Consider the following 60948-nt stretch of genomic DNA (forward strand, 5'->3'; position numbering starts at 1 on the left):
ACAAGCTAAAGCGAATATTTCCAGTTGCACGTGGCCACTGTGAACTGAACTGTGTCATATACAACCAGCTGGATTCAGAACACTTTGTGACATTTCTTCTGGCCTGCTGGCCTCACCCTTGCGCAAATGGTGTATACTCTGACAGGCTGACATTAAACAAATTCATGTTTGCCGATCTAACAAATGACGTCATCCAGACGGAACTTATCACAGTTAGTAAACATTTGTATGTCGTCTTTCGCGACAGAATGTGCAAGTAAACAGACTGTCTCAAAATGTGGGCCATTAGAGAAGAATAGGCTACAGTTTTCGTGATTATCACTTCCTAATGGAAAGTGAGTTTGAAGTCAGGTCATCACTGTAGATTCCCTTGAACAATGTTAAGATATACGATTTTAGGTTGATACTGTACTAGAACTATTATGGGTTTTATGTTCTGATTAACGAGCACATGGTCTTAGATATAAACTTTTTTCTTTTTGTTTTGTTTTGTTTTATTTTCTGTCTTTAGTAAAGATGTTAGTTTTGTCTATAAGATTATAATACATGAATGCAAAAGCTGCCAATAAGCGAAGGCGTGTCCACTCATCAAATGACGTCATGAAATCAGACGTAGCCTTGTTGAATATGGAGAAAGTAATTATATTTATTACATACCCATTAAATCTTACTATATAAATACAGCCCTGAATACAAAAATTAAATGGCAGGAAATACACTCGTGGAATACAGAAGTCAGAAAACCACATATATGTAGTTTTGTCTATTTAGCTCTAGTGAAAAGGAGCAAGTAATTATATTTAGCTATAGTGAAAAGGTGTGAATGAATACTAAAAAATCTAACATATGCAGAGCACGCCGAACTATCTGGTGCTGCCAGTGTTGTGGTACAGGGTCTGTAAATAGTCGAGCTTCCCAGAGTCTATGCAAGAGAAACCAGGTGGGTTGCTAGGTTGGCGGTAGTAGTATGATACGATAGGTCTAAACTCAATGATTTGAATACCTCAGTCGGTGGCGAATCAAGGCCAGTTAGCAAGGGGTGGTCTCAATAAGCAGATCTATTAAAGAATTTGGATTATATATCTAGAATGTTGACCGTGAGAGTGCCAGTGCTTATGGAAAACCGTCTGTAATCGACCGTGATGTATCAATTGGCGTGTGTGTGTGTGTGTGTGTGTGTGTATGTGTGTGTGCTATTATCTACACAACATATTTGGATCCCTGGATGTTAATTTTAAAGCATATCAGAACAATATACTTCAGGTCCGTAGCTAGGATTTTGCGTGTATGTGTGTGTGGATTGGGGGGGGGGGGGGGGTGGGTGGAGCAGATTAATGCTTGGAATGATCGAGCATGGAAGTCACAAGTCACTAGGGTTTCCGGGGACATCCCCTCCCCAGGAAATTTTGAAATCTAGAGGCTCGTATATACCATTTTGCAGCCATTTTAGGGGGAAAAAAAAGAAGTTTGTTTTGTTTAACGACACCAATAGAGCACACTGATTTATTCATCATCGGCTATTGGATGTCAAACATATGGTCATTTTGACACAGTCATAGAGAAGAAACCCGCTACATTTTTTCATTAGTAGCAAGGGATCATTTATATGCACTATCCAACAGACAGGATAGCACATATCACGGCCTTTGATATACCAGTCGTAGTGCACTGGCTGTGACGAGAAATAGCCCAATGAGCCCACCGACGGGGATCGACCCCAGACCGGCCGCACACCAAGCGAGCGCTTTACCACAGGGCTACCCCCCACCCCACCCCCACCCCACCCCCATTTTAGGAAGGTTACATATTTAAAACGTCAACATCAATAACCAGTAAATTGCTTTGGAATTTTCTGTTTTGCCCCCCTCCCCCCCCCCCCCCCCCCACCCCAGCTACGGCCATGTACTTGGAAATTAAAAACAAAATCCCAAACCGTAAATAAATACGTTTGCACCAAACTATGCAAGATGAAATTAAACAAGGGAAACAATCCTTATGGGTGGGTGTTTTTACATGGAGGAGTATTCTCCCTTTCTTAAACATTTTTGCAGCATCAAAGATAAGGAAAGAAGGATATGTTTTATTTAACGACGCACTCAACACATTTTATTTACGGTTATATGGGCATCAAAGATAAAACACGCCCCTTGGATTGAAAGTTTCAGGATTTTTCTTAATTTATTCATCTCTTATATCTGATGTGTTCTGGTTTAAGTGCCTTGATGTGCGCTAACATGTTGATGTTACTGTGGGAGGGGGTTGTCCATCGTTATGGTTGTTTGGGGTCTTTTGCGTATGTTTTGGGTTGTTGTTTTTTTTGTGGGGTTTTTTTTTTCGGGGGGGTCTTCTTTTTTGGTTGTGTGATTGGTGGTCGTTTTGGGGGGAGGTTGTTTGTTGTTGTGTTGTCGTTGTTGTTGTTATTGGGGGTTTTTTGGGGGGAAGGATTTTTTTTGGGGGGAGGGGGGGGGGTAAGTATCTGTTTAGGAATGATGTTATTGAATTGTTGGAACATATGACGGGCCCGTTTCAGCTTTATTTAATTAAGAGAACTAATCTTTGTGAAAGATAGATACTGATGTGATGTATTAAATATTAATTTTATTAACTGACTGATTGGCAGGCTGACTGGTTGGCTGGTTGGTTGATATCCCATCTGCGTAACGCAGTGCTCTGTAGGAAGGAATGAAAAACAATGTTTGATTTAGCGACTCGCTCAACATATTGTATTTGCGGTTATTGGCATCGGACATATGGTTAAGGACCACTCAGATATCGAGAGAGGAAACCCGCTGTCGCCACTTCATGAGCTACTCTTTTCGATTAGCAGCAAGGGATCACAGACACGATAGTACATACCACGGCCTTTTTTACACCAGTTGTGGATCACAGGCTGGAACGAGAAATAGCCCAATGGGCCTACTGACGGAGATCTACAGGAGTCAAGTAGTGTTTAACACAACGTCGTGGTTTAAATTCTTTAAACGTGAACGTTGCGTCTCCTAACTGTAGTGGGGTAGGAGACGAAACGTTCACGTTTAAAGAATTTAAAACACGATGTTACACCTGTTTAAACGACCATCTCTGTTGAGAAGCCGCCTGTCTTAAGAAACCACTATTAATACTCCCTGCGGTGGCTATTTAACACAGGTTACTCTATCCATGTATCCATCGTACTGTCACTCTGTTAATATATCTATCTATCTATTTATATCTCTATCTATCAATCTATATATCTATCTATCTATCTATTTATATATATTTATATCTCTACCCGTCTTTCTATGTCTGTATATATATCTGTCTGTCAGTTTATCTGTCTATCAGTCTATTTGTCTGTCTATCTACCTATCTACATACCTGCATACGGCATCTATGTATGTATGTGTGTATGTATGTATGTATGTATGTATGTTTTGTGTATGTGTATATGTCTTGGTTGTAGTTGGCACAAAATGTATTAGCATTTTATGAGTGAGTGTGTGTGTACGTGTGTGTGTAGCATGAATAGCGTGTATGGCTATATGCGTGAACGTGCGTGTAGTATATATATATATATATATATATATATATATATATATATATATATATATATATATATATATATATATATATATATATATATATATGCGTGTATGTATGTGTATCTCTCTCTCTCTCTCTCTCTCTCTCTCTCTCTCTCTCTCTCTCTCTCTCTCTCTCTCTCTCTCTCTCTCTCTCTCTCTCTCTCTCTGCGCGGCTAAAGGCCACATAAATCGGATCCCAAATCGCTAAAATACCCGTATTAAGCAGACACAGTAAATGTTTACCATTATATAAAAGGGATATATTAATAACAGCGATAAGGTGCAGCAAACAACCGATCTGCACACCTTCAGTAATGCTAGTCCCGGCATCTCTACTGTGTATGAATTAAGAAAATATGACATTTGTACATACACTTACTATGACAATACACCGCATGAAGTAGGAATTAAAAATTAAACGGAAAAACAGAAAACAAACTTGTTGAGAATGGTTAATTTACGTAATACATTCCATTTGCATTATTTCTCAAGGAGACGACATGTCAAAAGTTGATTTATAGTCAACTGTGAAGTACACATCCGTTAATTAGCAGTACAGACGGTAAAACAAGAAACAATAACAAATGTTTTAACGACTATATATTTCTCGTTCCAGCCAGTGCTCCACAACTGGTGTAACAAAGGCCGTGGTATGTACTATCCTGTCTGTGGGATGGTGCATATAAAAGATCCCTTGCTGCTAATCGAAGAGTAGCCCATGAAGTGGCGACAGCGTGTTTCCTCTCTCAATATCTGTGTGGTGACCGGTTTTTTTTCTAAAGACTCTATATGTGACTACCTGTAATCAGCGTCCACCTGTCTTAAGCGGTCACTTTTATCTTTTCCCTTGTGTGATCGCTACAGAAAAGTTTGACTATATATATATATATATATATATATATATATATATATATATATATATATATATATACTAGTACGTACGTCATTAATAGATATCGCAGGAGCATCCCTCTTTAACCTGACGTGCACTCCCACGTGTTGCTATGCGACAGCGGTGTATGTTGCAGCAGACACGGTATTCCCGACCTCGACATCGTGTTACCGCCTCACTGCGCGGTCAGGTTTCTTCCTTTGAAGATCTCTGTACACGGCGCTGTCCACTTTGAAGTGACGTCGTATCCATCTACCACAACGTAGTGATGCGATAACCCGGCGACACCTGTTTACACCTGGCAGCATCGAAGACAGAAAAATGTTCAGCTTTTATTATTTAGCAATACAACGTGCGTTAAGACGAGTGCGTGCTTAGTTTATGTGTGTCTTTAGCTCGTGGTTGCAGTGCAGTCGGGTTATTGCAGTAATAATCATTTATTCTTCTATGATCTTATCTTCAAATATATTGTTTAAGACATTTTTTAAGTTGCATTATTGAATTTATTATTATTATAGCTTTTCCCCCACCCTTTTTTTCTACGTCTTTTTTGTTTTGTTATCTCGTTTACCAAACATACGCGCCACTAGAACACGCTATGCCTTATGTATTATGTACTATTATGTGATGAATATATAACTATATGGCCAACAGTGGCGAAGGGTGTGTGTGTGTGTAGGGATGGGGGTGGGGGTGGGGGTAACATGGGGCCACCATGCCTACCCCATCATTTTTTTAAACTATTACATTTTTATAAAATCATACATACATACATACACACACACACACACACACACACACACACACACACAGACATACATGCATACATACAGACATATATAAATAGTGTGGGTTCCCCCATATGTTCCCCCCAATATAAAATTGTAGTTACGCCAGTGATGGTGGATTATGGTTAACGTATAATTTATGTGTACATAGTATGTATAATTATGTGATAAACTATGGATAATGTATTATGTGTATGTATAATTATTTGATAAACTATGGATAATGTATTACGTGTATGTATAATTATGTGATAAACTATGGATAATGTATTACGTGTATGTATAATTGTGTGATAAATTATGGATAATGTATTCTGTGTATGTATAATTATGTGATAAACTATGGATAATGTATTATGTGTATGTATAATTTTGTTATATATATTTATGTTATGAATAATGTACAAGTGCGTTCCTATGAACTGTATGCTTACAGCGAATAAATTATTATTATGCAAGCAATGTCATTTGGTAGGGATGGGTAGCACACGCATGCGCGTACATAAACAAACGTTAATTTGGTGTGTATTGGTATTGTTTCGTGGGTGTTTCTTTTGTTTGTTGTTCTTGTTGTTGTTTGTTTGTTTGTTTATTTTTGTGTGGCTTTTTTATTTTGGGGTGTTTTTTATGGAATGCGCAGGGCGATGATTAAAACAAAACAAACAAAAACACAATTAGAACAAAAACATGTCCAGTATTTCTGTTAATGTGAGTCTAGCGTGTTGCGTATACAAGAGCAATGAGAATATTCCTACATTAGATTTTATAACAGATGTATGATAAAACACGGCACGTCACGAGGGGTAAAACCGGTAATAGCGCATGCTCGTAACTAAACTCGTTTATCATTACAAATTACGTTACCGGTCAGACTTACCTAGACCTAGCCCCGAGGTGTGGGCCACGCGTGCACTGAATGGAACCTCATGAAAATATATATTCTAAGAACATCTTACGGCCACCACCTGTAGCTGTTTTAAATATCCACTAGTAACAGACGCGGATCAAACGGGGGGGGGGGGGGGGGGGGGGGGGGGGGGCTCTTCGTTTCCCCAAATCCTGTCGGTTCCTTTCTTTGAGAAAAAGTACCCCTCCACAAACTGTTCCCAATGTTGACTTGCTTCCGAACAGAACACTACGTTACATTAATTCAATTTCAATTCAATTTACTTTATTTCTGCTTATAAGAATAAAACAATATACCATATTAAACGTTAAACATAGTCCCAAAATATTTTCAAATTATTAAAGCAATTTGCAACACATTAAATAACAATACATGTGTAAATGTAAATTATGTTCATGGGGGATACAGCTATTCTAATGATTGACATTTTGCTGCTGCAATAGAGAGAAATGTGTTAGTATTACTAATTCTCATATTTGGGTTACATAATACCTGAATTAGTTTCAAAATCGATGGTTTACAATAGCAATAGTTTTAAATGGGTTTATTACATATAAAACACGTATACAATGAAACTCATCTTCAGTATTCTCTTTATCACAAAATTTACAAATACTCGTACGTTGATTTTTATTTTAATCAGAGTATCTTCCTGTTTGCTAATAATAGGTTTTGTAAATATGGTTGAAGATGAAAAATATCAACAGTATACATTTTGGAGAATTGTTAAGTACAGCAAGAGACTTTTGTATGAAATTGTCTTGAATACACTGTTTAAACTGATAGAGAAAAGTGTTTTTGTTTTCATCCGAAACATATTGGCATTCCCGTGCATAAGCAAAACCATTTTTATATAATAATGCCCTGCCGTAATAAAACTAATTTAATTTACAACGAGGCTTATCAGATTTTAACAAGAGCAAGCAATATCTTATGATATCTAAAGAACGTGTTACCATCTCGGGAATAGTCCAAGTTCACAATAAGAAAGAAAGAAACAAATGTTTTATTTAACGACGCACTCAACACTTTTTATTTACGGTTATATGGCGTCAGACATATAATTAAGGACCACACAGATATTGAGTGAAGAAACCCGCTGTCGCCACTTCATGGACTACTCTTTTCGATTAGTAGCAAGGAATCTTTTATATGCACCATCCCACGGACATGGTAGTATATACCACGGCCTTTGGTGCACGAGAAATAGCCCAATGAGGTCACCGACAGGGATCGACCCCATACCGACCGCGCATCGAGCGAGCGCTTTACCACTGGGCTACGTCCCGCCCCAAATTCAAAATAAATCATAGCACTAGTTGTATATTTTTAACAGATCAGTCTTTTCATAAATTGAACATGAACTTGTCTATATCCGGTAGTTCAATAAAACCTTACTAGCATAGTTCATAATAGACTGTATATAAGAATTGAACAATGATAACTTTGTCTCAATATTTATTATTAATTCGTTATTTTTTAAAATTAAAACAAATGCTGGTTTCCTTGACTGACTCGCAAGTAGCTTTTGAATATGTTTACATTTACCACTATATGACAGTTGAAGACTAATGTAGCAGCCAATAGCAACAATGTCTGTAGGTAATCCATTAAACAACCACTGTTCGTTCAAATGTAACTTTTTGCTATTCCTGTAAACCATAATTTGGGTTTTGTGAATATTCTAGGTGATTACAATTCATCAGTTCATTTACCTGAGTTTGACACCCAATAACCCATGTATCTTTCGTGCTGAGGTGTCGTTAAACATTCATTCATTCATCCATTCATTCATTCATTCATGCGGGCGGGATGTAGCCCAGTGGCAGAGCGCTCGTTGAGGCGCGGTCGGTTTGGAATCAATCCCCATCAGTGGGCCCATTGGGCTATTTCTCGTTCCAGCCAGTGCAACACGACTGGTATATTAAAGGCCGTGGTATGTGCTATCCTATTTGTGGGATGATGCATATTAAAGATCCCTTACTAATAATGGAAAACATGTAGTAGGTTTCCTCTCTAAAACTATACGTCAAAATTAGCAAATGTTTAACATCCAATAGCCGATGATTAATAAATCAATGTGCTCTAGTGGTATCGTTAAACAAAACAAAAAATATTTTTCATTCATTCATTCCTAGTATTATTATACATTTTATTTTTAAAAGATAACTACCTTGCTGTTGTTTGTTTGTGGTGGCTGATGGGTCTGTATGTTAGGGAGAGACACCGTCTTTATAGCCCCACATTTCTCAACATCGCCAACCGCTGTTGACGAGCGGCAGGGTGGTTCCAGGTTACCAGTTGCAGGGAGCGGTGTCGAGGCACGCCACAGTCACAGCATTCCTGGATGTGCGTTACGGCAAACGGTGCTAGTTGTTATATTAATGACAAGACAAAACTGTTGACAAGCTGGAGAGAAAGAAAAAACAAACATCCAAGACTATATATATATATATATATATATATATATTTGTCTTTATATTATTGTTAAATGCACCGACAATCACCTACATGTTAGGAAGAAAGGAAATGTTTTATTTAACGACGCACTCAACACATTTTATTTACGGTTATATGGCTTCGAACATATGGTTAAGGACCACACAGATATTGAGAGAGGAAACTCGCTACTCTTTTTCTATTAGCAGCAAGGGATCTTTTATATGCACCATCCCACAGGCAGGATAGCACATACCACGGCCTTTGTCATACCAGTCGTAGTGCACTGGCTGGAACGAGAAATCGCCCAGTGGGCCCACCAACGGGGGTCGATCCTACACCGACCGCGCATCAAGCGAACGTTTTACCACTGGGCTACGTCCCGCCCCTACATGCTAGGTTTACACCAAATAAAAGTTAAAATTTATTTTGTTTAACGACACCATTAGAGCACATTAATTTATTTATCACCGGCTATTGGATGTCAAACATTTAGTAATGTTTTACTCGTCTTCATATAAAAAACCCGGTACATTGAAGTTTCTGTAGATATCTAAAGAACAATTGTAAGTTTGAACTAGAAGCTAGTCACATCATGACGGCGAGTCGAGTTTCTGTAGACATCTAAAGAACAATTGTAAGTTTGAACTAGAAGCTAGTCACATCATGACGGCGAGTCGAGTTTCATTAGACATCTAAAGAACAATTGTAAGTTTGAACTACAAGCTAGTCACATCATGACGGCGAGTCGAGTTTCTATTGGCATCTAAAGAACAATTGTAAGTTTGAACTAGAAGCTAGTCAGATCATGACGGCGAGTCGAGTTTCTATAGACATCTAAAGAACAATTGTAAGTTTGAACTAGAAGCTAGTCAGATCATGACGGCGAGTCGAGTTTCTGTAGATATCTAAAGAACAATTGCAAATTTCAACTAGAAGCTAGTCACATCATGACGGCGAGTCGAGTTTCTATAGATATCTAAAGAACAATTGTAAGTTTGAACTAGAAGCTAGTCACATCATGATGCTGAGAGAATTCCTAGAGACATCTAAAGAACAATTTAAGTTTCAACTAGAAGCTAGTCACACCATGACGCTGAGTCGAGTTTCTGTAGACATCTAAAGAACAAATATAAGTTTGAACTAGAAGCTAGTCACATCATGACGTTGAGTCGAGTTTCTATTGGCATCTACAGAACAATTGTAAGTTTCAACTAGAAGCTAGTCACACCATGTTGTTAAGTCGAGTTTCTATAGATATTCAAACAACAACTGTACGTTTGAACCAGAAGCTAGACCCACCATAACTGTTTAAAACAACTCGTAAGATAAATGGTAGAGAAGGCTCACATGCACACCATTGCTGTTACGGATGGTGATACGTCAAAGGGGCGACCGATTGCGTTCGTTCGGTAGATTGTGTCTGCGCCTAACCTAAGATGAATATGCTATGATAGAAGATGATGGCATCAGTCAATTCAAACTGTTCACAAGATACCAACATTGTCGATAGATATGCTAACAACATAACAGTAGCTAAGTATGACTGTAATCAGTTTTAGCTTGTCTACATTTCATAACCACGTGAAAACAGACCCGTCAGCGATATTTTCCTTGTATTGTCCACACGACTGATTGTATAATACTCAGTAATAGTACAGCAGCAATTCCGTGGCGCGACGTAATTATGAACTAGTGGTATAGAAGTCAGTCTTGTAGTTGACGTAATGTTGAGATGTGGGTGACGACGTAATTAAGAACTGGTGGTATGGAAGTCATTCTCATTGTTCAAGTAATATTGAGACGTCGGTGAAGAAAAGAACTGTTTGTCGTACAACACTTGAGTACATTACTTAATGAGCGGATATTTAAGAACATGCTGATTGTGATACATACTTCAACAACTCGAAACTTGTTAATAACACAGTGGCGGATCCAAGATTTTGTAAAGTGGGGGAGTCAGAAAATTCTAAAAGGCCTAAGATCTGCGAGATCTGTAGCGGGTTCGGGGGTATTCTTTCCAGAACATTTTGAAATGAAGATACTTGGAGACGTGTTTTCAGGGCAGTTTAATTGTGTATATTATGGATGGTGCATTTAAAAGAATAATAATAAAAATAAAGTTTGTTTTGTTTAACTGCACCACTAGAGGACATTGATTTGTTAATCCTCGGCTATTGGATGTCAAACATTTGGAGAATAATAATAATAAATAAATAATTAAAACGACACTTCAATTAGGCGCGACGGTGGGTGTTACGGGATCCCTATGACAATCCAGTGGATCCTCCAGTGCAACAGGGGCAGGTCTGGATCTAGTCTAAAATAACAGGGGGTGTCAGTACCAAAATAATCATTCTCCAGGTATACAAGAGAACTGGCCATATGTTACGACAGTGGTTCATGAGTGCATGTCATCACAACTGTACTTATTCTAATGAGCTTTATGCGGTGCTAGTTTCGATAGTCTGGGTGTCAGTCTTCTTTGTGACGGTCTCCAGTGGGGGATCTCGAGAGTAGCTGTTCTACAGACGAGGTACTGGATAGAGCTTCATGGAATAATCCACTATTAGCCAAATCCCCATTCGACTCTGCATTGTGCGGAGATACAACTCTGATCATGTATTACGGTTTTGTCGTTCAGATATAGATGAAGATATAATATTTAAAGTTTGTTTTGTTTGGCGACACCACTAGAACATATTGATTTATTAATCATCGGCTATTGGATGTCAAACATTTGGTAATTTTTTACATATTGTCTTAAGAGAGGAAACCCGCTACATTTTTCCATTAGTAGCAAGGGATTTTTTTATATGAATCGTCACACAGACAGAATAACACATACCACGGCCTTTGATATACCAGTCGTGGTGCATTTTTATATTTCTAAGTAAAAGTGAATATATCATTTTAGCGGAAAGCCATCATATTGCAACTTGGAAATTACATCTTTAAAACTGCATTTGGGTTTGTAGACCTATTTGCGTTAGTAAAGGATATTACGATCTGTTAAGACGAGATTGCTGCTTTAAAAGTAGGTAAACTTTATGTTAGAAACCCCTCTATCAAAGTCTGACGTCTCTGTGTCGGTGTAGTCGACTGAGGTCCAAACCACACCGGATCTGGGTCTGGGTCTGGGTCTGAGTCTGAGTCGGGCGAGTATGATACCAGGCAAAATCAAAACGCATTGAATTGAATCTGACAAACACACCGCATCTGTGCTGGCGTGAACTACAGATCTGGCAACAGACGACAAAGAACATGTGCTGTATATTGCCACACTACCAGACTGGCAGCTGCAGCCTGTGAAAGCCGTACTTTAATTTGTTTTTGTCTGAATAAACAGTAGGAAAGATATATATTAATCAAAGTAGAATTCTCATAATTATTGTCGGTGTTTACAGAAGAAAATATAGCTATAATTATTATAAATATTATTAATATACATGTATATAAGATATGAGCGCAATTAATATATATTGACATGTAATAGTTACAGACCCAGATGTCAAAATACACCTGGCATGGTGACTTTGCCACACTCGCCAGACCCAGACTTGGTGTGTTTTGGACCTAACTGTGGTGAAATATAACCAGCTCGTGGACACGATGATGGCATTTATGATGTCTGTTGTGTGCTAATGAAAGATAACTCTCGTCACGTTGTTTGTTAGTGAGACGGCTTTCGGGTGGCCTTTTTTTACACGGTCATGTGTTTATTTATACTTCTGTTAGAATAAGTAATAACACTATAGATCTCTTATAGGCATCTTAGTTTGTATCCACCTACCCATGTAGATTCCGAATTTCTGAAACAGACGCAGGGTTGTTTTCGACGTTGTTTGTCACAGTGCGCTGCCAGAACAAGTTTAGAAGCTGGAGAACTGGTATATCAAGGAGTGTCTTAACTAACTCCTGTGGTGACGATCATCATGACGACTTACGTTTGTTTACCGGTTTATCAAATTAAGAATCAAGGACGATGTAATGGCCAGTTTTAGACAAAATTGGTCAGATTCACTAAACTTTCACAACTTTGTATATTGCAGTACAATGCAAACAGACTTGCAAATATGATGCGATTCTGCTTAAAAGAGTATAAGAGAACTTTGTGAATTATGTACAAGTTAATATATGTATGAGAGAGAGAGAGAGAGAGAGAGAGAGAGAGAGAGAGAGAGAGAGAGAGAGAGAGAGAGAGAGAGAGAGAGAGAGACATGCATACATACAGACATATATACATTGTGTGGGTTCCCCCCATATGTTCCCTCCAATATAAAATTGTAGTTACGCCAGTGATGTTGGATTATGGTTAACGTATAATTTATGTGTAAATAGTATGTATAATTATGTGATAAACTATGGATAATGTATTATGTGTATGTATAAGTATGTGATAAACAATGGATAATGTATTACGTGTATGTATAATTATGTGATAAACTATGGATAATGTATTACGTGTATGTATAATTATGTGATAAACTATGGATAATGTAATACGTGTATGTATAATTATGTGATAAACTATGGATAATGTATTACGTGTATGTATAATTACGTGATAAACTATGGATAATGTATTATGTGTATGTATAAGTATGTGATAAACAATGGATAATGTATTACGTGTATGCATAATTATGTGATAAACTATGGATAATGTATTACGTGTATGTATAATTACGTGATAAACTATGGATAATGTATTATGTGTATGCTTAATTATGTTATATATATTTATGTTATGAATAATGTACAAGTGTGTTTCTATGAACTGTATGTTTATGCGAATAAATTATTATTATGCAGGCAATATCATTTGGTAGGGGTGGGTAGCACACGCTTGACAGACAGACATAGAGAGAGACTAACACACACACACACACACACAGACAGAGAGAGAGAGAGAGAGAGAGAGAGAGAGAGAGAGAGAGAGAGAGAGAGAGAGAGAGAGAGAGGGAGAGAGAGAATGAGAACAGGGGGGGGGGGGTAGTGATGATGGGAAGAGAGGGAAAGACACATGCATTGGGTACCTGCTGGCTATTGATAAGAGAGGTCTTCATCATCATCATCGTCATTCCTAAACGTCGTTTGAAATTTCTACGAGATACTGAATTTAATTATGAATTTTAACTTTATTTTTTGCACTGCTCTTTACACTGTATTTTAATTAACTTTTGAATGTTTATATTAATGTTGATCATCGATTCATTTACATACATATATTTATCTTTATTTGACACACAACAATCGATGCAGGTTTGTGCTGGGGTATTGTTAAACATTTATTAATTCGTTCGTTCGTTCGTTCGTCCGTTCGTCCGTCCGTTCGTTCGTTCGTTCGTTCATTCATTCGTCCATTCATCCATTCATCTAAGAATTTATGAAAACTATAACGTTATGGTGACACGCGATCTACATAATTATTATTTAGCTACGAACATGGGCTTAACTACCTACAACACATACGTTCACAGTTAAACACTATATTAATGATAAGTTGCCGTTAAGACATTTTCATAGCAGACTGAGGTGAATCGATCCTGAAACCTACTGCATAGGAGACGTACGCTAACATCACTGATTAATATGCCGCTATTCAATCCAAAATAGAAATTGTTGAGTTTTAAAACAAATTTTGTGTGCGCTCATTGTTAGTATTTGTTGTTAGAGGTAGTAGTGGTGGTTGTAGTGGATTTGATTGTTGTTGTTTTTGTTTTATTTACTATCTCGTTATATTTAATTTATATTAAATAGGATCTCGTGTTCAAAATGTATAATTAATAAAGCCTTGTTTGTGGGGAGAACAAGTAAGTTTTTCGTCTTTCTGAATGCAATATTACACAGAGTCAGTTTTGGGAAAAGGGAGAGAAAGAGAAGGTTTAAATATTTAAAATCGTCACAATGAAACTCTCGAGTGTTTAAACAAACCGAGGTGTCGCCAACAAACATGGGCGCACTGTGTTGAATCTTTCAAATGTTTAACACACTGGGCAGAAATATTACGTTTTGAATACCTGTAGGTATTATAATGGTACGCGTATTGACTCGGAATGATCCGGTGGTAAATACTGGTGATAAAGTTACATACAGGTGGAATACGTTACTGTATATAACAGCCGCAATAACTACATACGTGACTGTAATCTGCGACATCTAATATTAGCGCAGCAACGCCACATTTTCAGTGTATTCAAGATATTTGTTCGTTATGATAGAGTAATCTAAATGCAGTGGCGGTTCACTGGTTTCTTAAGAGGAAGGGCCAAGACAGTGGCGGCAGATGGCGATGTGTGTTTAGTTTGCATGGAATAGCAAGCACCTCTCCCACAAACTAGCATTACTTTGGTCCCTGAAATGATATTTTAAGTTGGCTGACTAAGAAAGACCGCACTTTGTGGCGCTTAGTCCAATTATTGAAATGATTACGGCCGGTTCTAGACCACCTGGTTCTAGCACCTGGTCCGCCACAGATGTGTAATAAAGGTAGCGGGACCTGGTTTCAGTGGTTGTGCTGTCATAGTTAAATACAAAATGTTGGGAACCCAGCGTTTAGCCTTTCTTATTGATCGACACAGACCCGCTGTGACGCAGTGAACTAAAACAGGTTATTAACGATATATAGTGGGCAGCGGTTACACATTCCAGTACTCGCGGTAGACTTGTCGCTTTCTGTTTACTAAACCACATTAGCTTTTGAGTAACGCATTTCTCATATGTTTGTTTTAACATGAAGGCTAATTTGAATAAACATTTAACATAATTTACCAACAACAGTTCAGAGGCGGTTTTTGTCCGTCTGCATACATCATGATTAACCGGCCGCGGTTCTAGCGTTTGACAGCGAATGTCGTCTGCTAGCTTTCATTTCTGTCGTCTGTGCTACCGGCGACCGCTGCACCTCGACTTGTGCGTGCCTGCGCTATGTACTATAACCCCGTGAGAACAAGTTTACAGCTGAAGAACTGGTATATCAAGGAGCGTCTTTCAGCTGTGGTTTTCTTTCATCCATATATAGAAACTTTAAGAAGATGGTCGGTCCAGGTCATCAAACGATCTATGTTATGCACTAAATGCTTCCAAGGGAAGAGCCTGTTAGACGACGGTGATTCGACCAATCGCGAGCGCGGAAGGACACCGCGGGTGGGATCAGAAATATAATATATTATTGAGCGTTCAGGCGAAGTCGTCTGTCAAGCTGCAAGTGCGCTGTAGTGTGGAGTGCGTGTGTTTGTGTTGGTATAAACTGCACCGCGTACACTGGTCTACCAGTCGGCCGCGAGTCGAGCTAGGAGGAACGTGTAGAAAGTAGCACCAGTCGGAACTAGGAGGAACGTACAGAAAGTAGCAGCAGTCGCTGACAACTAAAGCACCAAGTAGTCATGTCGTCTCACTCAAAAATAACGGAGAAGAAGACGATCATCACAACCAAGTCGTCGTCGTATGCCGACGACGATGACATGGGCGAGTCGTCGTTCCACTACAGATCTGGGATAGGTCCACGCTCGGGTGGCATGATCACCAGGACGTCGACGACGCCGCTCAAAGGAGGCAGCAGCTACGTCCGCACCATGGAGATGTCGTCTGGGGGCGGCAGCGGCTTCATCGACGTGCCTGGGGCCTACTCGAAGATCTCGGGGGTCGGGGTGACGAACGTGAAACACACGCGAGAGAGGGAGAAGAAAGACATGCAGGACCTCAACGAGAGGTTCGCCAACTACATCGAGAAGGTGAGGTTCCTGGAGGCACAGAACAAGAAGCTGGCCAACGAGCTGGAGCACATGCGGGCCAAATGGGGCAAGGAGACGAGCGCCATCAAGCAGATGTACGAGACGGAGCTGCAGGAGGCGAGGAACCTCATCGACGAGACCAACAAGGAGAAGTCGCGGCTCGAGATCAGAGTGAGCAGCCTCCAGGACAAGCTCGACGATCTCAACAGACAGTAAGTGCTTTACAGTCTAAATTAGAGTCTCTTCCATCTAGTAATCGTGAGGTAACACCCAGGACAAGTTAGACTACTCCAACAGTCTGCTTTAGAGTCTAAATTAGAGTATCTTCCATCTAGTACATCGGGCAATAACATCCAGACTATAGATTTTTGATTCAATCTTAGCGCTACGAAATCGTAAAACCATCATAGGTTGTGACGCCATAGTGACGTCATAGCTTTTTAAGGATAGCCTAAACCATCTGTATTCTCATACCCCGTGCATCTAGTCGAGCACATCAAGCGGAGTCTGCGTCAGTAGCCCAGCCGCAATAAATGATCTATGTGTTCTTTCCTATAGTATATCATGTAATAACCTCGAGGACAAGTTAGTCCATCCACAGTAAGTGAACTATAGTCTCGTCCATGTAATATGCCAAGTAGTTCCTCCCTCTAGTACCTCATGTAGTACCTCAGGGATAGGTGATCTATGTTCTGTTTTCTCTAATAGATCGAAGAGTCTATTCACAGTAAGTGAACTACTGTCTCTTTCCAGTAATACATTGTGCGTCTGCTGCAGCAGACGTTTAGCTTCTCATCCTATAGTACCTCATGCAGTAACCTCAAGGGTAAACTAGTCCATCCACAATAAGTGATCTAGAGTCTCTTTCCTGTAATACGCTGAGCAGCTGCTGTACCAGTAGGTCAGTTGCATTCTGTCCGGTGTTTAATACCTCGTATAGTAACCTCTGAGACGATGTAGCCCACCCTCGGTACGTGCTTTATTGTCCTCGTAACACTGGATCAAGATCTTGTGACTCTACCTTATGCAGAGATATAATTTTCGATTGTGGTAAGGGTTTTGCTGTTCTGCTTTCTCTTCCCTCTAATACTTCAAACAGCGTCTGTACCAATAGACAGGGTTAGGGTTCGTGTTACTTCTCATGTAGTAACCTTAAGGATAACCTAGCTTATTCACAGTAAATGCTTTAGATATCTTACTCTAATACCTCGTGTAGTTTCTGACATCTGTACCGGTAGTTTAATATATCCTTTTGACTGTCTTGTGCAGAGATACCTTTCAAAGATATTGCTGGTTTTGTCGTTCTAATACCTCGTGTAGTTTATGTACCAGACGTTCGTCCACATTAAGCGAACCATGTTCTCTTTCATCTGAATGCCTCGTGCGGCTTCCATCTAACGTGCTTATCAGCTCTTTGTTTTGCTGACACTTCATTCAGGATCGTCACTGGTTCTGTATTTCAGCACAGCACTACACCTTCAACGTCTATCGACTGTCAATCTAGGGGTTTTCTTGACGGGATGCAACCCATCTCGTCCCTTTAAGCTGTGCACCCAAACGGCCTTAACGAGGCCACTCACGTGGACATATCGATCGGACTTCAAACTTTTAGATCTGCGTTCCAAATTTTATGTCGAAATTACTTCTGGGGTTTTTTAAATATTATTAAATAGTCCGATCCTCTCTTCTTTCTCTTATTTAATTTTGAACTGTCCTTCTAAAATGCTCCAAATTATATAAATATTCGGCCGAGCAGTCAATTCTTTTTATTTTTGGCTTGAAAATTCTGCCCATTTTCAACCCCCCCCCCCCCCCCCCCTCCATTCATCCCGAGTCAGGCCACCGATCTTGTCGGACTCGAGATGGGCGTGTTCGAAACCCTAGTGGTATATGGGCACGTTAAACTAGTTATTATCATCATCACTGGTTCTTTGTCAGTGTTCTAAATAGCACTTCATTAGTAGCTTGTTGGAACTTCGTAAGTGTCTTACGAGCACTTCATGGGTGTTTTAACTACCACTTCATTTAGTGCCTTTAATAGGCGTTATTAGTGTCATAAATGGGAGCATTTCATGAGTATTTTACTAACACATCATGGGTTTTTTACTAGCATTCATTCATTATTTTACTAGCACTTCATTAAGTATCTTAGTCATGCTTCATTCGGGGGCTTCCACTTCATTCTGTACCTTATCAGCGCTGTATCAGTATGAACTTGTGTCTTTGTTGACATTGTATTCGGAGTTTTACATATTACTTTATCCAATGTCTTCACTGACACTTTTATCTGATCTTTTATATCTTTATGGCCGAGAGAGTAGTTTCGGGCAATATATTGACACTTTGTAACGGGTTAACGATATTTTATCACATTGATATTTGCTGATATTTTTGTCTAAAATAAAGGGGTTAACAGCAACTTACAATTAACATTAGGTTACTGTCATTTTCTTTTCATAGTAATAACTGGTGTTTGCTGAAAGGTGTAATTGGTTTATGAAACTGAAACGTGTCATAGAAAAGGAGGGGTCTAAGCGATCAAGGGATGTACAGGGATACGCTCCCCACGGGCTTATGAAACTGAAACACGTGTAATAGCAAGTGAGGGGTCTAAGCGATCAAGGGGTGTACGGGGATACGCTCCCCACGGGCTTGTGATCTGGGCTTGCCCTGCATCTTGAACTGGAGGATGACATAGTGATATGTTAGACGATGACAGTCGGCTGTTTAAAAGAACGTTGTTTTTTTAGAACAGTAAATCGTAATAAATCACAGTAAATCAAAGATTCCTAAACTGGGACATAGACACAGATTCTCACCATGTTCCTTCGGGTCTACACAATACCATAAACAGTACAATCTTGCATTAAATGAGCGCGAGTTTATGTTTTACGTCGACGTTCAGCCTACCTGAAAACGGCAATCCACTAGTGGGGAAACATAATGTGCGTTACACACGATATATAAAGTATTTTAATGCATGGTGTTTCTTCCTTGCTATGGTTGATACGGTAAAATAAGTGGTAACTTAACAACTAGCGAATAAAAAAATTAACAATGACGTTTGCTATGAAATATTTAATATCCTTTTTTTCTCTCTCATCTGAAGATAATAAACGTGTGTTCAGTTTGCAGAGCTCTGTAAAATATGTGTCACTTATCGTGTCGTGAAGTATAATTATGTAAATTGAAATAATGGTAGAGTGTCACGGACTAGCTTTTACAAAAGGTCAAACAAGCATATTTAAAATGGGACATTATTTAGGACTTTACCTGGTACTAATACAACAACAACAAAAACTACTAGTCCTCCTCCTCCTATTACAACAACAACAACAACAACAGTAGCAGCTATGACGCTGCTGCTGTCCCATTACTACTTTATAACGCATTATATTTAAACCTGTTTATTAAGGCAACCCAACTAACCCTCCAGAGTTTCTTGTTCTATCAAATGACCCCTGTATTCCCGTGTCCACGTATTAGTTTAACAAAAGACTGCTTAACACGTAAGTACCTTTGACACAATAGATTTTCCGTACAGGTGATATTTATAGCACGGTCGGCTGCTTTCTGACTGCTGGTTCACATGGTAAGACAATTAAAATTACAGCGAGGAAACCACCAAATAATAAACTACTTAATTAATTTATCACTATGTGTACAATAACACTAGTACAGTATTACAGTGTTATGGTCTTGGGGCTGTTCCCAAGTCATATGGGTGTTTGGCGTAGGGTAGGGATAGAGGTAGGGGTAAGGGTGGGGTAATGTTTTGTGTTATAGCAGTTCTCGAAATGAACGTTTGGGATAGTCTCGGGTGGATGGGGACTCAAGTTATTATGCTTATCTTTCCATCGAAACCAGAAAATAAGTATTAAAATATTTTAGCTGCTCAGTCGCCCGCCTGTGACCTTCTTCGAAACTGCCCTTACTTTGCATTATGTAGATGGTGTACTACCGCTGTTCAATATGTTATAATAGTTGATTACCCAAATCACTGCCGCCGTCTGACTCTTTTTAACCTGGCCTTACTTTCCATTATGTACATGATGTATAAATGACTAGAGCTGTTCTGCTTATAGCTGTTAAATATATTATATTTGTTGATCACCCCATCATTTCCCCGTCCCTGGTGACTCATTTTAAACTGTCCTTACTTTCGATTAAGTGGATGGTGCACAAATGACTTAAAAACTGTTCTGTGCATAACTGTTCACTATATTATATATGTATCGGTTGATCACCCCATCATCCCCTTGTGACTCTTCCTGAACAGCCCTTTTTTCGATTATGCAAATGGTGTATAATAATAACTCCCAGTGTCCAGTACGTAGTTGTAAGAAGTCTCGTAAAAGCCTCAACAAGTGGAGAGAGCTGTGTGGATTGGGGTTAACTCATGAATAATTCTATTGAGGCAGCGTTAGTTTAAAACACCCGTACAATACAAGCTGTAATGGCGGGTGAGTCACCTACTACGTGAACACCTCGACTTGTCGCTGTCACTCACAGCCGGCATATTTTGAACACAGACTCCAATAACCTAGAGGGATATATATATATTTATTTATATACATGTATCGATGTTTGTAAAACGGGATATCGGTCATGCATTCATTCAGTCAGAACGGTTGTAGAAGTGATCACGTGGCACCGTCATTATTATTTTATACCTAGTACGTCTAATGTAATCTTTTCTCTATAAATACTTAGTTTAAATAAGATTGTATTTGTGAGCAGGCTGGATATACATGCATATAGATTGACAGAAGGTCTCCCGACCCCATTGGCGTGTCCAGGATTTATACTGGAGGGTCACCACCAACATTGGGGGGGGGGGGGGGGGGGGGGGTGGTGGTGGTTGATCCACACTGTTTATGGATCGTGTTATGAGGTGACAGGCAAGTATCAAAAGGTGGGGTGAAGAGGTGTGATTGTGGGACTATCGCCTCCATGCCAACCCCGGCTACGCCAGTGCCCCCCCCCCCCCCCCCCCCCCCCCGCATGTGTCACGATGTGATCACGTCTGGGACAGACAGTATATTGTTCAGAGAGAAGTTTCTTTTGTTTAACGACACCACTAGTGCACATTGACTCAAAACCTGTTCATGGTACATTTGTATTTATTCTGTGATGAATATTCGCTGGTGGTAGTCCATCTATGGTGGTTCCCGGTAAGCCAGGATACCGTTCAACTGGGATGTCAGAAGCCGTGGAAGCTGTCCCAGGCGGGTGTGCTGGGCTGGGGTCTAGCTGGTGATAAGTGAAGGTTATAGAAAGGTCGATTAACGCTCCCTCGAAAAATACATTGCAAAAAAAAACCCGAGAAGATATTTAGTTAGAGCAAACCCCGACCCCAACCCCCTTCACGCACGCCTGCGACCGGTTTGTGGAAAATGTTTATATAAAACTTCCTTCTGTTAGGAAAGACTAGCGGTTTCCCTTTCAACACGTCAGAGCTATGATCCCTCTTAACAATATGCTTTTTCTTTGGACGGGTGCAAGTCAAGAAGGGCGCTTGCAGGATGGTCAGTTTTACTTAGCACGCGGGACGCATCCCTCAATCTATCTAGTTCCGCTTCTCACAAAAATGCCCATTCATTTTCTAGTAGGCATTGGTTAAGCTGTGTGCTGAGATGTGGTTACACAAACATTCCTTTCCTCTAATCTGCTAACGTTGTTTGTTCCTTGCTGTAGTACTGTACAATGACGTAGTAAAGCGACCGTACAGCGTAACTTCCTTCACCGTGTTATTACATAATTCACTAATGTCAAACAGAAACACACTGTCAGTTTTAATAAACACAATTTCGTCTAACATATATTACAACATTTACTAATGCAAAATAAAAGCATACAAACATGCCATATCACCTCAACATATTACATGTATAAGATCATTTACTAATGCAAAATACAAACACAACTACAGTTTTAATAAACAGATAGCCTCACCTCGCCATATAATGAGGAATACTACATTTAATTGTTATGTATGTGGCCTACTTTAGCGAGTACAGTCAAAGAATATCGAAGAATGGCGCGGGACGGTACAAAAATTAATGTGGATGTTTTGACTGAAGTTTGATTACAGTTTGATTTGTTTAAGGACACCACTAGATCACATATATTTATTAATCATCGGCTATAGGATGCCAAACATTTGTTAATTCAGACATAATCTTAGAGAGAGAAACCCGCTTCATTTTCCCATTAGCAGCAAGGGATCTTTTTATATGCACCATTTCACAGACAGGATAGCACACACCACGGCCTTTGATATACCAGTTGTTGTGCACTGACAGGTACGAAACATATACCAATGGGTCCACCGATAGGGATCGATCTTAGACTGATCGCACATCAGGCGAGCGCTTCAACACTGGCCTACGTCCCGCCCGTGAATGTTTGTTTTGATGTAACTGATTAAATACACACGTGTAATAAAACTAACTCAGTTAAATACACACGTGTAATAAAACTAACTCGGTTAAATACACACGTGTAATAAAACTAACTGTTAAATACACACGTGTAATAAAACTAACTCAGTTAAATACACACGTGTAATAAAACTAACTCGAGTTTGCTGCCATAACCCTTGTGAATCACCATCACTGGTGTGCGTCTCAGAACTCTAGTATCGATCTAAGGCAACCGATGTTCCTCTTTGCAGGCGCCACCTTCGTGCACCGTAGGATTGCTCGATATAGGTCAAACACTCAGCTGTACTATTGTCCCTGAAAACACAACATGCATTATGAATATCAGACCCTTGAGTGCGTTTAACTAGGGCACTCCCCGATCCCTCAAAATATATGTTTTGTTATACACGAGTATACTGAGCGTGATATGGCGGATGTCCTAGGCGCAAAGCTTTTTGCTGGCCGCTTGTGGTGGATTCTCTGGGTGTATGGGTATGGGTATTATTCATAATTGATTGCAAAGATTAGCTGCTGAAGAACATTCGGAGTCTTGTGAAGATAGCGTATTTCCCTGGAGGGCCTTACACGTTTAAGCGGGGATTGAGAAATACGTGTTTTCTCCGTGGATATTCTACGTTAACTGTCAGCTTGCCTTCAGAGTTATTTTCGCAACATGTCGTGTAGACTGGCCGTCATTCTCCTGCACAATGTCAATACATTCACGGTTTCTCCGAGCTGATGTAATTTGATTTCCGGTCTCGTTCTATTCATGACGTAATTGAAGCTCACTTGTTGCTCGCTCGTTTTATCTCTTCAGATGTCGCCGTATTACAGTTTATAACATGTATGCAAAACTAGACATGAATAGTCCGCAAATTTACAATGAAATAATTCTAAAGCATTATTGTCATGCATGGATGACGTTTCCTAGATGTCTAGAAGGCCTACGAAGATGTGATTTTGGTTGAACTGATGTTAGCTTTTTTACCATGCGAGAAGAAATTATTATGAAGTAGTGATTTTGTGATTATATCCAAAAGCATTTTTAATCATTAATCTAAACTACTACAGCATTATGTGTTAATCTAAACAACTAATGTGAAGTTTGTGTTAATTTAAACATAATAATGAGAATTAAGTGTGAATCTAAACAATTACTGTGAATTTTGTGTTAATCAAAATAATTAGTGTTTCTTAATTAAGTAGTGTGAATTGTGTTTAATCTAAACAACTAATGTGTATTATGTGTTAATCTAAACACTTAGTGTGAATTTTGTGTTATCTTATTCACAAGACAGTTAGACAGTTTCGACACGCAGCGTCCCAGTTTGTGAAACCTGCAGATGACGCTCGTTATAAACTTGTCGAGTCTGGCTCAAGTAAATCTCGCGCTACAAAAGAGTTCCACAAATAACGTGATCCGATCTGTGTCACGCCGCTCCGTCATTACTGTTACGTTTGTCACTGGTAGAAAGAAAGTGTTTGCTCAGTAGGCGGGGGTCAGCACATTTACCTATACCCACACATAAATCGCGGAAACCAGTATTCATTTCATTTATTTCCACTTATTTTCGTGCTTATATCCAATTAAGGTTCAAGCACCCTGTCCTGAGCACACACCTCAGCTATCTGGGCTGTCTGTTCAGGACAGTGGGAGAAATCGGTAAACCTACCTATGCATGCAGGTGGTCGCGGAAATCAGTAAACCTACCTATGCACGCATGTGGGCTTCGCGATAACTAATCCGACTTTTCCGGCTACTGTTCTCGCCGAACAAATAACGGCTTTCGTAAGAGGCTGTTTAAAAATACGGGTACCAACACCAGGTTGTGAACACCGTTTCACGTGGTATATGACGAAAACGTAATGCTATACCCAACCCAGAACAAAGCATGTCTTTATTATACCAGTTATAAAGATTAGCTTAAGCTACAGTTAAAGTTGTAATGTCGTTGTTTACTAATATAATTCAGGTGTCGGCCGTATCACTTCTAGTTTATGTTCTTCGTGCTACCGGTTCGTAAAATCGTATAGTCCTCAATACAATTTGATAGCTCTACAACTTCAGTGAAAAATAAAATTAAAAACAAAAACAAGAAACAATATGATCCACACGTACACTAAAATACAACTATATTTTCAACACTCCAACGATTCCACTACAAACAATATAATCCACACGTACACTAAAATACAACTATATCGTCAACACTCCTACGATTCCACTACAAACAATATAATCCACACGTACACTAAAATACAACTATACTCCTACGATTCCACTAGAAACAACTCGCAACTGAAGAGTTTGAACAATTTGATCTGTTTGGAATTGAGTTTCGTTTTCATGTGTTTGTGAAGAAACCAAGTAATGAATAAGAATTAAATACAGCATCAATAAAAACAAAAGGTTTAAAAATAATTGAGCAAGTCTATGAGAGCAGAGTGAGGTCATTGTTGGCATATCAGCAGTTTATCGAAAGCGTAAAACCATTAACGAGTGTTTTTTGAATAGTGCTGCTTACGTTTTAGTGTGCTTTAAAGTGATAGCTTTTGTAATTATTAGCAGAAAACGTAATTCCAACACTATATACACACGAAGCTTAGCAGCTCTTGATAAAGTACGAAACGGGCGACAAGTGTCCGAAACTAGACTACATGAATGTATCTCAACCGCTCTCGGGGGTGTCGTGGTTAAGCCATAGGATATAAGACTGATAGGTACTGGGTTCACAGTCCGGTACCGGCTTCCATCCACAGCGAGATTTAACGACTCAATGGGTAGGTGTATGACCATTACACCGACTTCTCTCTTACCAATAACTAACAACTAACCCACTGTCCTGGACAGACAGCCCAGATAACTGAGGTGTGTGCGTATGTGCCCAGGACAGCGTGCTTGAATTGTAAGTTGAAATGAATGAATGAATATGTATCTTAATAGTGATAATCTTCGCGATATTAAAATACTCTTCTTTCAAGGTATACGTGATTTGATTACACCCGACTCTATACTACTACCCGTACTGGTTCCGTCAATACTCTAGGCAGGGCAGTAGTGCATTATAATGTTACTATGTTGACATGTCGTGTATTTGAAACAATATGCTTCATACTTGGGTCCTTCAAGATGGCTGTAAAATGCCGTGACCCACGGTATAGCACGTGAAATGTTCCATGTGTTGCCATGTCACTGTCGGGCTGTCAGTCAGATTTATGGTCGTCATATAGACAGAGTAATATTTCATCAAAGTGACCTTACTTTAGGTATATATAGCGAGTCAAGCGTTTTGGTCGATCGACTACGTCCTATCAACAATTAACTCCATTTTAATTTTCGCGAACCTTCAAGAAATTACGCAACAATTTCTATTTAACTTAATCCTCCGGCCCCCCCCCCCCTCCCCCCTCACAACCTTTTCTTGTCTTGGACGGAGGAGCCGGCGAAAGTCGACACCAGCGCCCTAGACAGGCGTGTGCTACAGCAACTTGTTCTGAGTGTGCACGTGAAACAATCACCAGCGCCCTAGACAGGCGTGTGCTACAGCAACTTGTTCTGAGTGTGCACGTGAAACAATCACCAGCGCCCTAGACAGGCGTGTGCTACAGCAACTTGTTCGGAGTGTGCACGTGAAACAATCACCAGCGCCCTAGACAGGCGTGTGCTACAGCAACTTGTTCTGAGTGTGCACGTGAAACAATCACCAGCGCCCTAGACAGGCGTGTGCTACAGCAACTTGTTCTGAGTGTGCACGTGAAACAATCACCAGCGCCCTAGACAGGCGTGTGCTACAGCAGCTTGTTCGGAGTGTGCACGTGAAACAATCACCAGCGCCCTAGACAGGCGTGTGCTACAGCAGCTTGTTCTGAGTGTGCACGTGAAACAATCACCAGCGCCCTAGACGGGCGTGTGCTACAGCAGCTTGTTCGGAGTGTGCACGTGAAACAATTTTACCTGACCGTACCTTTGAAAACAATGTTTGTTTAACGACACCCCAGCCCATGTAAAGTACGGCTTTATATAATATAATTATCAGACCTCGTTGTTTACAGGGAGCTATCAGACCTCGTTGTTTACAGGGAGCTATCAGACCTCGTTGTTTACAGGGAGCTATCAGACCTCGTTGTTTACAGGGAGCTATCAGACCTCGTTGTTTACAGGGAGCTATCAGACCTCGTTGTTTACAGGGAGCTATCAGACCTCGTTGTTTACAGGGAGCTATCACTCTGGCTCCCCATCACTCCTCTCAGACTAGTTCGAGGAAAGTGATTTTTTGCTTGCCTTGACATGTGAATTTACTTGGTCTCAATATGGCGATATCTTAAATGGCTCCCTATAATCTAAATTATGGGAACAAATAATTACTCACTTCTGTTGTTTTCATGCCAAGTTCTTGGCTATTATAGACAGGCTAATTTCGTACTGTAGATAGTAGTATTGAAGACCACACCTGGCAGGTGAAAACTGACACATCACTTTGACTCACACATTCCGTGGAATAGCACCTCTGCATGGTGGCTCAGCTATGAGATAATCAGGCTATGGATATATACAGAAACAAGGTCATAAATAAATAATTAAAAAATCAATCAAATAATTAAACGATCATGAATTAAAGTAAAATAAAATAAATAAATAAACCGTAAAATATTGTTTATAAATCATGTACATTATTTTGTTTACAGCTGTGCATATATACATATGAGGCGGATGCGTTATTTTCTCGTTACAACTAGTGCTTCACCGCTGTCGTAAAAAATGTCGTTAAACATTCATTCATTCATGCATTCATTCTGTTTAGGTATTAATCAAACTCATGTACCTATCTCTGTTTGACACCCAATAGCCGATGTGTGTTTTTGTGCTGGGGTGTCGTTAAACATTCATTCATTCATGCATTCATTCTGTTTAGGTATTAATCACACTCATGTACCTATCTCTGCTTGACACCCAATAGCCGATGTGTGTTTTTGTGCTGGGGTGTCGTTAAAAATTCATTCATGCATTCATTCTGTTTAAGTATTAATCAAACAATGCTTAAACACCTGTTTATGTCTTATACGCGTGTAACTACATACATTTACAATGCTTAAACACCTGTTTATGCCTTACACTCATGTAACTACATACATTTACAATGCTTAAACACCTGTCTATGTCTTACACGCGTGTAGCTACATACATTTACAATGCTTAAACACCTGTCTGTCTCACACACATGTAACTACATACATTTACAATGCTTAAACGCCTGCGTTTAAGAAGAAGAAAAAAACATGTTTCGTAAATTCGACCCATAAACTATACAACATGCTGCATTGCGATGATTGTAAAACTGAACCCCACCCCACTCCGTTCCCACCTCTCGACATACGTCTCTGTCAAATCCCTTCCCCTGTTTTTTTAATGTCAGAATCACCATGGTTACCTAAGAGACGGTGATTAAAACAAGGTGCTGGGGTGTCGACATGCTATAATTCCTTCAACGTTGCCTGGAACCGAAATACAGATAAACATGCTGATTCGTGATAATCACTATTACATGCTCGTGTAACACGTATTGATATGTTATTCAAATGCGCTATAAAAACGTGTCTATGCCTATATTAGATATTGATACAGTTATTGTTTCTAAGTTGTTTTCTGTGAATTACAGCCGCTGTAAGCTGAGTGTAAATCTTTCAGAATCTTCTGTTACTATACCAGCTCAAAACGTCCGAATACATCAATAAATTTAGATCGCCATTCAGTGTAATCTGGTAATCTCTATTAACACTTGGTTAACACCTATTGTCATCATAATCGTGCAGGTGTAACACGGGCTTTACAGGGTATTAATTACCTCACGTTATTAGACGCAACTCGCTAATAACAGAACAGGATCGTTTCACTAGAAAGTAGTATTTGATTTTAATTCAGAAAATCACTCGCTTGATGGGATATGACGTTTCGTGTATAGTGACGTTGTGTCGTACTCTTATGATTTAGCTTGTAATCGCAAGCCGCTGTACGCAAATGACCGTTGGTGCCTTATTAGCCTAAAACACATATACGTGGATGTTCAGTGTGTGTGTGTGTGTGTGTGTGTGTGTGTGTGTGTGTGTGTGTGTGTGTGTGATTCTGTCCATCCATTCTCGCCCTGTTTCTCTCCTTATTCAATCGTTTTGACCTTTAATTAAAGTGTAGGGACGGGGTTTGTTTTTGTCACATTTAGAACATTAGCATTTGGCACAGAGAGATGCAATATTATATATATATAGGCTACATGTGAATAGCTGTGGGCTATTTTCCGTGTATGGACGTCTTAAGTTATTTACTGAAAGTGTGTGACAAGACAGCCACCTCATTTATCAATGTACACTTACCGTGTTATATAAACAGTATTTAGTATCCTATCCATACCTATCATATTCCTGTACTTACCTTTGTTTCACACCCAATAGCCGATGTCTGTTTTTGTTCTGGGGTGTCGTAGTGAAATATTCATTCATTCGTACCAACAACATAGTGAATATTTAACTCTATGTCTGGATCTCGGTCAGAGGCGCCATGTAGCCCAATAGCCGATGTCTGTTTTTGTTCTGGGGTGTCGTAGTGAAATATTCATTCATTCGTACCAACAACATAGTGTATATTTAACTCTATGTCTGGATCTCGGTCAGAGGCACCATGTAGCCCAATAGCCGATGTCTGTTTTTGTTCTGGGGTGTCGTAGTGAAATATTCATTCATTCGTACCAACAACATAGTGTATATTTAACTCTATGTCTGGATCTCGGTCAGAGGCGCCATGTAGCCCAATAGCCGATGTCTGTTTTTGTTCTGGGGTGTCGTAGTGAAATATTCATTCATTCGTACCAACAACATAGTGTATATTTAACTCTATGTCTGGATCTCGGTCAGAGGCGCCATGTAGCCCAATAGCCGATGTCTGTTTTTGTTCTGGGGTGTCGTAGTGAAATATTCATTCATTCGTACCAACAACATAGTGTATATTTAACTCTATGTCTGGATCTCGGTCAGAGGCGGCATGTAGCCCAATGGTAAAGCCCTCGCTTGATGCGCTGTCGGTTTGGAATCGATGCCGATAGGTGGACCCATTGGACTATTTCTCGTTCTAGCTAGTGCAACACGACTGGTGTATTTAAGGTTGTGGTATGTGCTGTCCTATCTGTGGGATGGAGCATAAAAAAGATCCCTTGCTACCAGTGGAAAAATTTAGCGGGTTTCCTCTCTTAAAACTATATGTCAAAAGTACCAAATGTTTGACATCCAATAGCCCGAATACTCTGACTGTAAGAGAGCTAGACGGACATTTGGACATAAATACGCTCTCATTACAGTCAGAGACCAAGCTATGTAATGTTTTGGCAATCGCCGACAACCAAAACGTAGTCAAAGATTTCCACTCTAATACCACAACAATCCAATGTTTGACGTCAAATACATTTACATCGACCATTTTCGAGTTTCTTGATTAAAACAAATTCAGATATTAATCACTAATACACACACTACAGAAAGAAACCCGACAGCACCCACATTCAGCTAAGCTTCGGCAAACTCCGGACTGCAGAATTCTAAGTTCGCCGACCTATTTTGTGACGTTGCGTCACATGATCGCCTACTGCCATCCCGTCTTCCAGGGGCCGTCTCATACAATAATACGACAAGTGCCCGACAATCACCAAAAAAAATAGAAGTTTGTTTTTACAGTCAGAGTACTCGGGCTAGACATCCAGTAGCCGATGATTAAAAAATCAATGTGCTCTAGTAGTGTCGTTAAACAAAGCAAACTATATAAACTATAACTATTTCTCTCTCTCTCTCTCTCTCTCTCTCTCTCTCTCTCTCTCTCTCTCTCTCTCTCTCTCTCTCTCTCTCTCTCTCAGAGCACATGAAATTATAAATATCACGCTGGCTAATAATTTGACACACCAAGTGTATACATTTGTAACTAGATACGATAAAGATACCCACTGTATACTAACCTCTAATAAACTTCGATATGTATTGTAATAAACAGGTCAAGGGTATCATATGTATTGAGCGCGCAGTATTCAAAGAGAAATGTGATGTATGGGATTCCTTGCTCGACAACAGTACACTGGTCGCGTCACATTGTAGAGCTGAATCTCGGAAAACCGGTCTAATATGGCGAGACTATCGCTTTAATTTTAATATTCATGAGCGTAATTCATTTCACTGACATTCTACGTTCATCTAATGGTCCAGGTTTAACCTTTCTTGGGTGGTGGTGGTGGTTGTGGTTGTGGTGTTAGTGGTGGTGGTGGTGGTGGTGGTGGTGGGGTTAGGTCAGTTATATTTAAACATGAGTGCAGGGTTGCACCAAGGCCAAAATAAGTGTGGTGGTAGAACAGAAACTGAACCACGAGACAGCAATTAGGGTATTCCCCAGCAAGACAAACATGCTACTTTTTAAATAAAATGGAGATAATTCGTATTTTGCAGGGTGGGGCAAATGTCAATATCCCCGAAAGGTACGCCCTGGAATATTCGAGCACGCTATTCTGGATTCATTCATTCATTCATTCATTCATTCATTCACTGATCTCAGCCATTACCTTTAGGTACTCTGTTAAAGGCAGTGGTTAGTTGTAGGGTAATCCCTATCACTACACACCGTATACTTAATAAAGGTCAGTTGTCCATCATCATATGTGGCCGTTTGCCAGTGGAACATGACTGCTTGAAGTATACACGTATTGTAGCGCATCACAGTTAGGTTGTCAGTGGTTTCTTGGGGTCACACGTCAGGTCAGGTCAGTTTGACGTGGGTGACGCTTGTGATGGACAGGAAACTATTTACGGTATGCGACAAGTAAGACGGGCTAATCATGCGCTGTGTATAAGAATCAGCAAATTTCCTGTCCCTCAATAATCAGTTAAACTGTGGTGTTTTAACTCTTTCAACTGTGGTGTTTTAACCCTTTAACACCTGGATTGGATTGGATTGAATAACATATTAACTTGCCTATATCCAATTAAGTTTCAAGCACATCTCTGACTTCGCCAGTGACTGGATCCGGGACAGAAGTGTGCGTGTGTGTGTGTGGGGGGGGGGGGGGGGGGGGGGTGGGGGGGGGGGGGGGGGGGGGGGGGGGGGGGGGGGGGGGGGGGGGGGGGGGGGTGGTAGAGTTGGAAATGGGCAGAATTTTGAAAATAGCAATAAGTAAAAAAGTTAATAACTTTCAGACAGTCCAAAAAGAAATGAGAGAAAGAAGAGAAAGAAGAGAGGATTAGACTATTTAATAATATTTTAAAAAAGAAGTAATTTCGACATAAAATTTTGAACGAAGGTCTAAAGGTCCACGCGAGAGCACCTGGAACACAGTGATGGCAAACTTTGGATGACAAGGACTTTTTATGGTCTTTCAAATCTTACATTTGGCATCACCAAAATCAATAGCTCTCACGTTTGGTGTTTAGCTGTGTAACACAGGTGAATACCGCCGGTACAAGTAGTCTCGGTGAAGACAGTCGTTTTGTCTCCCGCTACCCAGACCAAGAGTCGTGGTAATCACTCTGCCCATTGGGCTATTTCTCGTTCCAACAAGTCCTTCACTATTGGTTTTATAAATGGCTGTGGTGTATACTTTATTTGTCTATGAGATAATGCATATAAAATATCCCTCGCTGCTAATCGGAAAGAGTTGGCGATAATGGCATTGCGAGAAGGCAGCGGGTTTCCTCTCTCATTATCTGCGTGGTCTTTAACCATATGTCCGACGCCATATATATATATATCCTTAACTAAAATGTGTTGATTGCGTCGTTAAATGCTGTCCTTTTCCCATTGACCACTCTGTGTTAACAAAGAGTGGAAATTTATAATGTGCTGAGGTGTCGTTCAACATGCATTTCATTCGTCTGGCGTTCATTTCACAAACTAATTAATTAAACCATCAATACAGTGTCACCACTCCACACGACGAGTTTCTGATTTATTCTGAATGAGGTTTGAGTGTTGCCAGCGTCAGATCTACCGGGCGGAGATTAGATACGTATATCGTCTGTAATGTGCTGAATTCATTACACTCGGTCTTCCGATGACCTCAGCAGACAGGCGCGTGTCACTCAATGTTATAACTGCAGGTGCTTTAAAACATTAACACTGTTGTGAGACCATCCCAGCGAATGTTTTTTTTGTTTCGCTTTCAATATAGTTGTGTCGCCCCCCCCCCCCCCCCCCCCCCCCCTCTACAGTTAATGTTTACGCGGGTACTTGTGGCGATTACCCGGTAATTTATTGTCAGTAACCCGGGCTGAGTTGCTTGGTAAAAATAGTCAGTGGGCGACTCTGAAATGACTGAATGACGAACCATTCAGGCGTGGAATGTGTATCATTTCAACTGTGCAGAGCGGGGAGGGGGGAGTTTTATTTCATGCATGGCGGACGTTTCTTAATGTGTAGAGTATTAGTATAAAGTGGTAGTATTGGCAGTAAACAGTGGGATTTCCGTGTTAGCTCAGTTAGTAGAGCGCTGGACTCTCACACAGAGGGTCTATAGTTCGAATCCTGTCAGCGGAGGTTAATTTATCTGCTACAATACTACAAGAATGTAGTATTTAAAGAATGATACAATCGACTTCGTTCCCTACCCATTGCTCACCTTTTCCCTTCCTCTGGTCTTGGCTGAATGCTAGAAGAACGGGTCACGTCATGCGGTGTATAGTATATTTACTGAGTTGAATAATTTCAAGCAAGACGTCTGTCATTCAAAACCGAGGCCCTGCGGCTTCAGCGATCGTTCAGTAGAGTAGAGTACACGTACACGTACACGTACACGTACAGCCTTCAGTGTTTGTGACAATTATATGACATATTACCTCTTTCTGAACGTCGTCCATTATTTGCAACAGGGTTGAGTAACCCTTAGTAACACTAAAAGAAATCTGTATAGTAGATACTAGTATTTATGAATCTCTCTCTCTCTCTCTCTCTCTCTCTCTCTCTCTCTCTCTCCGTCCGTGTTAACGCTCTGTGTGTGTATTAGTTGGAGCTAGTTGGAACGGAAACTAAGCCCGTGGGTCTACTGATTGGGATCAAGTCTGGGATTGAGTTAGTCTGTTGTCAAGGTTGTTTAACCCCGAGACGTGAAGGAATGACGTGACGTCACTCCAGTCTCACCGACATGTAAAGAGTTCACAGCTAACAGTTTTCGCCATCTCCGAGCAGTCCACCGCCAACACGGGACAATAGCGCCGGGTTAAGAACCGTGATATGGGAGGGGGTGGGGGTAGATGGAGAGTAGGTCTCATGCCCAGAAAAAAATAATGATGAAAAGAAATGACTGCAAACAAACGCATTCCTGTTAGAGAAGAGCGCGTGTATTGTGTGTTACATGCAATCTCAGTTTAGTGAGAAGTTACATTTATTCTGTGAATCCTCCCATATTACATTTTATACTTTATACATACATTACGACGCTAATAGTGAATGAAATGTGGTCTATAATACCTTATTTCTTCATCTTGGTATAATTTGGTTTCTGTAATCAAGTCTTATTTTATGCAATTTGAGGGCGCATTTCAGGGCATACATCCGTTTAGATTAAAAGGTTAGGTTTCAGTTGAAGATGACACATTGCAGTATTAGGTTGCGACTGTCCGTGTCCAAACCAGATGCCACCGACTGGTAACCAAAAGCCGTGGTATGAGATGTCCTGTTTGTAGGAAAGTACATATAAAACATCCCTTGTTGCTAATGGAAAAATTTAGAGAGTTTTTTTTCTAAGACTATGACTAAATTGTTAAAGGGACATTCCTGAGTTTGCTGCAATTTTTAAGATGTTATAGACTACAAGAGACTTTTTAACGACTGTAATTACATATCAGATATATTTTTCTGCATACAGTGTTAGCGGCTGTATATTAAACGTGTTTCTGATCGTTCTAATATTTGTATTAGGTTAAATTTCATCGTATTTCCTAAAATTTTACGTACGAAATTATTTGAAGACAAAATCCAGGTTGGGCTTCTTACAAATATTAAGAATGAATGAATGAATGAATGTTTGTTTAACGAGACCCCAGCAAAAAAATACATATCGGCTATTGGGTGTAACAAATGGTAAGTATATTTAATATGTAAGTTTAATCGTAGAAATATTTTATTAGTCAGAAACATCTTACAATGGAGAAAACTCAGGAATGTCCCTTTAAATGTTTGACATGAAATAGTTGATTATTATCAATGTGTTCTAGAGTTCTCGTCAAACGAAACAAACCGTAACTGTCCCTGGCCTACCCCCCCCCCCCCCCCCCCCCACACACACACCCTAGCTAAATACTGCCCTGGTTATATTGATAAACGCCGTGTTCACACTCAAGTAGAGAACGTTGTGAACAAGACTAAGATGATCCTTCCAGAGATAACCGTCTCAGTATAACCCTGTATATGACAGGTTTCCTTAGACAGGTGTCTGGTATTTTACACTCTCCCAACATTATCATTCCGCTCTTCCATTCTCGTTGACCCTTTTACTAAAATGTCAGTGGCGGTTGAGAGGGGGACTGGTTAGATACGCGGCAAAAAGTCTGTCAGAGGTACGTGGGCTCGAAAGATTGACTTCTCCTTTCTTTGACAGTACTCGACCCCCAATATCGGTTAAGAGTACTCGACAGCCACCCCCACATATACCTCTCCACTCGCCTCACTACAATGATTGTGTAATGTCCTATTCCAGTCAATGTTTGGACACACGTATATCACGAGCCATGATACTGGCCTCTGTGATATAGTGGTTAAGCTATCGGTCTTAGGCTGGTAGGTGCTGGGTTAGCATCTCGGTACCGGCTCCAACCAAGATTTTATTTTAACTGTCCAATGGGAGAAGTTTAAAGTTTGTTTTGTTTCACGAAACCACTAGAGCAAATTGATTTATTAACCATCGACTATTGGATGTCAAACATTTGGTAATTTTGACATACATGTATAGTCTTAGAGAGGAAACCCGCTACATTTTTCCGTTAGTAGCTAGGGATCTTTTATATGCACCAGTCCACAGACAGGATAGCACATACAACAGCCCTTGATATACCAGTCGTGGTGCACTGACTGGGACGAGAAATAGCCCAATGGGCCCACCGACGGGGATCGATCCCACGTGTGAAGGAGGAGGATTTTGGGGGTCGAACCCTCTCTCTGCTCAAGGACATTTTCTCTTTTTTCAATGCCTTTTCCAGGGAAGCATGTCTTGATCCCCATGAACTTGCTCGCCATAATCTAACTCCTCTCCCCGCTTAAATTCCTACATACACGTCTTGACCCCATGAACTTGCTCGCCATAATCTAACTCCCCTCCCCGCTTAAATTCCTACATACACGTCTTGACCCCCATGAACTTGCTCGCCATAATCTAACTCCCCTCCCCGCTTAAATTCCTACATACACGTCTTGACCCCCATGAACTTTCTCGCCATAATCTAACTCCCCTCCCCGCTTAAATTCCTACATACACGTCTTGACCCCCATGAACTTGCTCGCCATAATCTAACTCCCCTCCCCGCTTAAATTCCTACATACACGTCTTGACCCCCATGAACTTGCTCGCCATAATCTAACTCCCATCCCCGCTTAAATTCCTACATACACGTCTTGACCCCCATGAACTTGCTCGCCATAATCTAACTCCCCTCCCCGCTTAAATTCCTACATACACGTCTTGACCCCCATGAACTTGCTCGCCATAATCTAACTCCCCTCCCCGCTTAAATTCCTACATACACGTCTTGACCCCCATGAACTTGCTCGCCATAATCTAACTCCCCTCCCCGCTTAAATTCCTACATACACGTCTTGACCCCCATGAACTTGCTCGCCATAATCTAACTCCCCTCCCCGCTTAAATTCCTACATACACGTCTTGACCCCCATGAACTTGCTCGCCATAATCTAACTCCCCTCCCCGCTTAAATTCCTACATACACGCATGCAGATAGTTGGGTGTAAAGAACGTGCTTGAACGTTCATTGTTTTAATCACCTGAAGCAAAAATTAAAAATTAGTGAACTAAAACTGAAAACGTTGAATGCCGTAGGCCTTGGTGTGTTGCATTACTTACATACTGTTCTATATACACCGACGCTTCGTAAGTACACGTGTGCACTGAGGCGTAAAATGCGTAAGGTCACGCCAAGACTACCTGTTAATAATAGCGACAATAAACATGTTTAGTACTACAAAATATCGATCGATACGTTTCATTTAAAACAGCGGTGGGAAAATTGCTTTACTTTTGTATATTGATATTCTGTGTGTACAGCAATATATTAATACACTGTGGGTGGTTGTGTCTGTTACGCAGGTATCTAAGCCTTGATCCATGGGACAGGAAATTGGAATACTAGTATTAGTTGAACAACATCTCAATACATTGATAACGAAAGCTGTTTATTGTAACATATGGATATTTCGAAACCTGCTGACGCTGAATAGGATACTCCTGCAGAAGCAAGGGGATCATTTATAGGCACTTTCCCATAAACTTAAAAATAAGAAGTTTGTTTTGTTTAACGACACCTCTATAGCTATTGGATGTCAAACATTTGGTAATTCTGACACGTAGTCATCAGAGAAAACATCCTACATTTTTCCGAACGATGTTTTTGACAGATTGTAAATTCAAACATACTGGATAAAAATAGATATACCATTGTCAATAGGTCGATTTTTCAACACACCCTCCCTCCACCACCTCCCCCACCGCCCACTCCTACAGATCCTCCTCATTCCAGTCTTGTCTCAGCCCGCTGTTGACGTGTTTAAATACTTATCTCTGGTTCTCTCGGGGTTGACGACTGACGCTTTCGCTTGTTACCACATCATTATAGTCTCCACGCCGACCTTCACACGTTGTCCACAGCGTGGCGGGGTCCTCGCGGTTTGTAAACAGATCCATTCTACCTTTGTCCAGCTGACCGTCGTGCTAACCTGGTCATCATACACAATTGATATACAAGATGTATCAACGGAAACTTGAGTTAAAAATGACGACTGTCTAAAGTTTGTTTTGTTTAACGACACCACTAGAGCACATTGATTTATTTATTATCGGCTATTGGATGTCAGACATTTGGTAATTTTGACATATAGTCTTAGAGAGGAAACCCGCTACATTTTTCCATTAGTAGCAAGGGATCTTTTATATGCGCCATCCCAAAAACATGATAGCGCATACCACGGCATTTGATATATCAGTCGTGGTGCCCTGATCAGAACGCTCCGCAAGGCTCAGTGGGTAGGTGTAAACCACTTGCACCGACCAGTGATCCATAACTGGTTTCAACAAAGGCCATGGTTTGTGCTATCCTGCCAGTGGGAAGCGCAAATAAAAGATCCCTTGCTGCCTGTCGTAAAAGAGTAGCCTATGTGGCGACAGCGGGTTTCCTCTAAAAAACCAGTGTCAGAATGACCATATGTTTGACGTCCAATAGATAAAAAAATCAATGTGCTCTAGTGGCGTCGTTAAATAAAACAAACTTTACTTTACTGATCGGAACGAAAAATAGCCCAATGGGCTCATCGACGGGGATCGATCCCAAACCGACCGCGCATCGAGCGAGCACTTTACCACTGGGCTATATCTCGCCCCTTGTCCGTGTAACTGCGCGCTGTGTGACAACACATAACGTTGTAGTATAATGTATAGTATCAGGCGCTTCCAGAAAGCTCGTTGGTGCACATTCACCTATATTTCAGAGCAGCGGAAGTGCATTAGCCTAGATGGAAATCATTTGTCTAGTTGACAATTTCCATTATTTATGTCACCATTGCTGGTCTATTTAAATCATAAATGCCACATGTAATACAGGCACTAGGAGTAAGCTTGGTTAGCTAAATCTTACTCGTCTCTTTTTCATGTGTCTTTAATATTCATTCATTCATTCATTTATTTATTAATTCATTAATCCATCCATTTATTCATTCATTCTCGTGTCTGTCATCTTTCACTCTTCATGTCTGGTTTAGTAACTGACCGTCCATACATACGTTCGACTGTGTGTAAAATCGTCCGTCCGTGTGTACGTTATTATGAGAACATACCCTGACAATGGCTCATTAATATTAAGCGACGCACATCACTGACTGCAATGAAGCAATGACGAATTTAATTATTATAAAATGGTCATAACATGAAGGCAAAGAATTTTAAACTAAGGCTCTTTTGTGTACAATTTGTTTTATTTGAGAGAAAGAGAGAAGAAACCCGCTGCCGCCACATAGACTACCCCTACCAATAAAAAAAACAAGGGATTTGTTATATGACCTTTCCCATAGAGTGGACTGTCTATTTCATTACCTTTCATATACCAGTAGTGGGGCAATGGTTGGGACCGAGGGGAGGGGGCGAGTCCATCGCGGGTGATCAATCCTGCGACTTAGCGTCCGTCAGGCGAGCTCTATACTGTCCCTGTGTGTCGTCTATCTGCAGACACTGTTGTGACGTGATGTTTGTGTTTGTCTTGTAGACTGGAGGAGGCGAAGAAATGGCGCTCCCAGGATCGAGACATCATCGCTCGCCTCAACCAGCAGATCGCCGACCTGGAGAGCGAGCTGAACATGCTGAGACGCGCGAACGAGAACTACGACAAGGAGCGCATTCGAGACCGCGAGACCATCAAGAGACTCAGTGACGAGGTCGAGAAACTCAGAATCGTAAGTCTCGCACTCGATCTTACCGACACTCCGTCTAGAGGTCGAGAAACTCAGAATCTTAAGTCGAGAGATTGAAACTCAGAATCGTAAGTCTCGCACTCGATCTTGCCAACACTCCGCTAGACGTCGAGAAACTCAGAATCGTAAATCTCGCACTCGATCTTACCGACACTCCGTCTAGAGGTCGAGAAACTCAGAATTGTAAGTCTCGCACTCAATCTTACTGGCACTCCGTACAGATTTCAGTACAAAATATTGCTGTCTCTCCGTTTGGATTTCAGTACAAAATTTAGTGACACTCTCTAGAATTGAAAGAGAGAAAGAAATGTTTTATTTAACGACGTACTCAACACATTTTATTTACGGTTATATGGCGTCAGACATATGGTTAAGAACCACACAGATATTCAGAGAGGAAACTCGCTGTCGCCACTTCATGGGCTACTCTTTTCGATTAGAAAAAAGTGATCTTTTATATGCACCATCCCACCGACAGGGTAGTACATACCACGGCCGGCCTTTGATATACCAGTCGTGGTGCACTGGCTGGAACGAAAATAGCCCAATGGGCCCACCGACGGAGATAGATCACAGACCGACCACGCATCGAGCGAGCGCTTTACCACTGGGCTACGTCCCACGCCCCTCTCTCTAGAATTGAGTACAAATTCTTACTGACTTTCCGTATAGATTTCAGTACAAATTCTTACTGACTTTCCGTATAGATTTCAGTACAAATTCTTACTGACTTTCCGTATAGATTTCAATACAAATTCGTCTGCGTTTCAGTACAAAATTTAGTGACACTCTTTCTAGATTTTAGTACACAATTTTATTGACATTCTGTCTAGGTTTCAGTACAAAATGTTACTGAAACTCCGTATAGATTTCTGTACAATATCTTACTGATTTTCCGTCTCGATTTCAGTACAGATTATTACTGACATTCCGTATATATTTTAGTCCAAACTCTTACTGACACTTCGTCTAGATTTCAGTACAAACTCTTACTAACACTCCGTCTAGATTCCAGTACAAAATGTTACTAACACTCCCTCTCGAATTCAGTACAAAATGTTAGTGACATTCTGTATCGATTTTTATACAGTGGCATACCTTCACTGACCATCAGGCTGCTGAGTGACAACCTCTAGACACTAACAATTGTTTATGTCAAAAAGGGGTAGTACCACTCTGCCATTAGAATAAAAGAAAATACTATGTGTCAGAATTACCAAATCTTTGCCATCCAATAGCCGAAGATTTGTAAATCATGTGCTCTAGTTGTGTCGTTAAACAAAGCAAAATGTAACTCTATGGTGTACATGTTTGCAGCAAGGTGGCATATGTCAGATGTAAGCAGCATACACTCTCGTCTGTGGAATGTTTGGTGGTATGCACCCTATAACAACTATGGACCAAAACATCAGAAGGTGAAATTGTGTCTGATTTGTCCGAACCTTTGAGAAGTCTGCTTCAATGTGTTCCAATATGGCCTGAGTCACAGACAAACTAGTTGTACTTTATAAACAGGTTTCCCTGTCAGACTAGTGTACGAGTTTTACGCCGGTACACGATCTCTTTGAAGGATTGCCGTTATTTATGATATGTATTGAGACCTGCACACGCTGAAGTGGATCAGCGGGTTGGGTAACACGGTTATCTTGGCGGGGTCGACGGTAAGCAACTGGACTGTACGTCAGCCGTATTCAAACGTCTATTATATTTGCCCACAAGTGTAAAATTCTATAACAGTGCAGATGCATTTGAACAATAAGCTAGATTCTTATTCTGATAATCATGGGTTTTTTTCTCCTTTTAATAAAACATCGACCCTGACATGTCAAGCGAATTTTCACATAGTTGTGATTCTGTGTACTCAGCAAGAAGGGTGAATTTTTTAACGTATAGCAAGCACGTAAGACCGTGTAAACCGGTTACCTGTTGTCGTCTTTTCATACACTAGTAATTTCCAATATGTCTCCATGGTTGGAAGGGGGCGAGACGTAGCCCAGTGGTAAAGCGTTCGCTTGATGCGCGGTCGGTCTGGGATCGATCCCTGTCGGTGGGCCCATTGGGTTATTTCTCGTTCCAGCCAGTGCACCACGACTGGTATATCAAAGGCCGTGGTATGTGTTATCCTGTCTGTGGGATGGTGCATGTAAAAGATACCTTGCTGCTAATCTAAAAGAGTAGCCCATGAAGTGACGACAGCGGGTTTCCTCTCTCAATATCTGTGTGGTCTTTAACCATATATCCGACGCCATATAACCGTAAATAAAATGTGTTGAGTGCGTCGTTAAATAAAACATTTCCTTCCTTCCATGTGTTGGAAAACAGGTTACGGGAGACAATATATTTTAAAATCCGTTTTATGCCAGAATGGGATTTTCTTTAGTTATTAAAACAAATAAAATAGCTGATGTTTTACTTAATTTTGTTTTGTTTTGTTTAACGACACCATTAGAGCACATTGATACATTAATCATCGGCTATTGGACATCAAACATTTGGTAACTGTGACACGTGGTCTTGACAGGAAATTGTTTTTCGACTAGCAGCAAGGGTTCTTTTACATGCACGTTCTCACAGACAGGACAGCACAGACCACATATTATATACCCCAATGAATCGCACCCGAACGGCGCAATAGATTAAAGTAACAGATAGTACATGTACTTATAAATCGTAAAGGTGAGGTGTCACCTTTCCATATTGTTACATCCTGTAATGAATAATGCAACACAACTACACGTGTTAGTCGGTATTGTCGTACTATGTCGGTATTGTCGTAGGTTTTAATCGTGGACGTAATCGGTCAACTGCTTCGATACTGCAAGCAGATTGTCATCATTTTAATATAGTTAATGTGAACAATGGAAATGACATCATGTCAACGTAAGTGTCTTTCATATGATTTATTTATTTAATGAATGTTTAACAACACCCCAGCACAGAAATACACATCGGCTATTGGGTGTCGCAAAAGGTAAGTATATGAAAATTGTTTTATATGAAATTGATCCCTTTTAACATACTTTATTAACTTCTAATATTAGTTTCAAATACTCACTACGTATTTTGTTAAACCCGCACGCAACAGGTGGGTTTTTTTACAGTGAACTAGGTAAAGTAAGTATAGTTACAATTGACTTTTCTCTGGCGGTTGTAACAGATGACGTGCGTTATTGAGCGACAACAGCTGGTAACGCAATTAACATCTCTCAATGGAGACGTAGTCGCTGACAGACAGTATGAATGAACTCTAAACACACTGATACATATAAATCTAAAAATCAAATCGGAAAACAAACCATGAACACGTTGGTTTAGAATTTCGACTCCTGAATTTGAATTACATATAATTATAGTTTGTGGGTGGGTGGTAAAAACAAGTCCTTATCTTGAATGGTTCACATTTATACCATTCTCCGTGAGAGTGACAGTCCTGAGTTAGCTGCTGTTGCAACCTTTTAACGATATTTTGATGACTAAAAATTCATATGAAAGACATTTTGTTTGTTTCATTGTCCGTATAAACAAGGTGTTTGTTGTCGTCCTAATATCTGTAGTAACCCAAACTGTAAGAAAAAATATATCACAAACTAAAATGACAGCGATTGCTATAAATATCAGCAGACAGCCACAAATCCACTCGGTCTACAGACACTGGTATTCTGAATAAGAACATGTATTTAATATGTAATTATAGTGGTTAATAAGACTATTAGTTGGAAACATCTTACAATGGCTGCAAACTGAGGACAGCCCCTTTAACGAAACCTAAGTGGGTTTTTTTTTATCATGATTTGTTTGGATTCTGCTGACTAATCGTTTCTTATATTGTCCTTGCCAGGACCTGAACAACGAGACGCTGGGACGCATGGATGCGGAGAACAGACGACAGACGCTGGAGGAGGAGATTGAGTTCTTGAAGAGCGTACACGAGCAGGTGAGTTCTGAAACAACTCACAGTGAGTTGGAGGGAAATAGTCACCACTGTCAGTCAGGTGCGTAGGTGTGGGTGTGGGTAATTTGTGGCATGCTTCCATCAGATAATTGTTCAAGCACGCCTGTCGGAGCCACAACCTCTAACTTCATCAGAGTTCTGTCTATGACAGGAAGGGGAAGGGAACTGTATTAACGTGCCCACATCCTTACGGTTCAGGCACGCCCACCATGGATTCGGGTTCTGGCATAGCCAGTCCACGATTCCATGGGGGGGGGGGGGGGGGGGTGCGGCTCCTCGGTGTATCTACTTTCATCCAACTAATCACGTGACGCGTGCTACAACCAACCACGTGACACGTGCTTCTACCAGTCAACCACGTGACACGTGCTTCTACCAATCAACCACGTGACACGTGCTTCAACAATGTTCAGACACGTCTGTGTTGAGCACAAAGGCGTACGTGCTCCCATGTTTGTACGGGTGGGGGTGAGTGGATGCTGGGTTTCTTTTAATCCATATTTGCAGTACTGCCAAACAGCTAAATAGTGTTGTTAATGAATCACTTCGCATTTTAACCTGGATTACATATACATGTAATATTGTGAGTGGAATGATGGACATACATGGTGAACAGATTTGAGGCCAGCTAATTTTCAACGAATATCTCTATCCTTTTTATCCAAATTTTGAGGATTTGCAAACCTCCGAGTTCCATGGGAAATCTGTCCCATACAGACTGTTTTCTTGTTTCTTTAGTTTGATCTGACGACTGTACAGACACGACACCATCATTTCTTGTAAAATACTACCTGTTGAAGCAGATGCCTCGGAAGAATAGGGGGGGGGGGGGGGGGGGAGAAGCACTCCCTCCCCCCCCCCCCCCCCCCCCCCCCCCCCCCCCCCCCCCCCCCCCCCCCCCCCCCCATTTGAAGATAGTTCATTACTCGTTCAGTTAAAAGACAAACTGAAAAATGATTGCCATATCCCAATACCTGTGAACATCTTAATATAACCGGTTTAGGAAATAGGACTCCAGAAAACAAAAACTAATATGAAATATATAAATGCCTCTTCAGTGTTTTACTGGAAGATTATACGTAGAATGACTACTGTAGAATTTAAATAACCCAATAGTCTCAAGTTCCTTGTTGTTTGTGTTACTAGTATTAGACAGTAATAACTGTGCATGTTGTATGTTGCCATGTAAATAACAGCACAATGAGGCGGTATTGTGGCGTAACGATAGGTCACTCTAGTGTCTATAATAATATTAATAATAATGTCTACCTGTATTGCCATTGACAAGTGGTTGTACTTCGTACAAATGGTAGTTACGTTTGTTCCTCTCATCATTGTTATATTTTTAACATATTTGTTTTGCTGACAAAGAACAGGATTTTAAAATACATGCCGAAATGAATGGTGAAGAACAACCAACATGGTGTCAACGTAGTTACACAAAATAAATAAATAAATAAATAAATAAATAAAAACTTAAATGCATGCGTCATTAAAAGAAGAATTCGAGTTACGGTGCAACCAAAATATTAACCGTCATAGTATTTTGCTTCATAGACAAACCCAGTAAACCATAAACAACGCACCGAAATAAACTCGGTATCTACGGACTACGAACGTCATAAGAAACGTTTTCACGTTTCATTAAACCCTATGTTCATTTCACTTGCTATGTACATGTATATGTCTATTGACACCTAACATTCCAAATCCATCTTTACGACACACTCGAGTGATTGTGGGATCGCCCACCGTGACCTCAGGTAAGAGTGTGTTTTATAGAAGCTCGTTCGACTCGGAGACAACGCGTTGCTGTGTGTGTGATGGACATATATACCTCAATAAGAGTGTAACGGTCTTGATTTATTAGATGTTTTCCGCTGACAACACGGTCTGGTTCGTGGTTAGTGCCTGTGTCCACCACAACAACGCTTTACGTCCATGTGATGATCAAGAAAAGCAAAGGCATGTTTGTTTTACGACATTCTTCACCATGGGCTGTTAGGTGTGAACATTATGGCATTTTTCACACGTGGTCTTCAATTTTGAAGTATAAATGTGTTTTGTGACGCATGTCCTTCATTCTGGGAATATAAATGTGCTTTATGACATGCTGACAACATCGGCTATAAGATGCCAGACGTATCATACCAGTTTGAAAAGATTTTGTTGGAACATAAAAATAAACATAACCTACTAACTGCTAACTGCTAATCTACTATCTGCTAACAAGTGGCAGCACACTGACTGACGAGTGTGGGGCTTGTTTTCATGTGAAGCCTATCAACTGTAGATCCTGTTAAGTACACACAGTGAGGACGTTTTCAGATTGGGGTGGGGTTGTGGTTACGACTCTTCCCCTCCACACATTGGTAATCAGTTTATGATATGTATCTGGGTTTGGGTTCTGGAGCAACATCCCAAACTAACACTCGCTCAGCGATACTTATCAATTATTGACCATCACTGAGGGCAATATACGGTTTTATGGACCGAAGAAATTGATATCTTTGTGGTATTTGCGGAATTAAACTCAAAATGAATAAATGTTTTTATTTTTTTGTTGAAGGACAGCAAAGCATTTTGTCACATATCTGTGGTTGTTTACATTAAAATTAGTAGTTGACATTGCATCATGTTACCTACTCATTAATTAGAGGGGAAAATTATCTTCTTAGTTTTCATTAGTTAAATCTCCGAGGGTAATATCACTTTTAATCGAATCGGTGAGACCGACTGAGGACAATATCGCTATTTACGGAAGGTCATGTGACTGGTTTTCGACCAATAAGAATACATATATATTCTCGTTATGTAATAATGTAAAGGGAATATGTTGACAGCATGACTCGAATCGATATTGACTGGTATTGAATCTATAGCTGAACAATTCCATAATGTTTGTAAAACCATTCTCTGGAATAGTTGCCCACAGAAAATCACCTCTTTCGATGTATAGCTGTGTTCTATCAACACGCCCTTGTGTCGGCAATGAACATCCATTTATTTGGTAATCAGTAACGTGGCGACGTTCACTCTCCAAACATCACTTGTTTGTGGTGAAGACGAATCCTGTATCAGCCAGTCAAACGTCCAACGAAAATATTCAGATTAGATTTGTTTGTCAATCAGATCGATTTCTCATCAGACATACCCAAACAGATCATGTTAATTCTGTCAGTGATTAAAATAAATGTCTGTGGAAACAATAGACTACAACCTAAGCTGATGACACGTGCTGCCAGAGCGGCAGGACACGCCCACATTTCGGGAACACTTGATATCTTCACTAATTTGATTGTACGAGAATACTCCTATAATATAGATCCAGTGTCTACTACTCTACTCTTAATGACACTTTGCCTATCTACCCCTCCTTCAACACACACACACACACACACACACCTTATTGCCTTATTGTCACAATTTTCAGTTTACATCCGGGAAGCAAACCAGATGTTTTCTATCATAATTTTTCATGCAGTCGAAACATCATCCCTGATACTAAATCTGTTCATTAAATTAAATTAAATTAAATTAAATTTATTACATCAGTACATGAGGCAGCAAAACAACACAATGAACAAACAAACATGTAACAAAGCAACGTACAGTATTAAATATATTAAAATATATGTGTATACATAACAATAAATTGTAAGGGGAATTCCCACACTGCCTAACACGATGAAGACGTTAATCCAAAAGAACTGCCGTTACTGAACGAGGATACTGACACATCAAACCGACTCGTGTGCTATCAATACCGGAAGTCGCCTGCTGATGTCGAGAGACAGCCGTAAGACGCAGATCGATGTGGTGTTCACTGATAAAATTGATTTCCGGGCCAGCTGGACGGTCAGAGTGACACGACATAACACGTGCGACGTGAGAGCAGACTGGGAGAATGGACCACGAGAGAAAGCATGAGACGAATATGGATCATTTGACGTTACCAGTACTGGCTCGCCATATCTCTCTAAACTATTAAAAGAAATATCTCACTTATGCATTGGGAACATTACATATTTAACTATAGCGTGTTGACAAATTATAATAGTACACTACACTGTCCACAAAACGTTTTGACTGTTATACATTTCTAGTTTCATGTCTCACTTTACAGGTTAAAAGTCTTCGGACCTTTCAGGGCCCCGTGTTACGACACGATCTTAACGCTAAGATCACCTTAACTGCATAAGATAGTTATGCACGTAAGTTGATCGTACAGTTAAGATCGCTTCGTAAAACGGGGCTCAAAAGCTGATTCTGCCTTTGATGAAAAGCTATTGGTGAAAAGCCATTGGTGAAAAGCTTACAATAATCTCCCGGGGAGTGGCAGTCCTATTGACGTTGCATTTGAAAAATAATGCCATTTCGACTACCTTGTGTAGAGATACTAATTTTAATACGAAAATCAGTTTTGTCATTCAGATTAAAGTAATGTTGTTCGCTGACATTGATAAAGAAACCATTAAACCGCAAAATTAATTACTCGACCAACATTAGAGGGGTCCCAGGCTTCTTGCTTCCCCACCTAAATCCGCGCCGACAAGTCCCTACTGCTGAAGCCGGTGCAAAGAGTGCGAGTGTTTGACGAGTGTTTGATGACGTGGTTGTGTTTACAGGAGATGAAGGAGCTGGCGTCACTGGCGTACCGAGACACGACGGCGGAGAACCGCGAGTTCTGGAAGAGCGAACTCTCACAGGCCATCCGGGACATCCAGAACGAGTACGACGCCAAGTGTGACCAGATCAAGGCGGAACTCGACTCCTTCTACAACCTCAAGGTCAGTCTAGAGCCCGTCCTCTTTCTTAATCTCTCTCTGTCTCTCTTTTTCTATATCTCTATCAATCTCTATTCCTCTCTCTCTCTCTCTCTCTCTCTCTCTCTCTCTCTCTCTCTCTCTCTCTCTCTCTCTCTCTCTCCCTACCTACCTACCTATTTGCGTCCCTATCTCCTCTCTCTGTCTCTCTCTAATTATTGTCTTCTTTTCTCCCAGATCCAAGAGTTCCGAACTGGTTCTACTAAACAGAACATGGAAGTGTCGCACGCCAAAGAAGAAACAAAGAAATACATCAAACAGCTGCAGGACACGCGAGCCAGGCTGGCCGATCTGGAAGCAAGAGTGAGTTCTTAATCAAACATAGTTATGTTTTGTCATATTGTGATATCACTGACGGTGTTGTGAGTTTAATCCTTAACAGTTTTATCAATATATCACTCGGACTTTACACAAATATATTAATAATAAAACATCCCAATATATGGAAAAGTTGGATTCAGTATGTACAGAATATTTATATTAAAGGATTAGTCTTTCAGAGTCGAATTTATGAAATGTATTTTCCATTTAGTCGTGTGCAACTTCCTTAAACAGTCATGTAAATTTAATAATTTGTGATAAACCCATATGTTCAGCCTACTGATCCGTGATGACCATTTGGGAAAACGTCGACTGATACGTGTTTTTATCTCAGAATAACCAGTTGAAAATCATTACCCAGCCCGTTAATCATAGCACCTCGTTTCTCATGAAAACACCGTTGTCAGGATTTCAGTTAGAACTTAGATTGTAACCCTATGTATGTAGTTTTAATCGAGATTTCAAAATTTTCATCCTTGAGTCCACTCAGTTTTATACAAGAGTAGAGATGATTGGTTGTCTATTTGTATTGTCTTCCAGAACAGCCAATTGGAAAGACAGTACCAGGACTTGTTGAGAGAGATGGAACAGAAGGACCACGACCACGACTTGGAGACCAGTCATTACAAGGAGGAAATAACTCAGCTGCGGGCCGAGATGGAATCCATCCTGCAAGAGTTACAGAACCTGATGGACGCCAAGCTATCTCTGGAGTTGGAGATCGCTGCGTACAGGAAGTTGCTGGAGGGAGAGGAAACCAGGTGAGACTGAGATCTGAGCTAGCTAAACACCGTACGGCCATTTAACAATGGATCCATTTTCATTCTGGGGCCGTAGCTAGCGGAGGGAAGGGGACAGCCAAAGTATTTTTCTTTTAGTTTAAAAGTGCCCTTTTATTGTGAAAGATGGAAAAGACCTTGGTATTCTGTCTTAAATCTATTATTACTGACACCCCCCCCCCCCGTTACTTATTGTATGTTATGTCCGACCCTAATTCTGATTATAACTGCTTCAGTTTATGACCGTAGCCAGCTGGTGTTACTTAGGGGTGGGGTGGGGTGGGGTGGGGTGGGGGTGGCATTCAATATTAAAGGGGCATGATTATGGTATGTACTTAATAGCATATTCAAGCAGATTAAGATGGAGGGCAGTTGTTTTTCAGATGGGAATGTAACGCTATGCCCCCTGGCTATGGGCTTGTCCTGGTCCATGGACCGATGATAGGAACAACACTGGTCTAGAGGAAATGACAATGACAAAATCATAACTTTAACTAAAACCACATCTCTGTGATTAGTATAAATATAAATAGATAATGTCAAGGGTCCACCGAACGTGACTATATCCTGCCCCAGAATCAAATGTTTAACTCAAAATCATATATAGCGAGTTCTGAAGTTTGTCACTTTTATCTTTGTGTAAAGTTCAAGACATAAAGTACAATATCTAGTTTTGGTTGCTTTTTATATCTCTTTTGGTTCAATTTGTTTAATGTTTCATATTTCCATATGCACTCAAAGGAGATACATTCTCTGTACGTTTTGTACTGATATAGATGTTAAGCGTCTATTGTAGATAAATATTGTCATTTTTAGATCCTTTAACATGCCAAACGTTTTAAAGATGCAGACTCTAGTTTCAATCCATAAATTTGTTTAGTTATAATCTACAAACCTGTAACACATTTGGATTGAGTTATAACAGAGTAAAAGAGGAGTCTGTGACGTTGAAACGGTGAAATACCCTTAAAGATAGACTAAAACTCAACTCGATAACTTTTAACTCGATAATTCCCAGACGCACGTGCGTTTTTAAAAATATAAAATGTATTTTGTGATATTAAAAACACCAGGATGACCAGAAACACTTCGGATGTACAGAAATGAGTAATCTAAACAATAAAATCCAAGTAAAGTATGATTTCAATTATTAAAGCTCTAATAGTGAAAAATATGCCTTAGTGTTTAAAAACTAGGGTCTGTCACTTTAAAATAGACCTGTAGGTCTAATAAGCCATTATTGTTGTCAATTGTATTCTTTTCAAAATCCACATTTTGTTTCAAACTACATGTATTTACCATTTTCCTAAATATTGGCAAACCACCTTTTAATTATGAATCCTACAGGCCTATACTAAACTGTGGATAGCCGTAAATACTTGTAAAGAGTAAATATCGCAGATAACAATATCGAGTACTCCACAACATTCGTGTTGATGATTTGTAATATATAAATTAGTGTCGTTATGGTCTTGCACTGCTTACGAAACATCACCCTCTGTATGTGGAATGTGTACCTCACTTGTTGCCAATCTCTCGCTGGGATTGTTCCGCTGTCTTGGGTTCAAAATGACGCACACATCACCCTATACCAGTCTATTCATCCTTCACCTTTTTTGGCCTGTCACATATACAAACAGATCTACATGTTTATATAAAATCGTCTGTTAATTACAATTTTCATGGGGCAGGATATGGTTAAACCTCTATGTACATCTTTTAATTTTTAATTTTTGAAGGGATGCAATTGTGGTTTTAGTTATTTATGTCAGAAACGTTTCAAAAACATGTTGGTTGACTTGAATTGTTGACGTCATTGGATGTTTTCATTTTGCAACTTGTAACTACCGGTAATTTGTTATATTGATGAAATAAAACATAACAGTTGGTCTTTGAAAATATAATTTATTGATTCACAACAGTAGAGCAGGGTGTACTCTGTGGCATCTCGCTGGATTGAGGTACCATAGGTTGTAGGAACGATCCTTAACAGTGACCACCGATTAAACGTTGATGTGGGTGTCATTACACCCCAACGTATTGTCAGCTGACTGCAAGTGAGGTACACATTCTCATATGTAATGCACTACAATTGAGTGTGATCGCTCCACGCATGCGCAGTAAAAATGTTTTACATAGGCACAAACTGAAGAAGCCATCCTCGAAGTCAACTGAGTCCCCAGTGCAGGATGACACGAAAGTTCATCCAGCTGACCTTCCTGGAGTGCGGTCTCCCACCATAGTTTCTGGCGCGACTGAGAAGTCGCCCCCCACTCCAATAAGAACCACGCCACAGAACGCTGCAAGTAAAAGTCCCGCCGCGCCTTCATCTCCCACGGAGGAGGCGTCTCGCAAATCTGGTTCAGGAGACAAAAAAGCTCCTGCTGTACCACTGAGAAAGTCTCCTGCAACCACTTCTACGGGACAGCGACAACTATCGGGAGATAAACAAAAATAGACTAATCGTTTTTGGTTAGAGGGCCGCCATGTTGGTCCTGATAGAACACAGCACGAGTCAGTTTGTTAAATAGGTTTTGTTAGTGTAGTTGTTTTAGTTGAAATCTGCTCGTGTTTAACGTGTGGTCATGTGATGGGCTTGTTTTTGCTTTCATGCCGTCCATTATTATGAAAGGAGTGCAGCCGTGACCTTCATGGTACAGGACCATGTGTGGACGGAAAAGTCTGGCGACAAGGAGGACGAACAGACAGAGGACACGGGCGGTCCTGGTACGTCATCGGTTAGAGCGCTGTCATGGTTACAGTCTTGTTTGTTTTATTTGTAATACTGCACGAGACCGACACCGGATATTGCAATCTGTCGTCGTGACACGTCTTACTACATATTTTTCTACGATGACCCAGCTACAGAAAATACTTTGTTTAAATAATATTATAACTTAGTTATATCTGATAATTGATATGTTATACACATAATTATATTTAAGCCATTTAACAAGCCGATAGGTCAAGCAATTAATGAATAAATTGGTTGAATGTAGGATGAAATTGTAAAAATACATGGTATAGGCCTAGCATTTCACCATATACCGCTGCCATTTAATTTTTTTTTATAAGAACTACGTTTTAATGCCAAATATGTTTTTACAATGGTAAAGATATATTAACTTTACGAATACGAATGGTAAGTGTAACAGTAAAACATTAAAATAAAGCAAACACTCTAATACTGAATTTCTTTTGTCGTAGCAAGATAAATCGCTACAACAGTAGCAATATCCTGTGTCGGCCAAGGCAAGGTGTATGTTTTTGGTAAATCCCTTCTTTTACTATGTGTCGTCTGCTCGCAGAGTCGGGTTGCGCCAGGTCGTGGAACAAGTGATGAACGTACAGAGCTCCGCCACCACGCGTCTTGGAGACTACATCAATGCTGCTCAGAGCGGCAACATAGAAATCGCTGGTGCGTATGACCAACTCTCTAAAGCAGAAACCCGCTTTATAGCTTTACACTAACACCGCTGGGTCCGCTGTATACGCAGTGCATAAAGGATGCTGATACGTTAACACTAACGCATATATTACTCAGTACATATCACCCACCTACTAAAGACTTCCGTCAAATTATAACACTAAAGCATTTCTTCATTTAAAGATATATCTATGTCTTGAGCAGAAAACTGCGGAATTGTGCCATTAACACTGACATTGCTAGCTCTGCCTTATATGTCGGACACATATGACATAATTACGTCACATTTTACTCTAACGCATGCCTTTTTCGATGTATATCGTGCGATAAACACTTTCACAATTGTATACTAAGACACTGCGTCGTTGAAAGAGTCCAGTCGATTGATAAACACTTTCACAATTGTATACTAAGACACTGCATCATTGAAAGTCCAGTCGAGTGATAAACGCTTTCACAATTGTAGACTAAGACATTGCGTCATTGAAAGAGTCCAGTCGATTGATAAACACTTTCACAATTGTAGACTAAGACACTGTGTCACTGAGGGAGTCCAGTCGTCTGCTAAAGATGCTTTGCAACATTTCGCGCTAACACTTTGCATTATTCATACAGAATGGGGGTGGTAATCAAGAAACCTTGGTATATACTTGGTATATATTCCTCTGCATGTACACTGGTATTTTAACTTGTTATTTTCAGTAGTCAGCTCAACCGGGAAGGTCACTCTACATCTGTCTTTCAAATCATGCAAATGCTTTTCACCTTCGTAGAAATGCCCGTTTGATGTGCTTTATAGACAGACGTCAATATAATCAACAATTGTAGTTAATAGTATTAGAGAGTAGTATTCTTGCTTATGCTGACAATACATCAGTACAATGTATATGCGTGTATTTATATATATTGTACTCACGCACCACGTGAATACTTGTTATGGGCTTCCTATTTCATAACTTACAATTAACTAATGAGTTTTACATTTGTTTTATAGAACCCGTTGGTGTATACTTTAACAATGCATCTCCAATGCTGACATCTGTGATACTTTGATATTATTTTAACACAATTTGTTATACTGTTTACATTATGCTTTTTCTGTCCACATTGTCCTTAATAAAAGTTCGTGAATCGTTAGTTGAATGTTTGAATTGCCTAACTAGCTGTCTTCGCAGTAGCTGATTTGTCCACTCTGCTAGGTGCTATATAGACCTCGTTCGAGGTCAGACATCTGCCAAGGCTAGAGCTCGTGCCCTGCACATGCCCGGAAACGGTAGAAGCGTCTTTGTAGATTCCTCATTTTGTTTAAGCACTCGCTGGTTTTGTCTTGAAAATTCTCATTACTGTATATTCCACAGAAATAGTGGGTCGCTCCCGAATCTGCCAGTGCGAGATCACTATATCTCAACTTTGGGTATCAAAACACTATTAAATGATATCAGTCTGGACACTAATGCCATAGAATCTGTATGAGTTTTGTTTTACATGATTCAGTCTGAGTAAAGATTTCATATGAGTCTCGTTAAATCGACAATTAACGAGACATTCCTGTATGTGGTTACTGCCTGGAAATAGTACCTAAACACAGGAGACAGAAATAACACAACATCAGTAGATTTGTTTCGGTGTATGACCCCTGAAAATCACAATGTTTCGCATCTTTCAAACTGTATGTTTTGACATGCCTACATTGGGGAGTCTAAGCCATCTATGGGCCCATCAATGATGACATGCTTTGCTATAATGTTCCTAATATATATTTGCATGGAGAGGTTCGTAACATAAAACCGTGAATAATTATTGATGTCTTTATGTCACGCCTTTGTGGTATTTTCCTACAGGCAACTTGACCTAAATTTGTTCCATCGGCATTATTAGGTAAACACAGAATGACTCATTGCAATGATGATAGTTCATTGCAGGAAATAAGAAAGGTTCAGTAGAACAGTCGAGGTTTACACTGCCACCATTATGAAAAATATGCACGAAAATTAATTAATATTTTACTATACCTTGCAAGCACATGCAATTTATGTTCTTTGACATAACCAAGTGTGTGCGAGGCTTTCTTTGCCCTTTAAAATCATTGCGGATATAGCACGCTAAATGTTGATTTCTACTGTTAAACCGCTTCGTTGCGTAGATTAACCTTAGCATGCAGCATGGACATAGTGTTGGTGTTTTATTTCTTTTACATTTATGGTTGTGGTCTTTGCTTCATCTCTTAATTATTATTATTATTTAATTCTGTTTTATTTGCTTTTTGTTTAATACTTTTAATGTAGTGTATTTAAATTATTGAATATTACTAACGTCATAGGTGTGTAATGTTATGAATTATCCATGTCTGTATATATATATATATATATATATATATATATATATATATATATATATAAAAACTACAATGTAGTTTAATAGTACGGTGATATTAGTAATGGTGCGGATGACGTCCTATTGTCTGATTGGGTGTCAATACTCAACAGCCACCAGAGGACACGTTCCATTTGTTCCTTCCAAACTGTGTAAGACTTTAATTTGGAAACAAAAGCGTCACACTGAAGACAGCAACACTCATCCTTAATATCGTTGTAAAGAAACGTGTCTTCACAATCATCAGAACTAATTTCCATATACATGTACATGTAGGCTACTTCCTTTCTGCCAGCTGGGCCAGGGATAGATATAGATCCTTTTATCAAGTTCTTTGCTATGATTTACAACAGTTGCTGACATTCAAATGTCCTTGGGTTCATAAGAACCTATGTTGACTGATCTGGTGTTTTTTTTAAAAATGCACTTGAACGTAAGAGATGATTTTCCGTATGACTGCAAAGGTGTCAAAGGTGATGATGGATTTGGGGGAAGGGGATACTACCCCCTCTGAATATTATGCATCCCTTTGATTGAAAGGAAACATAACTGCCTCCCTCAGTTGCTGGCATTTCCTGACCCCTATGAACTGTATCATGACACCAAACCTTTGCTGTCACTTGCACTTCGTACTAAAAGATATAACATGTCAGAGTTTCGTTTCCCTTCACACTAACATCAGAACTAGCCTATCCTCTAAACCACGCAGAACCTTCTCAAACTGAACTGTTAAAAAGCTTTTGTCCACATTTACTGTTCAATGAGGTAGATATAGGAACAGCAACTGAAATTGGTATTAACACAGACTTCCCTCTAACAACGAACCACTAACCTCGTCAGACAGCTCGGATAGCCGAGGAGTATGCCCAGGATAGCGTGCTTTAACTTTAAATAAAAACGCAATGAGTAGGCTAAGAACTGTATCTGAACTAATAACCATGTGACTCTTGCACGACACATTTCAAACTAAACGCACGTGACTCCTGCACTCGATGTTTGTTTTGTTTTCGCGTGAAGATTCCAGCAAGCTGTCCATGAAGATGATGAGGGGGGAGGTGTCAGCCAGGACCACCTACCAGCGGACCGCGCACGGCCCTATCCAGATCGCTGAGGTAGCCCCAGACGGCAAGTACATCATGCTCGAAAACACGTCTTCTGAAGACCAAAGTGTGGTGAGTAGCGCTTCCGTTTGTTGCTTTCTTATCTTTTTCTTTCTTTTTCTTTTCAGGTGACGGATGTGTGTGTGTGTGTGGGGGGGGGGGGGGGGGGCTATTTATTTCTTAATATTTTCCTTTATTTCCATCTTTTTTCTTCTTTTTTGGGGGGTGGGGGGGTGGGGTTGGGGGAGGGAGTGGGGATCTGGCTCAGTGGGTAGGACACTCATCTATGGTGCTTGGGGACTTGCTCTCCTGATCGCCGACACCCTGTGTCACACAACTGAGTGGTATGTTCTGTCCTGCCCGAGAAAGCACATTTAGTCAAATGTAAATAATGCGCAATTCACGATAAAAAACCGACAATGGCCATACATATATTGATGGAAGGGAACACATCGAATTGTAGACCAAATTTAATTCACTACTAGCGTAGTAATGGCTGTATTTCATACCAAGTTGTAATGTGGGATTGAATGTCAGTAGTGTTGAATGTGCTGCCTATATGTTCCCAGTCAACTTCTGACAATATGAAATAATTTTTCATGCAGTCATTATTTCTTGTTGCTATCTGTGTGATCCTTTATTTCTTTCCATCAGTATACTATTCACTTTTCGGTGCTTTTGAAAAGAAGTAATAATGATGTGTATTCCACAAGAGCTTTCTTCACGAGTATTCCCTGGAGTTTTGTTTCCCTTAATTTGATGTCTCTGTTTTACAGGATGTTAACTTGGATGGCTGGAAGCTGACGAGGAACCTCGACGGACAGACAATACATGTTTACTCTTTTAGAAACTTCACACTGCGCGCCGGCAAAACTGTCAAGGTATGTAATAATGACGTCATAGCTTCTTGTGTGCAGTTATTAAAGTATGTTATGTGGACGTTTGTCTTAGAATTTTTTTTTTGGAAAAGGGAAGATGTTATTGCCAACAAATGTTATGTTGTAAAAAGTATTTTAGTTGCACTTATTTTTACAAACCCTGGTTATTCTAGTTTGGTTGGCCTACGTACTATATTATTATACAATTCTATCCCTTTTTAAGGAGTTAGTTCATGCATCCTTTTGTCCTTGGTCCCCACCCTAAAATATTTCCTGGGTCCGCCCCTGATGTTCACAATGGTCTTTGTGCTTCACTCAGACTACGTGACACACCTATCCGAAACATTGGGAAAATTGACGATCTGTTAAACTGACATGCCCTAGCGCTACTGGCGGTCACTTCGTTGTAAATAGCGCAACCAGCCTCTGTGGTATAGTGGTTAAATCATCGGACTTCATGGTGGTAGGTACTGAGTTCCCCTCCCGGTATCGGCTCCCACTCCAGAGCGAGTTTAGCGAATAAATGGGTAGGCGTAAGGCCACCATACCGACTTCTCTCTCTCACTAACCATTAACGTAGTCCTGGACAAATAGTCCAGGTAGCTGACATTTGTCATGGCGAGAGGATCAGGGCGCTTCGACCTTAATTGGACATAAACACAAAAATAACATGAAATAAATAACCTTAATTTAACGCTCGTTCGTTTCAGATCTGGGCCCGCGGCTCCGCGTCCATGGCGAGTCTGAACGACCTCGTGTTCCGGGACGAGGACAGCTGGGGCAGTGGTAAGAAGGTCACAACGTCGCTCATGACCGACAGAAACGAGGTAAGACCCGTGCTATAGTATACACCAACTACAACCATGCGGGGCGAAGCGGGGGTGGGGGTTAGGAGTGTGTGGTGGTGCATGTTTTACATAAAAAATGCTACCCATCCTAATTCTGACATCTGCTCAGAGAAAATCGGTTTTGTTGGGAGTCGGGCTGAGGTAAAAACAAATTTGGGGCCCGCGGAGTGTATTTGAAAGTGGGGAGGGGGGGGGGGGGGCCGTCACTTCAATGGTCTGGTGGATGAAAATATATCTATTTGAAGGCTCAAGCCTGTTATAGGGGATTCAGGAGCATGTTTCTCGAGAAAATTTATAATTTCAGGTGTTATAATTCGGCATTTTCAGACTTGTGAGCACAGTAACAGAGAAAAATGAGGGGGGTTGGGTGGGGTGGGGAGGTACATGGCTCCGCTGCTCCTCCCTGTCCCCACAGATACACCCTCGATCCTGCCAATGACGTTCGTCAATACACACATATTCACTATGATGTGTCTCTTATTAGGAAGAATATTATTTCTATTCAGGAATACGAAAAACTGATGACAACATTGTATTTGTACATTGGAAAAAAAAAATCGAAATGAAAGCGAAAGTTAAAATTATTTGTTTTTGTTCTTTCAGGAAAAAGCAACCCATGTTCAGCGAACCGATTATGCAGAGCATAAGTAAAGCTTCACTGTTCACTGTCAGCCACACCAAACGGAGCCACTGTTTGTTTTCATTCTCGCCGCCAGGTGGAGTATCAATACTTGCCTAGAGACTCGTAACGTGCTCACGTAGGGTGTTTGACGGAACAGCAGTTCCGGTGGCTTTCGACTTGTGCAACTTATTCCTATCAGTAACACCGTGACGTAATATCCGCCTTGCTTACAAACAACGTAAAATGTCTACGAGGAACCAGTCCATTTCTTTTTACACAGTGGTGATTCAGGAGAGTTGCGGCGGAGGGGGGGGGGGGGGGGGGGGGGATCCTTTGTCATGAATTAACGATGTATTTAAAGAAACATTTAGACCTTATAAAATATCTGCTATCTTGGGCATATTTCGTAGGTGCCTCTGAGTATATACCCAACACAGGCGTGTTTTAACCTTCAGTGGGTGTAAAGCACATATCAAATAGTTGATTGATTATGTACAACATATATAATGTAAAACATTTCAATTAAATTATGGATATCGGATTTTGGTGAGACGAAAGTAGTTTTCACTGATCACAAGTTATTTCTCCCCAACCCCCACCCCGTAACACTCATGGATCCGCTACCGTGACCGTCTTGTATGAATTTAAAAAAAGAAAGAAATGTAGAATACATTCCTTGTTCTTATATAACCATACATGTATATTTGTCCATTACACTGTACCTTTTGGCTATCTATCACTTGTGTTGTTTGACGCACTGTTTGTCGTGCTGGTGTTTTGACAGTAATATTTCGTAGTTGCACAATTTCACGGAATTGTTTCCAGTTCAGTAAGACATCGACAGGTGATCATTGTTAAACGAATCATTACTCCGCAATACATTTCCATATCGCAGACATAGTTATAGGTTTCTGTCCCCTCTCTAACACACACGTGTACTACCATATTCTATAGTGGTTGTAACATATTTATTACTATTATCATATGACAGTGGAGTATTATAGTGTTCATGTTGGTGCTATACACAATTAATATAAACATACTGTTACATACAGGGTTTCATATTTATAATAATAATATAATAAAGATAATAATAATAATAATAATATAATAATGATGATGATGATGATAATAATCACGGATCAATGGTTGTGACAAATACTACATTCCATACGTTTTTTGTTTGTTATGATTTAAATTTGTTTTGTATATAAATTAGTACATATTGCAGCTAACAAATTAAACTGATATTGCAAAACCTTTTTTTTTTTTTAACTTTTTTACTGCGATTCGTGTTAACACCGAAGAAATAGGCTAACTGAAGTATATGAAAGATGAAAAAAGTTATAATAATTATATTACTTTTATTTGTTGCAATATTTTTACATGTCATGACATTTTTTATTAACCTTCAGCAGAACAAACGAAAGAGATATTTATCTTATTATTACAAAATAACTTATTTTCATATATAGATGTAGAACAAAAAATAATATATTATCACCTGCAAGGCAATGCCAACGAGCTATGAGCGCTGTGTAGCACTAGTTGTTTAGAACGTAGTTTCAGACACTTGAGTTATAAATGTAGTATATACATGTACTTGGGACTTTGTACAAAAATATGTATATTTTAGCTTGAATAAATATGTTTTACATAGTTTTGTTTGTCTGTGTTTCTAGAATTATGACTCCACAAATCATGTAACAAAGGCCTTGGTATGTACTTTCCTATCCGGGATTCTACATACGAACGATCCCTTGCTGGTGATCGTAAAGTGTTGTGTTTCGTCTCTCATTTTCTGTGTGGTCAAACAATGAGTCCAATTTCTACTTGTAAGTTAGTTGATCAGTTTGCCCGTGTAATGTGTGAATCCATATTCAGGATAAATAGTTTACCTGGCTCAACAGGTTTTTAAAAAACTTTTATCAAATTATATTGATTCTACTTACTTCAGTGGTATCAAGTTTCCTGGTAACACTGATTTGAAGTTTATGTGTTTGCTTTGTTACACAAGAGCACATATTTATTAATATTCGGCTATTTGATGTGAAGCATTTGGTAATTTTTACTTTATAGTCTTAACAGAGGAAACCCGCTACAGTTTTCCATAGTAGCAAGGGATCTTTTATGTGCACCATTTTACAGACAGGATAGCACACACCACGTCCTTTGATATACCAGATGTGGTGCACTGGCTAGACGAGTATAGATACTAGACCAACCGCGAGCGCTTTACCACTGGGCTACGTCCCGCTCACATTGATTTAGAAAGAAAGACATGTTTTATTTAACGATGCACTTAACACATTTTATTTAGGGTTATATGGCGTCAGACATATGGTTAAGGACCACACTTATATTGAGAGAAGA

The 60948-nt window shown here is 40.1% G+C and overlaps 2 protein-coding genes and 1 long non-coding RNA gene across 6 annotated transcripts in view; 2 read left to right on the forward strand and 1 right to left on the reverse strand.

Annotated features, from left to right (window-relative positions):
• Nucleotides 1-480, forward strand: part of LOC121384808 (glutathione gamma-glutamylcysteinyltransferase-like) — a 118853-nt gene extending 118373 nt beyond the window's left edge. For all 4 annotated transcript variants that reach the window (XM_041515397.1, XM_041515396.1, XM_041515398.1 and 1 more), the window contains exon 3: nucleotides 1-480. This exon is cut by the window's left edge and continues 408 nt beyond it. In XM_041515397.1, coding sequence (XP_041371331.1) covers nucleotides 1-260 — 260 coding nt within the window. In that variant the 3' untranslated portion in view covers nucleotides 261-480.
• A 15043-nt stretch (nucleotides 481-15523) lies between these two features.
• LOC121382538 (60 kDa neurofilament protein-like) lies at nucleotides 15524-60234 on the forward strand. The gene is made up of 11 exons (XM_041511996.1): nucleotides 15524-16537; nucleotides 39245-39431; nucleotides 43288-43383; nucleotides 48030-48191; nucleotides 48405-48530; nucleotides 49089-49309; nucleotides 52636-52745; nucleotides 56145-56299; nucleotides 57004-57108; nucleotides 57816-57932; nucleotides 58557-60234. The coding sequence occupies exons 1-11, from the start codon at nucleotides 15978-15980 to the stop codon at nucleotides 58602-58604; spliced, it is 1887 nt and encodes a 628-aa protein (XP_041367930.1). The 5' UTR covers nucleotides 15524-15977; the 3' UTR covers nucleotides 58605-60234.
• LOC121382539 lies at nucleotides 22669-48449 on the reverse strand. Its single transcript, XR_005959175.1, has 3 exons — nucleotides 48344-48449; nucleotides 27121-27290; nucleotides 22669-23065 (listed from the first exon to the last, which is right to left on the reverse strand). It is a non-coding gene; the product is annotated as an uncharacterized LOC121382539 (long non-coding RNA).
• Nucleotides 60235-60948: the final 714 nt, after the last annotated feature.

This window comes from Gigantopelta aegis, chromosome 10, assembly GCF_016097555.1.
Source record: "Gigantopelta aegis isolate Gae_Host chromosome 10, Gae_host_genome, whole genome shotgun sequence".
In the NCBI taxonomy this organism is placed as follows: domain Eukaryota; kingdom Metazoa; phylum Mollusca; class Gastropoda; order Neomphalida; family Peltospiridae; genus Gigantopelta; species Gigantopelta aegis.

What these genes read in the sequence shown, in the direction of transcription:
- LOC121382538 (XM_041511996.1), top strand. Translation starts at nt 15,978, where the DNA reads ATGTCGTCTCACTCAAAAATAACGGAGAAGAAGACGATCATCACAACC. An exon ending in AGGTCGAGAAACTCAGAATC is followed by an intron (nt 39,432 to 43,287) that starts GTAAGTCTCGCA and finishes TGTCCTTGCCAG; the next exon opens with GACCTGAACAACGAGACGCT. An exon ending in TGAAGAGCGTACACGAGCAG is followed by an intron (nt 43,384 to 48,029) that starts GTGAGTTCTGAA and finishes TTGTGTTTACAG; the next exon opens with GAGATGAAGGAGCTGGCGTC.